The sequence below is a fragment of the Mustela putorius genome, unplaced genomic scaffold, assembly GCF_011764305.1.
Source record: "Mustela putorius furo isolate JIRA1106 unplaced genomic scaffold, ASM1176430v1.1 tig00000127_pilon_pilon_pilon, whole genome shotgun sequence".
Classification (NCBI taxonomy): Eukaryota; Metazoa; Chordata; class Mammalia; order Carnivora; family Mustelidae; genus Mustela; species Mustela putorius.
The window spans coordinates 5,344,388-5,415,129 of record NW_025421288.1 but is presented as its reverse complement, the minus strand read 5'-3'; the positions used below and the strand labels follow the sequence as shown (position 1 = coordinate 5,415,129).

The window sequence follows — 70,742 nt, the reverse complement described above, 5'->3', positions numbered from 1 at the left end:
TAGCACAAATCTGAGTAATTCAATAATCCAACCACAGTGCTTAGAAGCAAGTGAAAAAAGGGGAGGTATTTAGTTCAAGTACTGTTAATAACTTCCTTCAGAAATGTGGTGGCATTGGCAGTGAAGGTGATAATCCAGACAATGCAAAAATGTCAATCCTTTCTGAGCTGTCAGTTTTGCATGAACAGGGTATCAGAATCAGGATGACAATGATCTCCATAAAAGACCCAATAAATGCTGTAGAGAGGAATTCTGCATTGGAAAGAGGTAGGACATTTGCTTTCCTGTGTTTCTTGTGACTTGGGGACTCTATGATTCCATGGCAGAACAAAGTGGTTTCTTCACCTGGATTTTCATTCCCCAGGAATCTCCTTTTGGGGCTCTGCTGGCAGCAGAGGAAAGATCCATGGCTGTGGGAAGAAACATCAGCACGACAACCAATTTCATCCTTTTGGGATTTTCAGAACATCCAGAGATACAGGTTGTCCTTTTTGTGTTGTTTTTGGGGATCTACTCCATGACTGTGGCTTGGAACCTGGGCCTCATTGTCTTGATCCGGTTGGAGTCATGCCTCCATTCTCCCATGTACTTCTTTCTTGGAAACCTGTCCTTTGTTGACATCTCATATACATCCTCCATTGCTCCCAAGATGCTCTGCGACTTCTTCAAGCAGCAGAAGACAATCTCCTTTGTGGGCTGTGCTGCCCAGTTTTTCTTCTTCATTGGTATGGGAGGCACTGAATGCTGTCTCCTGGCAGCCATGGCATATGACCGGTATGCTGCCATCTCCCACCCTCTTCTCTACACAGCCCTCATGTCACCCACCATCTGTTTGGGGATGGCCATTACAGCATACACTGGAGGGTTGCTCACTGGATTGGTCCAAACGAGCTCCATATTCCAGCTGCGTTTCTGTGGGTCACGAGTCATTAACCACTTTTTCTGTGACCTGCCACCCCTGCTTGTCTTATCTTGCTCTAGTACCTTCCTCAGCCAGGTAGTGAACTTTCTTGTTGTGTGTGCAGTGGGTGGGACATCAGCTCTTGTGGTCCTTGTGTCCTATGGCTACATCATTGCTGCTGTCATGAAGATCCGTTCAACCCAAGGGCAGATGAAGGCTTTCAACACCTGTGCCTCTCATCTGACCACAGTAATTCTCTTCTATGGCTCTGGTCTCTTTTCATATCTCCATTCAAGTGCTGGCTACTCACAGGACCAAGACAAGGTGGTGTCCGTGTTCTATGGAGCTGTGATTCCCATGATGAATCCCATTATATATAGTTTGAGAAACAAGGAGATCAAAGATGCATTGAAAAAACTCAAGGACAGGAAGAAGCAGATGTCCTCTTTGTGTCTTGCAGTTCCTTGAGTTAAAAAAAAAAAAAAGTCTTAAGTTCTGCTATATGCAAATAGGCATAATAATAAGTCGGTCACAGAATCTGAGTAATGAAGAAGTTATTTCAAGCAACATCCCTAACCTACATGTCTACTGTCCAATTAGGCTCAACAAAGGTTTTTCTTCCCTTTACCTTTCTTGTCATGGACTGATGCAGTTTTGATTTTGGTCACTTGCAATAGAAAATAAATATTCTTTTTGATGACATTGTTTAGCTCTGTGGCAACAGGCACTGGGCCCAGGATGCCATGTCTTAGAGTCAGCTGGGTCATAGCCCCAGGACCACAAGCATCCACTACAGACCTCTTTACAATATAACACGACTCATACCAATCCACTCACCACTTGACACAAGTTTTCTGCTCCCCTTGCCTTGGATTCCTTCCTACCCAAGCATTGATACGACCAGGAGGGTGACTCTGGTTAACGAACCTGATTGCTCTAACTGGTTGGGTCTAGCAATGGTTGCTCAGAGCCAGGAGAGGAATAGCATACCTCTAAACTATGCCCAAGATGAGCCAATATCATTTGTGTGGCGTCATGAAGTCCACTGAGCCAGAAACAGGAGCCCAGACCAGCAGATCCAAAGTTGTAATGTCACAATGAGCAAAAAGCCGAGATAAGTTTAAGTAAGAAATTAGAGTGCCAAACCTTTCATTTTCGTGACTTAAACCACTTAGTGGTTGGGTGGAACCACCTGGTTTAAGGAATAGGATCAGGGAAAAGAGGCTTCCCCTGGAAACTCTTAATTCCGTATCTGCTCCCTGAACGGTTCTCACTCTTGGTGCTGTGTGGATATTTCCTCTCTGTCCTCACCCCATTCTCAACTTGCTTTCACTCTGGGTTAAAGAGTTTTTATCTTGTCTCCTGTCTCTCTGGAATTTGACCTCAGCCTATCCCATGAATCTGATACCCCTGCTTTCATTTGTATGCTTTATCTCAGAAGGAACCCCACTCCAGGACATGAGATGGGACAACCAAGTCAATGAGCAGACCTGAATGTGGACTTTAAATTATCTTTGATCCTATTTTTACAAGATGGTTCTTGAGCAAAGACAAACATTTCTGAAGTACCGATTCTTTAATGGTTGTGTATATAAGTCGTGGTGAATCATGACAGCCATCCCTAAGTCATTTCAAGTTTGATTCTAAATAGTCTGCTTCAAGCCTTCTTTCAATTCATGCTGTTATTGGTTCTAGTCTCGGACTACATGCATTATTTGCAAAGTGTTCCCCATTCCTTGACTTCTCCAAACCAGGTTAAGAGTTACAGCAGTGTCACAGAAGATTACCTGTTGTATGATTTGATTTACAGGAGATTTATAGAAAAGACGAACTGTAGAAATGGAAACACATTGGTGGTCACCTAGAGCTGGCGGTGGGAATAGGCATCAACCATAAATGGGGATGAGGAAACCCTGGGGGGTGACGGAAGTATTCTAAAACTGGATCATGGAGGTAACTCTGCAATTATATAAATCTGCTAAAAACTCATCATACCTTACATTTAAAATGGGTGAATTTTAATGCATGTAAATTGTGCCTCGATAAAGCTTTTAAAAATAAGTGATAAACTATGAAACAACAACAATAAAACAGGAAGAACAGGAAACCAATGCTGTTAGCTGGCTTTCGAGAGAAGAACAGAAACATGTATTATCCCATTTTTATGCATTAGGACAGTAAGAAACAGTGACATGCCTGATGTCACACAGCTGGTAAGTGACAGAACCCAGATGTGAACCTTAACTCTTTGACCCCAAACCCATGTTGCTGACCCCTCCACTACGTGAACTTTCTTCCCTGTTGTGTGACCTGCCCCCAGTCAGCACCGCTGTGTACAGAGCCATCATGAGGGACTCTGCTCACATTGCAATGTGACCAGAATGCTCATCTGAATGACATGTAAGCAAGAGACCCTCTGAGGTCTGATGTCCTTGGACAGTTCATTTAAGTTGCTGTCATTACTCTCCTGTGAGCGTGGTGTGCTGAGGGCTTTATTTGGTGATTTTGTGTGTTGCTCATCTGGCAGAGACTTACTACTCTACAAGTTCCTACAGATGGCTTTACTTCCTATTGCTATTCAATTAGTCTTGAACAGGGGAAAAAAAAAAAAGAGTTGCCACAATGTGTTCCCATCACATCCTCTCTTTCTACCACCAGCTGTGATGCTTTCTTATTTTGTCTTGGTCCGTGAGTAGTCTTCTCCCTGAGTTGTTAACATCTGTGTAAACTGTTCTCTATTAAAACATAGACGTGACTGGGGCAAACTATGTGCTTAATACATATTTGTCTAATATATGAATAAAATCCAAATTCACTTGGCAGATAATTTTGAGATTTTATGCCAAAGGAAGGGAGTTTACACTTAATAGATGCTTATTATATGCCGGGCATTGTGCCCAGCAGTTTTTAAACATTCTGGTTTTTTTTTTTTTTATTGATTGATTTATTTATTTTAGAGAAAGAGACAGAGAGAGAGAATGAGGAGGGGCAGAGGGAAAAGGAGAAAGAAATCCTTTCACGGAGTACTGAGCCTGACATGGGGCTCATCCCAGGACCCTGACACCATGATCTGAGCCAAAATCAAGAATGGACTGAGCCACACAGGTGACCCAAACTATAACATATGCACAGATTCCTTGCTGAAAAAAAAAGATTTTAACACTAGAGGTAAGAAAATGTCTCCTTTGACCCTAGTTCTCAGTTTCAGTTCCTTCTTGTACTCCCCAAGAGGCAATGACTTGTTATGTTAGCGTGTAAATTTACAGTTTTTCTGCATATTCATATACATTCCAACATATAATATTGCTTTATGTGGCTCAGTGTGTGTTAAATAAATGGTATCATACTGAATAATCCTTCCACACCCTGCTTTTTCCTTTTTTTAATATTTGATTTGATTTTACTTTCTCAGTGTTCCAAGATTCATTGTTTATGTACCACATCAGTGCTCCATGCATACCCTGTTGGGTTCTTTTTTTTTTTTCATTCAACGTTATTTTTTGGAACTCTTTCCATGCAATACATTTAAATCTACCTCAGTCTTTTAAATCATTTCACAGAACTGTCACACCAAAATTCATGTAATTATTCTGCTTTGATGGACATTTGGGTAGTTTCCAGTTTTTGTTAGTTTATTACAAACAGTATTGTAATATACGTGCTTATACATACCTCTTTGTGCTAACGCCCAATTTTTCTGGTAGAAACAGAGAAGTTGAATTGCTATTTATAGGATTTGTCTATTTTTAAACTATAATAGACACTGTCAAATTCTCTCTAAAGTGGCTACCAATGGATATCCCTGCCAATGACATTCTAGGGCACCTGTCTCCTCATACCCTTGATGAAGGATGATATTAACAAAACTTAATTTTTTCCTACTTGATAACCTCTTTATATGTATTCTTTTAATCCTTAAAATGATCTTGCTGGATAAGATTTTTTTATTTACATACAATGTACTACATACCATATAAAGACTATCTACAGTCGTTTTTCAGTTCTTACAACCACATATAAACACAAAATAGGGGTTTTAACCATTTTTATCTAAGAAATGAAATATTTAAGGCTCAGGAAAGAGGTCACATAAACACAAAGGCATACGCTAACAAGTGAGGGAGATCCTAAGTGCATATCTACATGACACTAAGATATTAATTGAAAATACGCATTCTCATATGGAAGTTTGACATTATCCAGAAATGCTCAGAAATGAAGAAGAAAATATTAAAGCACATTCTGTCAAAAAGTATTTTCTCAAGTCATGCATAATTTACGTGCAGAAAAAGAAAGGAGAACTGACTTTTGTTAAATAGCTATGACCAGTTTTGATAAGATCACTTATGTTACATACCAGCAATGACAAGCTTTATTTAAAACAGCATTATCCTGGTGGGTATTATAGAGGGCACGGATTGCATGGAGCATTGGGTGTGGTACAAAAACAATGAATACTGTTATGCTGAAAATAAATTTAAAAAAATTAAAAAACAAAACACAACAACAAAAAAACCCAGCATTATCCAAAAATGGATTTCTCAATGGGACAGTTTTATAAATGGCTTTATTCTCAAGTGACCTTGAAACAACGGAGAAACAAAAACGTTAAAACAAAAACAGAATGGAATTAATAACAAATCCATAACGCTTATCAAAGGTAACAGTAATGATGACATTCTATCCCAACTTAGAGCGCTTGCATCTAGATTTAGATAAAGAAATGTCCAGTTGTGCTGTAGTCTCTGGTGAACGAGAACAGTCTCAAGTAGCGAAAAAGTTCTGAGCAGAATCTGTGACTCATCTGTACCGAGAATTTGGATCATCTGGCACACACTCATTCTTTTGTGTTTTTTTAAAACATTTTATTTATTTATTTGACAGAGATCACAAGTAGGCAGAGAAGCAGGGTCCCCAATGAGCAGAGGAGAGGAGGAAGCAGGCTCCCCACTGAGCAGAAAGCCCGACACGGGGCTCCATCCCAGGACCCTGGGATCATGACCCAAGCCGAAGGCAGAGGCTTTAACCCACTGAGACACCCAGGCGCCCCATACACTCTTATTCTTTTTTTTTTTTTTTAAGATTTTATTTATTTGTCAGAGACAGAGAGAGAGCGAGCGAGCACAGGCAGACAGAGAGGCAGGCAGAGGCAGAGGGAGAGAAGCAGGCTCTCTGCCGAGCAAGGAGCCTGATGTGGGACTCGATCCCAGGACTCCGGGATCATGACCTGAGCCGAAGGCAGCTGCTTAACCAACTGAGCCACCCAGGCGTCCCTACACTCTTATTCTTATCCATGGTTCTCTTCTGCATCCCTGCTTTGTGTCTCTCACAATTCTTTATTCTATGACCACGTATATTTTATATGTTTCTGCAAACTCCTTGCTCAAATATTTGGGAGCAAAGTAGAGTATAAAAATGTCTGAGAGTTTGCTTTACACACTAGGTTGGTGCATTTTTTTAATTGTATTTAAATTAAATTTAGGTTTCATATACTGTAGTATTAGTTTCAGGGGTAGAATTTAGTGGTTCATCAGTTACACAGAACACCCAGTGCTCACTACCTCAAGTGCCCTCCTTAATGCCCGTCACCCAATTACCCCAAACCCAGCAACCCTTCCTCAGTTTGTTTCCTACAGTTAAGTCTCTAATGGTTAAAAAAAATAAAAAAGTCCCTTATGGTTTGCCTCCCTCTCTGTTTTTGTCTTATTTTTCCTTCACTTCCCCTATGTTCACCTGTTTTGTTTCTTTCCACATATGAGTGAAATCATGTGGTATTTGTCTTTCTCTGACTGACTTATTTTGTTCAGCCTAATACCCTCTACTTTCATCCACATCCTTCCAAGTGGCAAGATTTCATTCCTTTGGTGGCTGAGTTATATTCCATTTCCATTTTCTTTATCCAACCATCTGTTGATGGGCATCTGGGCTCTTTCCATAGTTTGGCTATTGTGGATGTTGCTGCTATAAACTTTGGGGTGCAGGTTCCCCTTTGAATTACTATGTTTGTAACCTTTGAATAAATACCAGTAGTGCAATTACTGGGTCATAAGGTAGCTCTATTTTTAAGTTTTTGAGGAACCTCCATGCTGTTTTCCAGAGTGGCTGCGCCAGCTTCCATTCCCACCAACAGTGTAAGAGGGTTCCCGTTTCTCTGTATCCTTGACAACATCTGTCGTTTCCTGACTTGCTATTTTAGCCATTCTGACTGGTGTGGGGGTATCTCATTGTGGTTTTGACTTGTAGTTCCCTGATGCCAAGTGATGTGGAGCATTTTTATCTGTGCTGTTAGACCAACTCAGTCAAGAAATGGGTTGGTCCGTTGGAAAGGGAATTAGTCGTGTAGGTAGCTGATGTCCCTGACCTTTGCTCCAATTCCACCCTCATTCCTACTCGGTAGTCCTTCTAGACTTCCTCCTCATAATTCTCCCAGTCCCCTCTCAGTCTCTGTCTCGGTCTCTCTCTGAGCTTCTGTGTATCTCTCTGTCTGTCTTGGACGACGATCCTGACCCCCTGGTCCATGCTGAGGCCCTCCCGAATGTTCTCTTTGTCCTTCATACTTCCCTTTCATACAGTTCATCATTGTTCAATGTCTGTCTTCCCATTAGACTACAATTTCCACAGCAAAGCAAATGGTATCTGACACATACTATGTGCACAATAAATTTTTGTGAGCACATTAATCATACGACTGTATCTCAGAAAGTTTTTAGAGCTGTAAATGACCTACCAGTGACTAATCTGTTCCACTCCTCTCTTTGCACAAATAAAGACTTGAAGCTTTGTGGGGGGGTGAAGTAATTTGCTAATGGCTCCTAACTGTTTAGTGAAAGCACCCCCTTTCCAGGCAGCTGCCTTCCAAGCGCTCCACAACAGCTGACGGTGGCCTGTCAGCAGCTTCTCTGAGATGAGGTGAAATGGCTCTAACACATTGTGGCCCAAGGATCTTTGCTTCATGGTTTGGCAACTCTCACTTCCTGTTTTCGGGGAAATCATGTCACTCAGCTCTGTTGCATGAATTTCATGGCTAGGAAAACTTTCCTGCTTCTGATCATAATTGTAATGCCTCACTGGAAGAAACTTGAGAAAGTATATGTTGTTTCATGCTGTTTCCACACCATGTTCCAGGGATCTCAAGTGTCTGCACAGGACTTTCCCAAGAGGCGAAGAGAAGAAGCCACTGGGCTTTGGGTCCCTGGCCCTTGTTCAATCAATCAAGGCAGTCCCCCTGCCAACCTTTTTTTACGTCTTTAAATATTAGTTTCTGTGTAAACTTGCATTTGAAAATAAAGTTTCCACTGCTAAAATTATGGTTATAATCCATAAATTTAATACAGTCCTCTAATTTTGTGAATGAAGAAGTGACAGGCTGAGGAAGAGAAGCATTTTGCAAGAGAAGGACAAGTCTGGGATTCAAGCTTACTTCTCCAGACTCCCACTGCCTGGACTGTGCTCTTTACACACACACACACACACTATCTCACACAAACCCACACAAACTCACAGTACTCTCTCACACACACAATACACTCATACACAATCACACAGCATTTAAATACATGCACACACACACACACACACGCACGCACCATGGAGGTGAAGGGGAAGGGTGGAAGAGGTGGTTCTTATTCACATCCCAATACCAATAAAGCTGGTCTCAGGCCTCTCCCCTCCCCCGCAGGAGCTTGGCTTGCTTCACCCTTCCCTCTCTCTACCCTACTTGTGCAGTGACCAGCTGCTCTCCTCCCTCTCCCTGCTCAGGAAAAGTTCTGTTCTTGTCACCTTGTGAGAATAGCTAGTCTCCTTCTTGTCCCGGGGGTGCAGCAAGAGGGAAAAGCAGGTCACATGGGAAGCCTGAGCTCTCCCAGCGGGAACAGAGTTGTTGCCTATAGAAAAAGGACTTCAGACTTCAGTGAAGGAGTCTTTTTCCTGGGAGGAAGGGTGTGATAGCAGGAAAGTTTGCCTCCCGAAGCCCTGACACCACAGTACGTGTGTGACCCCCAAAGTATATCTGTGAGAAATCACCATACAAAGTAACCACAACAAGGCAGAATGTGGCTTATTGAGCTGACTCAACCAGTAGATTCCCCTCCCCCTTAGACACACACGCAGGGACACATTTCTTCCAACACAAAGGTTCGAGCTCAAAAACCAAGAAAGAGAAATATTTAGGTGCCAGAAAGAGAGAACTTGAAATCAGGGCAGCCAGTGGGAGCTGAAGTTCTATGGTTAAGGGACATTCTGAGTCATAGTGGGCTCCTGGGATATTAGGGGCTGTGGGAGGTGATCCAGGTCACTGGACTCATGTACAATATTCACAGGGGACTGGAAGTCAAGAGAGGCTGTCTGTCTCAGCCACCACCTGCAGATGAGAAACATTCCGCCCACTTGCCTGTGGGAAATGGTTGAGCTGTTTGCCATCTTCTAAGAAATGTCAGAACCCCAGGCCTGTGTTCATGCAGATGTGAGGTCTTACTTCACACTGAGGCCAAAGAAATTAACAGGAATAGTGGTCCAGCAGGAGTGTCAGGCCTCAACAAAAACAAATTTAAAACCTCTTTGGAGGGACAACTGCACGAACCAGAGCAAACTGGCCTGCTATAGCAAACCCCCGTGGAAAAAGAGCTCAAGAGTCATAAGTTACAAACCACACAAGGAAACAAGCCAGAAAGAGGAAGTAGCATTGGGAACAACAAGTGGGAAAATGTACATGCCATGACCCATATGGGACAGAGTATCCTCAACATTTATTAGTAAAAGATCACAAAAGATCACCTAGTAAAAGGCGAAGCTTTCAGCTGAAGCAAGTTAATTGGATTGTGGACCCATGGACCATGCACCATGCCGGTGCTGCAAAGGAGCTCAACAAACTATTATTTTATAGATGCAGAAACAGAGATTTAGAGAGGGGAAGTGACTTACCTAAGGTCACCAGCAGGCTAGTTGGCATATGAAGAACAGAATCCAAATCTCCAGAATTCTAACCCTGTGCTACTTTTACTGCCCCATTATGCCCTAATTTCCCAGTTAGACATGAAAAAACCTAGTTTCAAGAGAGGACCAGGAGGAAACAGAGACAGAAAGACATTCTTGAGACTTTCCTAAGACTCTATGTCCAGAGCCAAGGCCCTTGGTCTCGGTAGCCAAGCTCAGATTTGGTTCTGTAACACTAGAAATTTTAAATAAAACCCCTTCCATTTTCTTTTGCATTATGCTGACCTGTTTCTCTTTCCTGTTCTTCCTCTACCTTCCTTAGTTCCTGTCCTGACTGTCAGCATGAAGGAATTGTCATCAGAATTAAAGCAGGTCGGTTCTGGTAGTTTCTCCTTCCTACTCAACTTCTACCCCACCTCTAGACAGACCCTGCTTGCACACTGTGCAAGAGGATCATGGAGAGGGACGAGGGAGTAGGGGAGGGGTGAGATCTGGTACCTTTAAGCCAGCCTCGTTAGCTGCAGGTACTGGGCAGGGATGGGAATGAAGGTGAGTATGGAAGTGGATATGGATTCAGTCCTTCAGGGCCAGAGCTTTCAACACTCGTTCAGACATAAATAAGGCAAAATCTCTTGGCATGTAGGAGTACGCCTTCTGGGCTTTTATAAGTCATTTGTTACATAAGACACTAGGCTCACACAATCCCTGATTCACCCAGGATACAATTATAGATCAGAAAATTAAATTATTTTATAATAAGAAATAACAAAGACACAGTAGTGTCAGAGTAAGTGCTCAGAAATATTGGTATAGATTGAAATAAAAATCCTGTAATGTTGCTTCTTATTGAATATTCATTTCCAACCATTCATGGCCTGACTTGCCAGGGATGTGTTTGAGAATCATTGTCAGCTTTGTCTGCTCTATTAATTTATTTACTCGTTCAATAGTAACAAGTGATGCTAGGTACCAGATACTGCACTAGACCCTGTAATACAAAAATGAAGTGAAAGGACACAGTCTCCTCCCATAAGGAGCTCACAATTTACTGGAAGAGAAGACAATGACAATGAAGAGAAGACAAATGACTACATTTGTCAAACACTTTATTAAAATATACTGTGACAAATGCAAGAGATGTTATAGAGCACGTGAGAGGGACATTATAATATTAACTAATGTTCCACATTAATTAATGTTTCATTGGGAAGTACAATCCCAGGACAGCAAAGGTAAAGTCATAAGGGAGCTAAGGCAGGGACAGAGATAAAGCAAACTAAGTGGGTATATTACTGAGTTGATCACAGCTTAAGGAGAGATACAGTTGTGTAGTATCTTTGGACAAATCACATGAAGCCACCAGTCCTCCAAATGGTCCATTGGAAGAAAGACCAAATTATTTGCCAGATCCCCCCTATCTCTTGTCTCTAATTCAGTAATGCTTACTGGCACATGGAATTAGGTTCTCTGTACTTCAAGACTGCATTATCCAGTTCCTCTGGCCAACTACCCAAGAAGCCATATCCCATATGGCCCATGCTATAGCTGAGTTCAATATGAGGAAGGAGCCAAAGTCTCTTTGGGTCCAGTAGTGTTTATGGTCTCCAGATACAACATTGGATGTCAAAAGACCCCTATTTAGTTTGGGTTTGCCTCCATAACACCCACTAATAAATACGTGGTCAAAATCTACTTACATGTTCACATTCTTCATTTCTCCCTGCTCTAATCCCTGGTAAATGCCATTCTACTTTCAGTCTCTATGAATTTGCTTATTCTAGGAACCTCCTATTAGTGGAATCAGTCCTTTTTTTGGTCTGTCTAGTCCCAATTTTGACAAGTGTCGGAATGCTGACATAAATGTGGATTCTTGTCTTCAACCTCAAACATAAATTGGATTCTCCTCCTAAATGGAATGTCTTGCCCTATTTGTGCCATCACCTCAGGCCCTGGAGGTCTCTGCCGTTGGCTTTTCTGGTATCTCATTAATAGAATTCTAAGATTGCCAGGTTCTTACTTCATTTGTCCTTTTAGTCAGCTGTTTTTTCCAACAAATATTTATTGACTACCTACTATGCATCAGATTTTTTTTTACAGGAGACTAGTATTCATGTGGATAGGTTGTGAAAATATTGAAATATATTCTTCTTGTAGGTTAACAGGTACTTTTCCCAACCTACCAAGTACCCTATCTGCTCTGATCTCTGCCTTAGAAACCCTGAAATTCTTCATGACCCACCAATAAAGGAATAATTGGGTCAACAAGAGGCCTCTAGGACGCTCACACTATGGTCCTCACCCATTCTGATTAGTCATTAAACAAGATAGACTTAATCATACTCCCACAGGACTTCCAGGATGGTGGGCATGTAAGCCAACCACCTTCTCTTGCTTGGATGTGATATAGAACATTGTTGTCAAGGTGGCCATAGCCCAAAAGTCTGATCTCAGCCCCCAGAAAGTTCAAAAGGACAATTTAGGTTCAGTGGAAGAAAATGCTTTCTAAGAATCAGAATTATCTGCAGACAATAGGTAGAGGTCCCGGAGGCATCCAAGCCGAGGTTGGATTATATTGGATTGTTGAGACTGTATTGGAGGTGGCTCAAGCCTTGGCTGGGAGCGCACATCTGCTCCAATTATGGGATTCTATAATTCTATGATTCTAAATTGGTCATCAGTGAATTACAGACCACAGCCAAAACCCAGCCCCACCCCACCCCATTTTGGTAAACAAAGATTTATTGGAACACAGCATACCCATTCATTTATGTATCATCTACTTTTAAATTACAAGGGCAGAACTGAGTAGTTAGCACAGAGATCATCTTGTTGCAAAGCCTGAATTTTTTTACTCACCGGCCATCTACAGCAAAATCTTGCCAGCCCCATTCTAAAAGACTCTTAGGATGAATTCCTTGATAAAGCAACCAATTACTTCTAATTTGCCTCTGTCATTAACCAGATGGCATGGCTACTAGATTGTTTTCCTGCCTGTCTTTGTTTAGGACATTAGTAAAAAAAAAATATTCAGATGATCCCTTAGAGTCAATATGGCTTCCCATGCTGTCAAATGGACAACTGGAGGAAAGTCAAGCTCCTGGGGTGCTATAACATGCCTTTTCTCCCATTTCCATTGTGAGAGGACTGAAGCACACGCCAGCAAGCTCAGCACGCTGAAGGCAGATACACACTGAGTTCCTACCCGGGTCATATGGAGCTTTTTACATGGATGATTTACAACTTCACCTGTTACATACAGGTAGATGCTACTACTTCTGTTTCCCAGTTGAGGTGACAGAGGTTTAGGGAGGCTCCAGAACTTGCCCAAAGTCCCATATGGAGCGCGGATGTTGCCTACATTTCAAATCTGAAAACTCTATTTCACATTCATCTTTATCAGTCCAGACTTGAGATATTTTTGAGTAACTATACTAAGCAGAACAAAATCTAGAGACTGAATAGACCCACAACCCAGCCCATGCTCTTTTTTTTTTTTTTTTTTTTTTTTTTTTTAGATTTTACTTATTTATTAGACAGACAGAGATCACAAGTAGGCAGAGGCAGGCAGAGAGAGAGGAGGAAGCAGGTTTGCCACTGAGCAGAGAGCCCGATGCAAAGCTCAATCCCAGGACCCTGGGATCATGACCTGAGCTGAAGGCAGAGGCTTTAACCCACTGAGCCACCGAGGCTCCCCCACCAGCCCATGCTCTTAATGTCACATTTAGATCACCAAAATAATAGAGACAATGGGAATATCTCTTTTTTAAAAACATGTATTTATTTGAGAGAGAGAAAGAACGAGTGAGCAAGAGAGTGCACAGTTGGGGAGAGGGCAGAAGGAGAGGGAGAGGGAGAATCTCAAGTAGACTTCCCACTGTGCAAGGAGCCCAGTGCTGGTCTCAGTCCAACAAACCTGAGATCATGACCCCAGCCAAAAGCAAGAGCTGAAAGCTCAACCCCCTGAACCACCCAGACACTCCTAAGACAATAGGAATATTTCAGTGGAGGATCCAAAGCTCCCAACTCCACATAATTCTGGAAGAACCACCTGACCTAATTTGCTTGTTGTACCTTAACCTATTCATGATCACTTCCGATAGAAAGAAGTGTCTCTGCTCAAAATCCCATCTGGAGATCCTGTGGTTAAAGAGGAAAACATTGAACGTTAGACTGTTTTTTTTACCCAATAATGAAACAAATAGAGAAATGTGAAATCTGCCAGCAGCTGACCCAGGGAGGTCAAAGGCTACTCAGTTATTTCTTTTGTTCAGCTATTTCTCAAAGAGGAAGTTACATGACAGAAAAGATGTGGGACTGGGAATCAAGGGCATAGAGGAATCCCACTGTATTTCCAGTCCTGTTGTGTATAAGTCTCTTCATGTGAAGCTGCTTTCAGCTCAAGGATGATACAAGAATATTAGACTTCGTATTAGACTGATGCCATTAGGAATCCTGAAGGCAGATGGGGAGGGGGAAAGGGTTGGCCCTAATTGCTCTGTCTCCGAAAAACTTAGATTGGAGAGGAGATGGAAAGGGACGGGAGCTTTGAGGGCCCACTCAGTCACCCAGACTCTTAAAAGAACATTAAATTTGGTATTGGCTACTCCAAATATGGCACCTACAATGGGTGCCCAACAAATAATCGATGCTCAGTAAGTATTTATTGAGGGAGGTAGGTTGAGGGGATGGGGTAACTGGGTGATGGGCATTCAGGAGGCCACGTGACATGATGAGCACTGAGTATTACACACAACTGATGATTTACTAAATTCTACTTCTTCTGAAATTAATGATGTACTGTATGTTGGCTAAGTGAATTTAAATTTAAAAATTAAGTATTTATTTAATAGGTAGATGAAACAGGCTTCCATTAGAATGTCCTAGATGTGCTGAGAAGGGTACAGAGACAGCCTCAGAGCTCGGCGGGAATGAACGGTATGACCGATGGGTGATGTCTGCCGGGACATGGAATAAGGAAGCACACACAGCCTGAAGACCGAGTCGGTGTGTATTTCTTCTTGAGTGCAGTGGAAATGTCATCATCCTACGTCACAGACTTGTGTCCCTCAAACCTACATATGGCAATGGCAAAGAGAAACAAAGAGCAGAAAAGGAATAGTTGATGAAGAGAAAAAGCATTAGCAAAATTGGGAGGAAGAGGGGAGGGAAAAGTATTAACCAAGAAAAGAAGAAAAATGGCACAGCCTGCCAAATCCTGACCTAGCTCCTGACCTAGCTTTCAGCGGGAATTTCAGAGGCATTTCACCTGGGCATTCTGTTTTTCAAGATTAAAGGGACCCAAGGAACCACAGTGTTCTTATTTTGGGGGTCAGAATGCACAGTTGGGGCGCCCGGGTGGCTCACTCGTTTACCATCTGCCTTCAGTTCAGGTCATCTCTGCTCAGTGGGAAGCCTGGTTCTCCCTCTCCCACTCCCCCTGCTTGTGTTCCCTCTCACTGTCTCTCTCTCTCTGTGTCAAATAAACAAACAAACAAACAAACAAATCTTAAAAAAAAAAAAAAGAATGCAAACAGACCTGATGGGAAAAGCAGTCTCAGAAGGAAGGGCTTACCAAAGCAGCTCTCAAAACATCGGGTTAGCAATCGACTCTTCAGAAAAGAAAATGTTGTCACTTTGTTCATGGATACGTCCTGCATTTTCCAGAACCAAGTTTATTCCAGAGTCTTTAAAAGACTTTGTTCCTCGACCCACTTTGTGAGCATTTGACCGGTTTCCTGGATCCCTGCTAAAAATAAGAACGGGATTGGTTCCCCGCAAACACAGCCAGGGTTTCCTACCCATGTCAGATCACAGGCGAAAGGCAGAAGTTGGAAACAGCTGGACCTGCCCCAAGCCCACACAGAATCGAACCTCAGGCATGAATCACGGTTTGGCTCAGAAGGTTGCACGTGCTCAAACTGAGAAAGAAAGCAGACGCGGGACTTCCCTCTTGCCTCTTTCTGGAGGAAGTGAAATCACACTTCTGCAGCACTGAGGCAAACATTTGCAGAAAAGTGGCCTTTTTCTTTTAGAGACCCAAGTTCGATTTTCAGGCCCTGTAGAGTAGCCATCTGGACAGTTTCTGCGATTGCATATGCCTTTCAGCACAAGAAAAATCAGAGGGAGTTATCGGTGAGCAGAGTAAAGCAAGAAAGAAATGAGTGACTCCACTTCCTCACCCCTGACCGCCATGAGCCGTGATTTCTGCCTGTGGCACGCAAATTGAAGTTGTACTGGAATTTCCATCATTTTATACTTCTCTTTTCATTGTTTCTCCATGAATAGAAAATAGAACTTCCTTGGACACAGCAATCACAGGCTTTAGATCACTTCAGGTACATGGAAATTCCAAAGATAATTTTTTTCTTTTGTGTTTAAAATGCATTTTCATGCCTCATTTCCCTGAGTACAAAAGTGATGACTATTCCATACCCATCCCTGTGTTTGCTACTTAGTAGAGTCTCACTAAAAATGTGTCAGATGAGTAAAGATATACTCCTTGTTGAACACTCAAGAAATATAGGAAAAGAAGAGGGAAAAATTTACATCATCTATAAAACCTACCAGCATATATCATCGCCATCAGTGAGTCGGTGTACGTCTCTCCAGTAGCTTATATGCATGTAGTGGAGGTCACACTGGATGCCTATCATGCTTTTATCACTTAACCTTATGGCATAAGAATTTCTTTTGTCACTAACATTTTTTGAAAATATAGTTAAGATGGCTATAAAATATTTCGTCAATAGATGCAATATAATTTCACTCCTGTTGGCTCTGTTAGCTATTTTCCACTTTTTGCTGTGGTAGAAATGAAGAAGCCTGTCCAAAAAACAGGACAACTGTGTGTGTTCAGAGATAGAGCAGCACCGGCATAGAAAATGATTTATATCCGCCTTGCTTGGACTCTCATTGAGGAAGAGCGAGAACACACCAGGATCTATTAACAGGTAAACGAAAAGTAATAAATTGTCAGCATGTCTCCAAAACGGGGTAAGTGTGCCGGTTTTCTCACGATGATGAACTCACCCTGTGGCGGTCTGACAAGGGGTATGGGGGCATTTTAATAGACTTATTGGAAGTTCTTGAGGGCGTTCACCTCTAATGTTTCTAGTGGTGGAATCACTCTACTGAGCTACAAATTTATAAGTAACTCATTTGTTAATTACCCAGGACATCCCCTGCACAGGCTTGCTTCTCTGGCCAAATATGAACAGCAGACACTGGCTCATACATTAATGCCCTCCCAGATACAAGGAAATTCCTCCAAGCATGATAACCTAGGCATGAATAGGCCCAGAACATCACCAAGGTTTGAATAATAACTAGTGAAGTTCAACCTGTGAACCTGGACAACTGCATCAGCGGCAACATGCCACCATTCAAGTCCCTGAGACCTTTTTCCCAGGTTGCACACAGGTGGTAGTGTTGTGGTACCTGTAAACTGAAACACGACGTTCTCAGCCTCAGCTCTGCCTCTGGTTTGTGGTAAGATCTGGGGGGCCATGCGGGTACCACTGGGAGCTTCATTAACTCTTCTGGATTCTTTGTTTACCACCGAATGGACTAAGATGCACCTTAATGGTCTGAAAGAAGTGATGGAGCTGGCCTTGGGTTAATCCTGGCACTAGATCAGTGGATCTGGAAACACGTTTCCAAACTACAGGGTCTAATAGACATGTTACATACATGTATATACATATATACATCATAATACACACAGCATAGGCACATGGAAGGAAATTCATGAAATTATGTTCTCCTAATGATGGAACAAATGAGTTGTTGCTTCAAAACCACTGAGTAATAAAAAGGCACCTTTTTTTATGCACCTAGACTGAGTACATAAACTTAGCAGCAGAACGAAAAATTAAAGCTGTAACAACAGGTACCAACTTAGCAACTGTACACACACACACACACACACCAGAGGATATGTAAGTGTGTACATACATACACAAATACTCCTTGGCTACTGTCTGCTTTTTTTTTTTTTTAAGATTTTATTTATGTATTTGACAGACAGAGATCACAAGTAGGCAGAGAGGCAGGCAGAGAGAGAGAAGGAAGCAGGCTCCCCACTGAGCCGAGAACCCGATGCGGGGTTCGATCCCAGGACCCTGGGATCATGACCTGAGCCACCTGAGCTGAAGACAGAGGCTTTAACACACTGAGCCACCCAGGTGCTCCAGCTTTTGATCAAAATCTAAATCAGAGTGTGGATTTTTCTCTTTGCTTAAACATCTCTGCCTGAAAGGAAACAACACAATGTGGGGCCAATGCTTTCAGTCTGAGCACTGAGGACAGTACACACCGAAGTTTCCAGAGCGCAGCAGAACCGAGTCTACTTCAGCCCCCGCAGCTCTGCCTCATGTAACGGCACCTCCAAAGCCTGCACTATGAGGCTCATAACAGGGAAAGTCCACAGGACGTGTGTCCAAGATTGTCATTCTTTTCTTGTGTGTGAACTGCCTTCACCCTCAGCTGAGTGGGAGCCCCAGGCCTTGGCTTTGACCTGCCGTGAGCCCAGGGAAGGGGGAGGCAGGGAGTCTCAGCAACGGTTCACTATATACAGTAAAAGGAAACCGGTGCTGGAGTCCTAGGAGAGAGCCGTCAAAGAAAATCTGAAACATCAGAGCAAAAATGAAACCAAAACTTTCGTTCAAAGCCAGAAATCTGCCGCGAAGGCAGCCATGAGACGTGTGGTGGCACTTTTTTTGAGATCCCACTGCTGGGGCAGAGTCACCAGCCTGGGGCTGGGGGTAGAGGGGGGCTGTTGGGGCAGTTAACGGTTAAGGATACAGGACTGTCTTTGCATACCTAGCACAACATGATTTTTTCAAAGTCCTGATGGGCCTTTGTATTCCCACCAACTCTCGTTTCCCTATTTTGTAATTAGATGAGCCTGAAGAGGAACTGGTGGCGTTGGGAGAACTGTTGTATGTGTTCATTTCCGCAGCTGCGTTCTTTCCCTTCTGCTCAGTTTGTACCAAGCTTGCTGGCTGCTGTTTAGGGCTGGCGTGTGTGGGACTGTCTAAGCCATGAACGGCCTCACGGGTGCTGTCCTCTTCTGGGCAGTGGTAGCGTGGGCTGAAACGAACGAGCCTTTGGGAGAGATGAATGAGGCTGGATTTCAAAAATGCAAGAACGCCTTGAAACTACCTGTTCTAGAAGCCTTACCCGGAGGGGGCTGGGATAACCTGCGGAATGTGGACATGGGGCGGGTGATGGACCTGACTTACAGGGGTTGCAGGACCACGGAAGATGGACAGTACATCATCCCCGATGAAATCGTCAGCATCGCCCAGAAACAAAGCAACCTAGAGATGAACTCTGAAATCCTGGAGTCCTGGGTGAATTACCAGAGCAGCACCTCCTTCTCCATCAACTCAGAGCTCTCCCTCTATTCCAATGTCAATGGCAAATTCTCCTCTGGTTTCCAGAAGATGAAGACCCTTCAAGTAAAAGACCAAGCTGTGACTACCCGGGTTCAGGTGAGAAACCTGATCTACACAGTCAAGATGAACTCAGCGTCAGAGCTAAGCTGGAGGTTTAAGAAGGAGCTGATGGACATCTCTGAGCGCCTGGAGAACAACCAGACGCGGATGGCGACCTACCTCGCAGAACTGCTGGTCCTCAACTACGGCACCCATGTCATCACCAGCGTGGACGCCGGCGCAGCTCTCATCCAGGAGGACCACATCCGAGCCTCATTCCTACAGGACGGCGAGAGCAGCCGCACCGCCGTGACTGCCTCTGCTGGGATTGCCTTCATGAACATCGTGAACTACAAAGTTGAGGAGAATTACACCTCGCAGAGCGCCCTTACCAAGAGCTACCTCTCGAACCGCACCAACTCCAGGGTGCAAAGCATCGGAGGGGTTCCCTTTTACCCAGGCATCACCCTCCAGGCCTGGCAGCAGGGCATCCTCAACCACCTGGTGGCCATAGACCGCGCTGGCCTGCCTCTGCATTTCTTCATCAACCCCGACATGCTGCCCGAGTTGCCCGGGCCCTTGGTCAAGAAGCTGTCCAGGACGGTGGAGGCCGCTGTGAGGCGCTATTACACGTTCAACACCTACCCTGGATGCACCAATGCCAATTCGCCCAACTTCAACTTCCAGGCCAACACGGATGACGGCTCCTGCGAGGGGAAAATGACCAATTTCTCCTTTGGAGGAGTTTATCAGGAATGCACCCAGCTCTCCGGGAAGGAGGTTGTCCAACTCTGCCAACGCCTGGAGCAGAAGAATCCCCTCACTGGTGATTTCTCCTGCCCCTCTGGCTACTCCCCAGTCCGGCTGCTCTCCCAGATCCACGAGGACGGCTACAACCACCTGGAGTGCCGGCGGAAATGCACCCTCCTCGTCTTCTGCAAGACGGTGTGCGAAGACGTGTTCCGGGTGGCAAAGGCTGAATTTAGGGCTTTTTGGTGCGTGGCGAGCGGCCAAATACCAGAAAACTCAGGACTGCTTTTTGGGGGCCTCTTCAGTGGTAAGAGCATAAACCCTTTGACCAACGCACAGTCCTGCCCGGCTGGCTATCTTCCACTGCGGCTCTTTGAAAGCCTCAAGGTATGTGCCTCCCTGGACTATGAGATGGGATACAGGTTTTCAGTCCCCTTTGGTGGCTTCTTTAGCTGTGCAGTCGGGAACCCTTTGGTGAATTCTGCTGCATCCAAAGATTTGGGGACACCTTCACTAAAAAAGTGTCCGGGGGGCTTCAGCCAACACCTGGCCATCATCAGTGATGGATGCCAAGTGTCCTACTGCGTCAAGTCCGGGCTCTTCACAGGAGGGGCTCTGCCCCCTGCCAGGCTCCCCCCTTACACCCAGCCGCCCCTCATGAGTCAAGCTGCCACTAACACTGTCTTAGTGACTAACAGTGAGACGGCCAGCTCCTGGATTAAAGACTCCCAGACCCACCAGTGGAGGCTGGGGGAGCCGTTAGAGCTGCGCAGGGCCATGAGGGTCATCCGTGGGGATGGCGGTGGTCTGTCAGGAGGGGCAGCAGCTGGGGTCACAGTGGGGGTCACCACCGTCCTGGCAGCCGCCATCGCCCTGGCCGTCTATGGCACCCGGAAGTACAAGAAGAGGGGCTACCAGCTGTTGGAGGATGAGAGGCAGAATCTGGCTGTGGCCACTGCAGACGCTGGAGGTGCCCCTGACCAAGAACAGGAGCGGAGTCCAGCCTGAATCGCTCCCCTGGAAACGCCTCTCCCATCTCTTCACGCTTGCCTTTGATCTGTCTCCACTTCTGCCTTCCTGAGGACTGGCGCGGCAGGTGCAGGAAAATGTAGGTATAACTTTGTGACTTCCTTAGGGCTCCCGGCCACAAAATGAACAGAGCTGCGTGGACAGGGTTGGGGAGGGTAGGACAGCCAACGTGCCTTTTAAGCCAAGGTCATCCTGGGGGCTAAAACGTGAAGGGGGTGTCTTTTCTCTGTGTGCATCACTGTTTATCTTCACCTGACTACAGCCCTGAGAAAAGAGAGCGGGGAGCATGCAGACCTTTGGGTTTGGGGACCCTGCATTTAATCCGAGATCGGTTTCCGATTCACGAGCTGTAAGAATTTGTTTTGTTTTTTAAATATCTCTCTGGATTTCATGGTCCTGGGGGCTGAAATTTCCCCCATAAGATATGGGAAGTCCCGCACGGGCACTGATTTTCAGCCTTGAGGGTTCTGTACCAATGCATGGGGTCCTCCGAAGCTTATCTGAACAGCAAGATGTTGTCTCTACTAAGTCTCTGTATTCTATCTTTCCAACCATGATTCAGACTCACTCAGATCGGGCCACTCTTGGACTTGAGACTAGTGCCATCAGGTCCTCAAAAATATTTTAACTTAACAATCTTCTATTAGGAGGTTAAGAGAGAAGGGACGGTTTCAAGACAAGGCGTGAGGGAAAAAAGGATGAGAACTGGACAAGATCCTGGCGCTCAAGGGAAACTGAAATCCTTACCCCTAACCACCTGGTCTCTGAGACAGTTTCCTGGTCTCTGTTCCAAGAGTACTACCCCTTCTTCATCCATGAGGGACCCCTCCCCTTCCCGTCCTCAGATCACTGTACACAACCCCAAGCACACACGCGTGTACCCCCAAACATACACGCACACCCCAAACACATGTGTGCGCACACACACCCCTTCCCCCCGCCCCAGCACATGCCAGCAAGAAGTCTGCATTTTTCTATGGGCGGGAGACAAGGGAAAATGCAAGAAGTCAAAGTAAGCCCACACCAAAGTATTATTTCCTCCCTAAAACCAAAACAGAATAGAAACTACCAATTATATATCTTTTTCTTCCCGCCCAGCAGAAAAGGGGCAGTCATGATCAAATCCACGTTTTTAAATGAAAAAAGGCATCCAACACCATTCGTGACACATTTATTTCAGTTCCGGCAGACGTCCTTCAGGCATCCAGCAGGATGTAGGACTGTTTCCTGGCATTTGGGGCTTTGTCCAATTTTATTTATTTATTTTTTCTATTTTGGCGAGGGGGGGAGATTTGCCTGATTTTAATACCAGTCTCATCGAATTGTAACAATTAGGGTGAGTTTATTAATATTTCTCCATGACATTAAAAAAATTTTTTTTTTATTGACTAATCTCTACTCCCAATATGGGGCCTGAACTCACAAACCCTGAGATCAAGCGTCACATGCTCTATGGGCTGAGCTAGCCTGGCACACCTTCTCTACAACATTTTCAATTAATTAAATATCCCTTCACTGAATCAGATGCCACAAATGAGTTAATTTTTGTGAAGGATAATCTGCTCTCGCCTTGTTAACATTCACAATCACGAGTTTCGGCTTACATAAATCCTTCTGAGGAGCCTGAAGCATCCCAGCCTGTGGGAAGATGGGAAGGAGGCTACTCCTTTGTCTCCCAGAGCCCTCCTCTCCCGGCTGCCCAGCCACCAACACTGATTTCTGCAACCTCCGCTCTGAATCCTGCCACTTAACCATTAAAATATTCTCCTAAACCTCTGGGTGTTTTGTGGGTGAGTTTCAGCTGAACTAACCACTTTTCTGCAAATTCCCCATGAATTCCTTGAAGACGACTGAGTTAGAGAGACAAAGTGCAGCTAACGGCTCTCAGACTTGTAATGCACTAACTGCCCTTTGAAATAGAAGTTCTTCTCAAACTTGTATTTCTAACAAAATTATGCATAAATATGCATTAAAATGTGTACTGGAGAATCACGCTGTCCAACTGCTCATCTACAGGAAATGAGAACATGGGGGGTTTTCAGCCCTCCCACAGCCATCACATCATTTTTCAGCCATCACCTCATTTTGCAAAGTCAGAACCCAGGGCGGGGAGTTCACAGGCTCTGCTGTCCTGACCCGGGAGCCCAGCCTGGGCTCTGTGGAAAGATGAACCCCACCTTCCGTGAAAACACTCTCTAGATTCTCAGAAATCGACACATTTGGGTGATAAGGGCAGGTTTGTATTTGCATTTCGTGTTCGTGTTAGTATCGGGATGATTAATACTAAACATTTACTTGAGAAACAACAGCTGGCAAACTATTGAAACGTCCGCTACATTGTAGTCAGGTGGAGAGAACTGTAAGAAACAAACATCCACGTGTTTTAAGGCGGTCTTTTCCGCCTAGATTCACTTAAATTTCCCCTGCTATGCGGTCTAGCTCTTGAGAGGAACTAGAAGTCAAACCAGGTCCCCTGGTCAAATGTGTGGTTGCAAAAGATTTGGGGGGAAAAAAAAGAGAAGGACTCCCCCGCCCCCATTCTGGTCTTGTGGTTGCTTACAGATTGGGGAAGGTGCCCCACATGCCCCGTATTTAGGTGCTCTGATCTGCAAAAAGCAGAAGGTTAACAGCCATTTGTGGTTTGTTCACTTGCCATTTATTGTTCTGCACATACACCTCATGAGCACCAGGTGGCGATGTCCTCTCACAGAGCAACACCAAGGACTTCAAAACACCAGTTACGAAGATTTAGGTTAGGACTTTCACCTTCCCTCTCCCAGAAACCCCCCCCACTCAATTGCCAGTGACCACAGACAAGAAAAGGGGACAGGGCCCTTTCTTGTATCACACGGGGCCTGCCCCCTACCCTCTCATGCACACAACAGTGCAATACCAGGACGAGTACTTTTGACCAAGTGTAAAACCACAGAGAAGTCCAAGTTTTACAAAAAAAGGTGGGGGAAAGGGTATGAAACACAAAGGCACACACAACCACATATACACAAGGAACCTTTAAGGGATGGGCATCTGACAGAGTTCGTCTGCAATCCCATTTGTCATCCCTCAGGCAGACTCAGGAGGGGGCAGAGCAGGCTGCTGGTGCATGAAAGGAAAGGCATAAGATTCCCCTCAGGAGCAGCCATGGTGGGAAAACATCCTGTGTCGGAGCGGTGGGTGCTCAGGACCCCTGCTGGCAGGGTTTTCGTTGAGCCGGAGACTGTGCCTTTCCAGGGCCGGCACAGAGAAAGGGCAAAGGGGCACCCCCTCCCTCCACATCTTGCCTGGCACAGTGTTAGAAAGGAGAGTCAAGACCCCTTCTGCCTAGAAAGCCCCCAAGAGGAGCCGCATGAGGGTGAGATCATGCCTACGGAGCACCCCAGGGAAGAAGAGAACCAGGGCGCAGACGTCGTCAGCACCCTGAGGGGGAAGTCTTGAAGGTACGAAGACTTATCCTGAAAGAGGAATTGCCCCTGGCACCCTACCTGCCTGGTCCGTTCTCGAAGTCCTCCCCCGTCTTCATTCAGCTGTCCCCTTGCCCACCTGCCCCTTCTTCTGCCTACTGCAGGGAAACCCGCCTCTCCCGGCTGCCCTCGGCCAGGGCTCAGGGTGCATTTTCTTCCTCTCCCCACCTACTCCACAGCGGTGTGTTTCTACCCACTGACCCTCAACCTGTTTCCTCATCCCCGTGGGTGAGAAGCTCGGCAGACACTTGACCCGGGTCTCCCGCTGAAGGCGGGGATGGGACAAGGTCTCCATGAGGCTCTTCCACAATCTCTGGTACACCACAGCCTGGCAAAGGGCAGAGGGTGGGTGTGATATTAAACACTGCAGCAAGGTCCCTTCCTCCCGACTGTGGTAGGAAACTGTGCCCTGTGGAGCCGTGAACTCAGGCCCTAAGTCCTGGTCCACTAGTAAGATAAGATGGCAGGTGGCCGACAGGAGAAACCCGACCGAAGGTGTCAGGAACAATTCCTCCTGTCAGAGTTCCCTCTGCTGGAGCCAGTTAGCATCCTGATAGCCATTTGGAGAATGAAGAAAGGCTCAGCACCAGCATGTCCCAAAGAACTGGGTGACTCTCAGGTGAATCCACTGGTCCCATCAACGTGAAAATGGCTGCGGGCGAACAGCAAGCAGCTACGGAGCCAGTTCGCAGGAAAGCCTGGCTTCGGGTTCTAACTTAAGTACCATTTCTGAAGGTTCTTTTGTTTCATTTTTCTAGCATCAAAAACCTTCCAAATATTATGAAATATATATGGATATATATACGTCAAACCCCCAAAACATGAGGTATATAAATTCAAATTAGTATCCAGAGGAACTTCCCCCAAACACACAGTTCAAAGAACCCACTTTCTAAGGGAGATTTGGGTTTCCCTTTCTTGATCCCCTTTCTCTCCTCCCTGACCCCCAATTCATTCCTTAAGGGAAGTGGAAAGCAAGAGGAATGCTGGAGAGGGTATAGACCAGAGTCTTGGGACACAACCCAAACGCAGGTTGGACTGGACCACGATGTGGTCCCAGCCCTGTTAGGAATGAGCTGAAAAGTCTCCCTCCATGCTCCAGCTCAATCTGTGATAGATGAGGGGGTCCAGCACCACCTCGGGGCTCTGATTAGCAAATGTGCATGGAGACAGATCAAAGCCCTCATAGAAACAAGACTGGGTGAATTGGTTAGATCCGATCTTGAAAGAGATATAAAAAGGGGTCAGTCCAGTCCTCACCTTACACGTCTCCCCAAGCACATCCCTGGGGCATCTGGGTCCAAGTTTACTACGGGATGGGTTGCAAAGGGTGAGGAAGGTTAAGGAACCACAGCGGGACTGTTTGACCCCATCAGACCTGGAGTCTGACAGTTCGCAAAAACGACGGGAGAACAGGATGGGACTGTCCACCAACCTGCCCAGTGGTGCACACACGCACACACACAGATGCACATACACAGATGGCACAGAGCCCAACATGGGCTCTACTCACAGTGACTTGATGAAACTCATGGAATCTTTGAGCTGGTCTGGGATGAGTTGGGAAGAAGGCTATGGGCTCCTCTCCCTGAGGACAATTCAGATGCTAAGTGGGATGCAGACTCTGGTCTGATCAGAGAGGGGCTGGAAACATCACGGGATGCCGCCCCAGAGAGGAATCCCAGAGCCCATCCATCCACACAAGAGAACCAGATGCCTCTTTGGACAGGTCGAAAACGTGAGGAGGGAGAGCTCAGAGAAGCCAGGGACTATGATGGGAGCTGAATGTGCTCCCAGAAACCTTTGCTTCCCTGACCCTCTTGGCGGGAAGTGCTTCCTTGCTGTACAACGAGGCATTGATTTCTGATGTCACAGCAGTTAAGCGGTTCACCCCTTTCCCCCCAATCTTGCACAGTGAGAGCTCCTCGCCTCCAGAGGAGGCGAGAAAAGCAGAAACTCCGCTCTCAAAGGAGAGTGGAAGCAGCAAGAAGCCAGCTAAGGTACTGAACCTCAGGCTTCACAAGGCCAGGGTATGGAGTGCCCTTGCAATGTCCATACCCTAAGTGTGCTGACCATGCCCCCTACTTAGGGGGGGTGGGGGGTTCTTGCCTACCCAGCACCGAAAACTCCATGGGAACAGACCGAGGACGGCCCTCATCCCATGTTTCCTTTGTGGTGGATGAGGGTTATGAATGACGTCACCTTACTCAATCTCCCTCCCCCACTGTGGCCGGGAGGGATGGGGGATGGGGACAGGACAGAAGGGGAGATGAGGGAGTCGGGAGGGCGTGGCACCAACTTCGACCTTGACCCTCCCACTTCCTGCCCTGTGGTCCCCATGGCCCCTCCTGGCCCATAGACCCCCCAACCCCACCCCAGCTCAGTCCTTCTCCTGGGCAGTGCTGTCCTCAGAAATGCCCTGGGCAGCCAGTTCAGCCAACACGTTATCCAGGTAATTGGCATCCGGGTAGCCATGACCTGTGAGATTAGAGCCGAACTCTGTCTTGTGGTGGACCTCGTTCCAGATCACGGTGTCTGACTCGCCCGTGGTGCTGGAGGTACCAATGGCAAAGATGAGGCGGCGATCCCAGGCCACAAGCAGCAGCTTCAGCACCTAAGCCAGTCAAGGCAAGAGACCAAAGGCAGACATTTAATGTTGGTCAAAGAGTATGCCTTGGACAGTAGAGCCTTCCCAAGGGTCCACTTCTATTTGCATCATGATGCCCCAAGAAGCACAGTGAAAAGAACGAGTTTGGATGTAGAGTTAGGGAGGCGTGAGTTAATTCTTGGTTCTGTCACTGGTGAACTGTGTGAACTTGGACAAATGACCACCTTTCTGAGCCTTAATTTCCTCACTTACAAAATGGCAATGATGATCTGCTAAATGTTACCAGCACTTTCACAGTAGAGACTGACTCACGCTACTCAACAAACATTAGCTGCCAGCAACACGGCTAAAAGATAGGACCTAGGACTTCAAGGAGCTTATGATCCTAGAGCTTCTGAAGCTGTGCCCTCTCCTTCCACCCCCCAAATGTAGTATTAGAGCACACGCAGCTAAAGACGCGCCATAGCGCTCCAGTGATGGGGTTGGAAATGCTGTGACATCAGGCTTTTTTTTTTTTTTAAGATTTTTTTTTTTTTTTTGACAGATAACGTGTGCACAAGCAGGGGGATTGGCAGACAGAAGGAAGGGGAAAAGCAGGCTCCTCGCTGAGCAGGGAGCCCGATGTGGGGTTCGATCCCAGGACCCCAGGATCACGACCTGAGCTGATGGCAGGCGCTTAACGACTGAGCCACCCAGGTGCCCCTCTACCAGGCTATTTCATATTCGTTTGCTGGCCTGGTCCTCACAAGTCCACCTGCAGGCAGATGTGGCAGGGGTTATTATCGTCTCTATTTAATAGGTGAGACCCAACGAGGTATTAGGGCTTGCAGAATGTTCTAATTCAGCTAAGTTTTTAAAAATTGTCATTGAGTGGGCACCTGGTTGGCTCAGTGGGTTAAAGCCTCTGCCTTCGGCTCAGGTCATGATCCCGGGGTCCTGGAATAGAGCCCCGCATCGGGCTCTCTGCTCAGCAGGGAGCCTGCTTCCTCCTCTCTCTCTCTCTGCCTGCCTCTCTGCCTACTTGTGATCTCCGTCTGTCAAATAAATAAATAAAATATTTTAAAAAAAATTGTCGTTGAGTAAGACAACTGCCTACCACCCTGTCCAGCATGAAGAAAGCACCCGATGAAAATGCTCAGGATTCCAAAAAGGACTACCACGGGGCACTTGGGTGACTCCGTCGGTTGATCATGTGACTCTTGATTTCAGCTCAGGTCATGATCTCAGGGTCCCGGGATGGAGCCCTGCATAGGGTTCTGCTCTCATCCGGGGCATCTGCTTGAGGATTCTTTCCCTCCACTCTCTCTCCTCCTCCTACTCTCTCTCTTTCGCTCTCCGCCCCCTGCTCTCTCAAATAAATCTTTTCTTAAAAAAGTTATATTTGGATATCAACTTCAGAAGGATGGGGGCCAGCACCCCTGGCCCCTGAGTTATTAAAGAGTCACCTGTGTATCAGTAGAAAAAGACATGAAGACACATTAAATAAATATGAGCCAAAGCACATGTGATTACAACAACAGCTGTCAACACCCTGGGCGTTTTAGAAATGCTATTTTCACTTAATTTTTACAACATCCTGTCCATGCAGATAGAAATTGTCACCACTGTTTTATAGATCCGGAAACTAAGACTTCAGAATGTTCCTCTTTTATGCCAGTCCCCACATCTGGTAAATGCAGAACTAGAACTCTGTCTGAGGCCAATCCAGCTCCCAAACCCATGATCTTATTACCTTGCTGTGCAAGAGTCCAAGGTTAGGGCCCCCAACCGGCAGACAAATGAAGTAGAGAGGTGAGGAATTAGTGTGAGGAGAAGGCTTAGACCCACACTGTAGTAGGTCTGTATGCCAAGCTGACAGCACATCATAAAGAAGGAAGGGAAGGATATTAGAACAATTTGGGTTTTTTTTTTTTTTCTAGTTTATTTCTTATCAACAAACAGCTTGATGCTAGAAATTGTGCTTTTGGTTACCTAACCTGGGAGGCTATAAGGTGACTCAGTCTTTTAAGCCTCCGACTCTTGATCTCAGCTCAGGTCTTGATCTCAGGGCTGTGAGTTCTAGCCCTGCACTGGGCTCTATGCTGAGCATGGAGCCTACTTTCAAAAGAGGATACTTAACCCGGTGACAGGTGAAAGATGGCAGTATTTACTAGGTTGGCAGTGGCAGGATTAGAAAAGGAATCAAGTGGGGCGCCTGGGTGGCTCCGTGGGTTAAAACCTCTGCCTTCAGCTCAGGTCATGATCTCAGGGTCCTGGGATTGAGCCCTACATTGGGCTCCCAGCTCAGCAGGGAGCCTGCTTCTCCCTCTCCCTCTGACCCTCTCCTACTCCCTCCTCTCCCTCTCCCCCTGCTCGTGCTCTCTCTCTCACAAATAAAATAAAATCTTAAAAAATAAAATCAAATCCACCTCTTGCCCAACACTGCCCCCCAGCACCCCACAAAAAGGGGCACAGCACACCCCTAGAGATCAATGGTTCTTATCCTTTTTGAGATTAGGGAAGTTTTAGAAAATTCAATGACTTTCTGGCCTTTGCCACAGAAAAATGAACATAAAAACTTTATTCTAACTTTATAATTTATAGAACCACTGAAGCCTGACCACAAATCACTGGGAATCCAGAAACCCAGTGATTTTTCCCTCTGCCTTTTTGGAGCCGTCATAGAATACAAAAGTACATTGTAAAAAAAGTAATCTCCCCCAAATTAAGATCCCTGCCCCAGAGCAGTGGCTCTGAAGCTTCAACGTGCTGTCTGATCACCTGGGATCTTGTTAAAATGAAGCAGTTTCCAAGGTTCTGCATTTCTACCAAGCTTCTAGGTGTGGCCCTAGTGCTGGTCCCAGGACCAGCAGCTAATAAGCAGCAAAGCCTGAGAGAAAGGATCCAAAAATAGACGAATTATTGCTGGTATTATCCAGGAGAGGAAAAAACCCTGCCGCCACACCCCTGCAAGAGAAAAAATTCTAATCATACCCACCCTTACCTATGGCTGACTCAAATATGACCTTAGTTACCATGTGCATTTAGAGTAAAAAGAGACCCCGCACTTTTTAGCCTGTGCACGGCAGGAAGCAAAACCTGGGGTCCTGACATAGAAGGAAATCCTCCCCCACCCCACCCAGACGCCCGCTCTTACTTTTCTCCCTTTCTCGCTGTCTGGAAGGTAGCAGTGTCGTGGGAAGCCACGGGCGCTGAAACTCTTCCCAGGATTTGGGTGTTCTGGCCCCTGAAAGCAGAAAGAAATACAGCCAAGGGCAGTTTTCAGACGAGATAGGGGCCCCTTCGAGGGGTCGGAGGGTATTATTGCCGTAGACAAGTTTTCAAAAAACTTTTTTTTTTTTATTTTATTTATTGGACAGAGAGAGAATAGAGAGAGAAGGCACACAAGCAGGGGGGGTGGGAGAGGGAGAAGCAGACTCCCCGCTGAGCAGGGAGCCCAATGAGGGGCTCGATCCCATGACCCTGGGATCATGACCTAAGCCAAAGGCAGACACTTAACGACTGAGCCACCCAGATGCCCAAGGTTTCAAAACACTTTGAATGAAGGGACACAGACTGTGACAAATGCAAATAATGATGACAATAATAAGGGTCATAGTGTCTAGGCGGAAACAGATCGCAAAGCTGTGACAGGAGTGGTGTGACGCATGCACAGTGAAGTCTTCAGACCAGGGTCTGGACCCAGAGCTGCCACCTCCCAGAGGTGCTGGCTGGAGTGTTGGTTCCCTGTCTGCTAAATGGGGAGAATATGAGTGTGAAGTGTGCTTGACCCCCGTGCATAGTAAGAGTCGGTAAATGTTCATCGTCATCACCCATCAGCTATGCTGGCTGTTTGCTTTTACAAAAGAGGAAATCCTGCAGCCTAGAGAGGTTACAGGGCTCCTCCAACGGCTTTGCCCAAACTTAAGTCCAGGTTTCCGAGGGCACACTGAACTATTTACTTCCAGAATCACGAAAGTGCACACTGAACTATTTACTTCCAGACTACTCAGAATCACGAAAGTGCCTCCCAGCCAGGGGCTGTGCTATCCTCTTCTTTATCTGTTCATCCACTGATGGACCCTTATCTTAGGTCTCTTCTCTGCCTTGGCTATTGTGAATAACGCTGCAGTGAACATGGGGGTTCACCCATACCCCACAGCCTCCTGGGGCTGGGTGGGAAAGGAACGGACGCAGCATTCACCCAGAACCCAGGCTTCCTAATGAGGGTCCAGAATGTGTCCACAGGTCCCCTGAGCAACTCACGAAAAAAGCGGGATTTTGTGCCTGGACCACAGCACATACTTCCCCCAACCCGTCCCCGTCCACACACAAATGTCTGCTTATAATATCTGAGCATCTCTGACCCCCTGAGGGTCTGTGGGACCCCTTGAAAAATCCCTTCTAGACGAAGCCAATATAATAATGATAATTCCACGCAGCTCCTGGCACAAGGTATCCTACAAATGATAAATGAGTTCTGGCTGAAAAAAATGAGTGAACGATGGGGCGTCTGGGTGGCTCAGTGGGTTAAAGCCTCTGCCTTCGGCTCAGGTCATGGTCTCAGGGTCCTGGGATCGAGCCCCACATCGGGCTCTCTGCTCAGCGGGGAGCCTGCTTCCTCCTCTCTCCTTGCCTGCCTCTCTGACTACTTGTGATCTCTGTGTGTCAAATAAATAAATAAAATCTTAAAAAAAAAAAAGTAAGTGAACGAGTGAATGAATGCATGAATGACAAAACTGAAAGAAAATACAGACTTTTGGTTTTGTTGGTTTTGGGGGGTTTTTTTTGGTAAATAATGGATGTGGTTGCAAATTGATGTTAAAATCCTGTGATTTAAAAAAGAATTGTAAGGAACCCCTGGGTGGCTCAGTCCATAAGCATCTGCCTTCCGCTCAGGGCTCAGGTTATGATCCCAGACCCTCATCCAACTCCCTGCTCAGCGGGAAGCTGCTTCTCCCTCTCCCACTTCCCCTGCTTGTGTTCCTGCTCTCGCTGTCTCTCTCTCTCTGTGTGTCAAGTAAATAAATAAAATCTTTTATAAAATTAAATAAATAAATAAATAAATAAAATTTTAATGGGGTGGAACAAAATCATCTACCGTTTCACAAACTGAATGACGTAAGTGCACTATCGGAGAAGGGAAAGGTCCCTGTGGGCACCTGAGAGAGGCAACACTATCTTCTTTTATTTTAAAGATTTTTTTTTTTTTTAATTTTACAGAGAGAGAGGGAACACAAGCAGGGGGAGTGGGAGAGGGAGGAACAGGCTCCCCACTGAGCAGGGAGCCCGATGCGGCGCTCCATCCCAGGACCGCAGGATCATGACCTGAGCAGAAGGCAGAGCCCTATGGACTGAGCCACCCAGGCGCCCTGCAACACTGTCTTCTTGGAGATGCAGGACCTGACAGCCCTGAGTTTCGTATTCATGTGACATCATTCCGCATTTACAACACGCTCACGGCCACGGCTCTTCGTCGGCCAGGCTGCCAAACGGAAGGGCCAATTCCCACTACGGCTCTGCCCGAGCCTCACCGGCCTGGGACGTGCCCAGGGCGCGGCCAACGCAGACGCCTGCCTGGCTCGGACCCAGCAAGGCTGCCTGCTCCCAGCCTGTCGCTAAGCGGAACAGTCACGACTCTGCCTCCCGCCCCCCCATCAGAGTCTCTCCCCCAGGGAATCGTTCTCTGAAGGCGGAGTTTCATGGTCTCCACTCTTCTTGGAAGCTCATGCCTGTGGGGTCTCTGGGAGTCTCTGGGGATGGGGGCAGACGTGGCCCTGGGCGTCCTGCTGCAGACTCTCAGGGGTGGGTCTATGGAGCAGCTGCCCTGACCCCAGAGAGATGCATTTCCCTTGACACAGGCTTGGAGCCCTTCTACCCTTTGGTGCCACCTCTCCGTTCTTCAATCCTGGAGGCTGGGAAAAGAGCCTCCTGGGAGATAGTTGCTCCCCACCCCACCCCCACCCCCGACCCCCTTCAGCCCGTCGTTCTACTTCCCACCACCGCTGGCCGGGCCCCAGCGCCTCCCGTGTTCGGGCCCCAGGACCGTAGCAGCCACTAACTTCTCCTGCCGTGCTGGTGTTCCTGAACTGCATTCCCAACTACACAACCTCCCATCCCGCTAGTCGTGCCCAGCAGCCTCCCAGGGCTCCCCACAGCCTGGCAAGTACACAGGCTGGCGTCCTTCCTCGGCCTGGCCACGGTCCCCCTTCAGGGTGTCCTCTTCTCCATCCTTCACGCGCCCTCCCCCTATCCCATCTATGCAAGTCATAAGCCCCAAATTAAGCTCTTCCTCGTGAGCCTGCAACACTTCTCCGCTACAACCCCGCCGTGTCCTCCCACTACCAAGGTTTTCCATTTCTTCATGGCTCTTACGGCCCTACTACCATATGCCCCACACTGGACATTCTCCTCCCAGCCCTCCCAGACAGACAGACAGACAGACAGACATAAGCCCTCTTCCTTACGACAAGCAGCATCTTCCGCTAACACCGGTGACCAGGCACTCAGCACCGGAGCCCTTTGCCCAAAACCACAACGTGCACAGAGGGTTCCCAGCTGTACAGCTGAGCTCAGAAAGGTCAAGTGTCATCCAAAGTCCCAGCCAATAAGGAGCCGGCCATTGGTCAGAACCCGGGTCTGCCAGACTTTGGAGACCCTGTGTGGCGTCCCACAGCATTTATCAGTGCACACCGTGTCTGGCTCTATGGTTTGTTTAGTGGTGTGTATCTATTTTCCCAGACTGGCTGGTAAGGTTTTTATTCAATTCTTTTACAGACTGTCATCACCCCACCCCACCCCCTGTTTTATATCTTCCACGTGACTTATCATCAGTTGGAAGAAACTTGGTTGTGCATCATTGTGGTCTTCCTCATCCCCCCTAGAGTGGGGACATCAGGAGAGCAAGTACCGTCCGTTTTGTTCACCATTGTTTCTCCAGCACCTAGAAAGCTCCTGGTCCATCATCCATCTTCCAGTATTTGTTAAATAAGAGACGGGGCACCTGGGTGGCTCCGTCGGTTAAGCGTCTGCCTTTGGCTCACGTCCTGATCTCGGGGTCCCAGGAACAAGCTCCGCACTGGGACTCCCTGCTCAGTGGGAAGTCTGCTTCTCCCTCTCCCTCTGCCCTTCTCCCTGCTCATGCTCTCTCTCTTTCTCTCACTCAAATAAATAAAATCTTAAAAAAAAGAGAGAGAGAGACAAAATGGAAGAAGGCAAGGCGGAGGGAGGAAGGAAGAGTGAACTAATAAATATTTGCCCAACAGATGAATCCAGTAAGTACCCTAGATCATTTAGGAAAATCTTCAGTGTGTGAAGGAAGGAACACATTTGTATTTACTGGCAATATTGTATTTATTGTTCAATTTGCTCCTTAGGACTATCTTTCAAAGAATCAAAAGAGGAAAGAAGTGTCCCCAAAAATCAAAGGCAGGGAACATCTATCAAGTATTAAATGCAAATACGATTTGACAAAAAAAATTCTGCTTCTGCAAAATTATTCTACAGATATACTCACAAGCATGCAAGGTTATTCCCTATGGCATTATTTGTTGTAGTGAAAGATCGGAAACAATCCACATGCCCATCAAATGGAGACTGTTGAATAGAAATTATGGTATATTTATATGATGGATTATCACCCAGAGCGAAGAAGGAACGAGGAAGATATACTGACAAGGGAAGATCTACAAACTATATTTTAATTGAAAAATGCAGAGTGCAGAACAGGGTGTCTCATATGTCATCTTTTGTGTACGGATGGATAGGTTGGAAACGATCTTTGCTGTGCAGGCAGAGAGAAAGCCGGGAGACACATAAGAAAGTAAGCACAACGGTGGAAGGCCCCATGGGGGGCGTGGGGTGAGACCGTGTTGAAGGGAGAAAGGAAATTTTTCATAGTATAAAACTACCTTAGCCTTCTTGGGCTGCCCTAACCAAATACCACAGACAGGGTGGCTTAAGCAACAGAAATGTATTTCTCACAGTTTTGGAGGCTGGGAAGTCCAAGGACCAACAGACCCAATGTCTACTGAGGGACCCCTTCCTGGTTCACAGGCGTCTGTCTTCTCCCTGTGACCTCCTTGTGGCAAGGAGTCAGGGAGGGGTCCATGGGGGCTTTTTTTCACAAGGACACCAATGCAGGTCCTGGGGGCATCATGACATAACCTGTTCGGTTTCACAGGTTCCCAGCTGGAGAGGAACTTGTATGTGGGGTCTCTCCTACCTCTGGTCTACATGGTCTGTAGGCCAGACCTTAGATTGAGACTTTCAAGCTGATGCTGGAGTGAGTCTTAACTCACTGGACTAGAAGGCCTTTTGCACGCAAGGACAGTGGGGGTGGAGTGCTATAGACTGAAAGACTGTGTCCCTCCGAAATTAATGGGTTGAAATCTAACCCCGAAGGTGATGGTATTTTTTGGAGGAAGGACCTTGGGGTGGGGGGGGAGGCTAAGATGAATCCTCCCGAATGGCATCAGCGCCCTTCTGAAAGACACCTCGTGCCATGAGGACACAGCAAAAAGACATCTATGAACTAGGAAGCAGGCCCTTACCAGACAATGAATCATTATTTTTTTTAAAGATTATATTTATTTGAGAGAACAGGAGAGCGGAGAGGCTCAGAGGGAGAAGCAGACTACCTTGCTGAGCTGGGACCCTGATGCGGGACTCAATCTCGGGACTCTGGGATCATGAGCTAAGCCCAAGGCAGTCAGTCCCCTAACCAACTGAGCCACCCAGGCGCCCCCAGACAGTGAATCTGCGGGCACCTTGACCTTGGACTTGTCAGCCTCCAGAACTGTGAGAAATGACTTCCTGTTGTTTCAAAGCCACCCAGTCTGTGGTGTTTTGGTACAGTGGCCTGAACAGATTAAGACACACATATCACCTGCCAACATGCAAACCTAAAAGAAAACAAAACCAAACCCGCCAGCGGCTGAGAGTGAGCGCACCTGAATGCCGGGAGGAATGCTGTAGATGATCCGGATGGTCTTGCAGTCGGGGTGGCCGGGCAGGGAGTGAGGGATGAGGTGGTACTCCATCTTCCCCGGGGGCTGAGTGCCTGTCTTCACGCCATAGATGGTCTTACAGGTTGGGCACTGCAGACTCCCATCCTGAGGGACAAGGCAGGAACAGCCAGACTGGGAATCAGTTTGGGTAACAACCTCCCCACCTAACACTGGAAGGACACAGAGATAAAGGGCCAGGGGAACAAGATGCCGCCGAATCAGTAAATTCCACAATTCCACAAATCGGCTCAGGGACGTGTAAGAAGAGACCCCACCCTTGCAAGGGAGACCAGCTCCCGAGGGCGGGTTCAGTCATTATTTAACCGCTAAGTACCAAGCAAGTGGGACAGACAACGAAGCACTAGGAGGCAGCCACTGCCAAACAGCCTAGCGTCACCACCCCCTGAAGAGCTTGCTAGAAATAAAGATGTCTGGACCCCACCCCAGGACACCGAGTTGGATTGGTCAGGGGTCGGGGATTGGCTACAGAGCACATTGGTTAAGAGTAAAAAAAATAAATGAAGGGGGGGAGGGGGAGGGGGAGGTGGTCAGCCATCCACGTGCTGTGTGACCTTGGGCAAGTTAATTAACCTCTCTGGGTCTTGATTTTTGCTTTTTTTTTTTTTTTGCTTTTTTGTTTTGTTTTGTGTACAAAACAAGAAGATAATAGTATCTATCTCACCGGGTTGTTGGAAGGATTAAATTAGATAACCCACAGGAAGGGTTATACACCCTGAAGAGGTGTATCTAAATGTTATTTGTGCTTTTATTATCTCTGTGCCGAGCCTAATGCTCCTCCAGCATTAGCAAACCACTGCTCTGAAAAGAGAAAGTGGGCACCATGTGCTGGAGTAGATGAAGCTAACTTTGAAGGAAATGGTCCCTGAAGAAAAGCTATGAATTGGCTTTAACGGAGGGAGGATAAGGTCTGCCCACACGGTAAAGGAGGGAAGGAGTCGTTAATTATAGCATTTTATACCTTACAGCAGAGTTTATATCTTGTTTCATTTAGCCCTCATCTGAAAAGGAATATTAGCCTTATTATTATTATTAGCCTTAAAAAAAAAAAATGAGTCCCTTTAACAGAGAGGAAAACTGAGACACAGCACAGTTGAAGGTGAGGGCCCCAGCCGGTGTGTGTAAACCCCCCAGCCCTCCATAGCACCTCAGTGGCTGTGGTGGGGGGGCAGGACCAGACTCTGGAGGCAGAGATATAAGAGGCCCTGGCTTCACAGGGGGGCCCAGCGAGGCTTGGCCTATGTGGTTGGGAGGAGCCTTGTTCCCAGGCTTTCCAGAAGAGAGTGGGTGAGAAGGAAGACGTGAGCAGGGAGCAATGTGTGTAGAAAGGGCTGTTGTGCAGCTGGGAGAGGAGCTCTCCAGGACATCTGCAGCATCTTAGGAGGACTGAGATCCTCTGCGAAGCTATCTGGGGACTTTTCAAAGCAAGCTCCAAAAATTTAAAAGAAAATCTTATATTGAGGATGATGGAGAAGTTTCCTTCATGCGATGGATAGATGGGAACCCAAGGCTTGGGGTCAAGAGCCCAGGGTCCCGCTCTCTGCTCTGGCAGAATCGCTTCATTTCTCTCTGGGTCCTTTTGTTCCATCTTTTGTGCAAAGAAAATTTTAAATGCATGCTTCAAAGTATTAGTGCTAAAAGAATGAAGGATAGTGTCTTGAGGCATATTTCTGAAGCACTATGGAAATAAATACAAAAAGGTGCTAGGTTTTTCTTGAAAACGGACACCAAAAAGGAAATCAATGAGCTAGAAAACCCCTTTAAATCCAGAATAACCCCTTAAAATGCCAAGTCCCAGTGAGACTTCCTAACCTAGGGTCAGGAAGTTGAGCACCAGACTGGACAGGCATCATGCATCAATGACTTGAGCGTGAGCCCTCTGAGTCAGACAAAGATCCCAAGGTCTGCACTACGGGAACTTAAATCCCAGGCTATATAAAGATGAAGGGGAAAATTACAGCTATCTTATCAAGGAGATATCAATTTGAATAATAATGGTGGTAATACCCTGTAAACTAGGTATTGCTTTATCTCCATTTCCAGGTGGAAAATGAAATCTCAGAGAGATTGAAAATCTTGCCCAAGGTCATCCAGTTGCTAAACCAGGTCATGCTTGGGTCTGCTATCTCTCCTGCCTTTACTTTTTCCCATAGCGAAAGAAGTTCAGAGCAGCATCCCAAAGCCAGAGTTTTTTCGGGGGATGAATAAGAAGTTGGAGATATCAGGGAAATCTCAGACTCTGATGCCATCCGAGCTGGTGTGGAGAAGCAAGTAAGACTTGAATTCATGGAGATGGGGGAGGGATAGTTATTGTGGCACAGCAAAGAACAGGAGAAAAGTCAGTGGCTTCGTGAAAGCTCAGACAGTGTAAGAGAGAGTTATCATCTAAGGAGACCCCCAGATTCCTGGGGACCAGCTTCCAAAAGGAATAGCACTCCATCATCAACAATGGACAGGACGCGCATCACAAACGGCCTTCCCATGGGGTGCTTGGGTGGCTCAGATGGTCGGGCATCTGCCTTCAGCTCAGGTCATGATCCCAGAGTCCCGGGATCAAGCTCCACGTCAGGCTTCCGACTCAGCAGGGAGTCTGCTTCTCCCTCTGCCCCCCTCCTAGTGCTCTCTCTCTCTCTCTCTCTCTCAGAAATAAAATCTTAAAAATAAACAAACAAATGCCCTTCCCCTTCTCCAACAGGGGGTTCGAAGGGCCTAGCAGGAATACTTCGGCAACAGTTCCTAATGCCTCTGAAGGGGCAATTGAGGGTGTTTTGAAATTGTCCATACAAAATGAATTGTAACTGAAAATCACTAGCCCTGGAGAAGGACGGGCAATTTCAGGAAATCTGGTGCTCCAGTGTACAATGGACACCTCCCCTCCTCCACCCGCCCCCCCCACCCCGGTCATCTCCGTCTCCCCAACCCCAAGAACCTTCAGGGACTGGAAGTCTACAGCTCTCAGACCGTCACACCCAGTGTAGAGACTGGGAGCAGTTGCCTAAGACAGGTTATCATTTTGTGGAGGCCTGATGCTGCTGAGAACAGCCAAGACGCGCCCCCCTCCGCCGATCACCTGGGCGCAACCCCAAAGGGGCCCAGCAGGGGAGGTGGCAGGTGCCCCACGGGCCAGGGCTAACCTTGTTGCCGTTGTTGTACATGGCGACCAGGCAGTAGATGTGGTAGATGTGGCCGCATCTGGACAGCTTGCCCACCAGCTCAGGCTTGACCGTTGGCTGCAGGCCCTTGTAGCCTGAGGGGGCCGTGAGGCGCTCCATGCAGATGGTGCAGTCCTGAGGGTGGGAAGGCAGGGCAGAGAGACCATCAGCATTCACTGGCCGGGAAGCCAGAGCACCTCACTGTGAGGTCCAGCAGCTGTCCCCGCTGCTCTTCTAGAAAACCCACAAACCAAGGTATAGACGAACGTGATTTTGGAATCTAAATACAGCCTTATCTTCCAATAATTGCTGGCGTCGGTCCAGGGCTCACCCCCAAAACTATGGGAGGAAACAGACTCTTGCCCACAGACCCCTTTAAGCTGAACGTTTGCAAAGGAATTGCACCCCAAGTGTACCAGAGGGGTATTTAAAGAAGTCCGCAAGAGGATTTCTCAACTTCGGCATTATTGGCATTTGGGGTTGGAGCAGTCTTCCTTGAACGGGCTGTCCTGGGCACCGCTGGGTGTTCAGTATCCTTGGCCTGTGCCCTCAAGCACTGCCCCTCCCCCCAGACACACAAAATCCCCTCTGGCTGAGAACCACCGATCTACATCAAACCCACTGAAAAGTCGGCTCCCGTAGCTTATCATACCGTTCGTCTTGTATTCAGACTATTAATGGAAAGGTAGCTTAGACTCAATCAATCAGCTCTTTGCTGAGCGGGGCGGGGGGCTGGGGGAGGGTCAGGGGACGACTGCAGCCCCGGACCACCAACCTCAGAGCCCTGGGTCAGCTCTAAGCGGCTCTGTGCCCCTCAGGACACAGCCGGTCCCACAGCCCGTCAGCTGCTCCCACGCAATCCTGAGGAAAACTCCGGCAGGGGAAATGCTGGTGGAGGAGCCCGGCCCTGCTCCCCCTGCACTCACCTCATCCGGGGGATGCCGGACTTTCTGCAAGTACTTCTTCAACACTTCTTCTGGGGTTTTACCTGTGGGGGGACAGGACGGTTGGTGGGCCACCGAGACAGAGATAAGGGATCCAACAGCCCTGTCAAGAGGGGTTTGCCAGACAGGGGCTGTCAGCCGGGATCCAAGCAGGAAAGGGCAGGAACTCATTCTGCAGTAATCAGGTGTAAGACCCTGAAAGGGAGTCAGCAGATGGAGGAGAGAGACCGAGAGACCGGGGGTGTCTGAGGCGGTGGGAGGTGTCCCTGCCTGTCCTTACCTCCTGCAGTTTTCTCCTGACATCCCCCAGGGCCTATTTTCAACAAACCCAGGTTTTGCCTGAGATTGGTTATTTGAGTGGGTTTCTCTTCCATATAATCAGAGCCTGGGCAGGCCCCCAGCGATGCGGTGAGAAGACAGCCGAAGGCACTGTGTAAACTGTTACATGTTAAAAAAAAGAAAGAAAAAAAAAAAAAAACCCATGCGGTAGGCTTATCACTTTCTCCTTTTACAATGTGCTAAGTACCGTCTTGATCTCAGAGTCACGTTATTTTCATGGGAAAGCAGGAAGTGATGCCCGCAGCTTCGGGATGCTGTTCCCTGGCCGCTGGCGGTGCTGTGGCTGCCAGCAGAGAGAGCCCGGCAGCGGGCAAGCATCCTGCCAGCTTCCCGTGATTCTGGAGGTTTCTCTGGGGACGGGACTAGGAGGCAGGACGACACGCCTTCAAAAGGGTCCGTGCCTCCCTGGGCACCTCCCTGTCTGAGCCTCTCTGAGCTTCTGTTTTCTCCCCTCTAAAACAGGAAAAAGCAACACCACCAGCTCAGAGGGTTGCTTTGACAATCCGGTGAGCGAATAGACCCAGAGTCCTTTAGCACCTTTCCAGAGAAGGGTCCAACGTGCGCTATTAATAATCACAGGAGGAGGGTCGCCTGCGTGGCTCAGTTGTTAAGTGTCTGGGCTCGGCTCCGGTCATGATCCCCGGGTCCTGGGATCGAGCCTCGCATTGGGCTCCCTACTCGGCGGGGAGTCTGCTTCTCCCCTTCCCACCCCCCTGCTTGTGTTCCCTCTCTAGCTGTGTCTCTCTCTGACCAATAAATTTTAAAAAATAAACTTTAAAAAAAAAAATAATCACAGGAGGACCACGGCAGTGTGAAATCCTGTCATTTCCTATCAGATGATGAACAAGGCAATCGAGTCCATTTAAGTAGAGAACTTTTGATGGAGCAGGGAAGTAGGACAAGGGTTTGAGGAAGCAGATCGTGCAACTCTCAAAAGCCGGGGTGCAGGCCCTTCCTTCCCACTGTCCTGCTTCTATAGAATTAAGTTTCTATTAACTGAGAGCCCATTACTTGCTGGGCCCTGGGCCGAGTCACAATATAAGTGAGATCCCACTGAAACTTCGAAACAAGGTTGCCAGCTGGGGGCTAGGGGTGATGGTCAAAACATGTCACAGCCAGTACCGCAGCCGGAAAGACCAGCCGCGGAGCTAGAACGGGGTTCTTTGGGGGTGAGTGTAGGTACAGGTCCCGCTAGTGGCGGGATTGCACACCGGCAGGAGAGAGGCCCTGAAGGACGGTTTGCACAAATCTAGGGGCTCTAGAGGGACACAGGACGGTGGTTCGTCCCTGGCTGGCATGGATGCAGTCTGGCCCACACCTGCCCCATACTGGTTCCAAGCGCTGTCACCCCATCGTAAAGGTTATGAAAACAGGCTCTCTGCGGCCACACGACATGCAGTGGCAAAGTCGGGGTGTGAACCCAGTCTGTTTGGGTGCCAGGGCCAGGGCGATTTTCCTGTGTCACACCTCGTGGTTTTATGTTTCTCTCTTTGTGCTGCGTTTTTATCCTTAAAGCGTCTCCATCTGATTCGTACACAGTCCACATTGGGGACAGTCGTTGGGACGGGTACCAGTTGGGCCCACTTAGCAGATGCAGAAACGAAGGCACAGAAGGTGAAGCCATGGGTGTGACCTTCAGTGATGGCGGCCGAGCCAAGGCTGGGGCCCGAACTTTTGACTCCCATACCCCATAAGATAAGGAGGCCCATACCCTTCTTGGCTTGTTTTTTGGTCGTCTTGCGGCTCGTGTTGGAAACCCCTGGGATGGATTTGATTTCACTCTTGCTCACCGGGGGTGGGTGGAGGACCAGCTTTGGGGGCCTAGTGAGACACACAGGCAGCCCCGCAGCGCTCATGAGAATTCCAGTGATTCCTGGAAGGGCAGGGCATGAGGAAGGACGGCAGAGTTAGCGCCCAGCATCCCATAAACCACCCTCCCCACAAACCTACACTCTGCTTCCCAGCCAAGTTCTCAGAACTCACTTATTCTCCACCTCCCCTTCCTCGAAGTTTTCCCCAGAAATAGATGTATTCACTCACCTTCAACAGCATGCTTTGCTTTTAACAATCGGTTCTCCCCACACTCTTCCTGCCCTGCCAGCCTCACTCCTAAAACCCTATTCACTTTAATTCTTTCTCTTTTATAAATGCCCTCTACCGACATTCCTGCTTCCTCTTTCTGCCCTGAGCAAGGGCAGCCCAGGGTCTCTCTTACCTGCCAAGGCAGGGTTCACAGGACTGGTCCCATTTAGGTTTTTCACCGGGACGGTAGGGACCCTGTGGGAGACAAGAGTGGGTACGTTATGGTCTTGACAAGCGGGACAAAATGGGTTGGTGTTCGAACCCCCAAAATTCGCCCACTGAGGGGGGTTCCCCTTTTATACTGAAACTACGGATCCCTATTCAAGGCAGAGTCCATTCTTAGTACCACAAACAGAAGGGTTACCTTTATTTATTTATTTTTTAAAGATTCTATTGATTTATTTGTGGGGGAGAGGGGCAGAGGGAGAGGGAGACAGAGAATCTCAAGCAGACTCCCTGTGAAGTGTGGAGTCCGACGTGGGACTCGATCCCAGGACCCTGAGATCATGACCTGAGCCGAAATCAAGAATCAGATGCTCATCCGACTGAGCCAGGCATCACCAGAAGTGTTACCTCTAAAATCTGAGACCATCTCAGGGCGCCTGGGTGGCTCAGTGGGTTAAAGCCTCTGCCTTCGGCTCCAGTCATGAGCCCAGGGTCCTGGGATAGAGCCCTGCCTTGGGCTTTCTGCTCAGCAAGGAGCCTGCTTCCTCCTCTCTCTCTGCCTGCTTCTCTGCCTACCTGTGATCTCTATCTGTCAAATAAATAAATCAAATCTTTAAAAAATTAAAAAAAAAATAAAATCTAAGGCCGTCTCATTTAATACTGTGGCTCACTCCTCCCTTCCCACCTCAATCCCTCTTACCTTGCTCTATTTTTTTTTTCGCGGAACTTCTACGATTCTTTTAAAAATAAGTTGTTGCCTTACTACCTCCCCTTCCAGAATCAAAGCTCTGTGAGGGCAAATATCTTTGTTCCATTCAGAGCCTGACACTAGCAGGCATTCAGCGAGTATTGGTTGACCGAATGATAAATAAAGCAGCAAGTTCAAACCTGGGCGCACATTAGAGTCACCTAAGAAGCTGTTAAAAAGACAGAGCCCTGGGCCTGCATCAGAACTCCCACTGGTGGGGCCCAGGAACCTGCATTCCCACTAGCTTTGGCTAACAGGATGCAGCCCAACACTGGGAAACCACTGCTCCAACAGCTGTCACCCCTCCTTTTCCCTGAGAAATCTAAATATCAAGCAAAGCCTCCTCCTCTTTCTGTCCTTCTTCTCAGAAACCAGAGCCAGGCTGAGAGGAGTCCGCACAGCTGCCTGGGAAAGGCGAGGCCTCCCACGATGCCGAAGAGAGAAATACGGGACACGGGGGGCCGGGTATTGCACCATCCCACCCCCTCTCCTCCCCTGCCCCCCCACCGCCACCCAGGCTTCTACAGCTGGGCTCGGAGAGGAAAGTGGGCTGGGAGACGCCTGGCCTGGGTCACAGAGGACTCCAGGAGCCAGCGGTTCTGCTGTGGGGGCAGGGTTGTGCTGGGAAAACAGGAGGGGGGAGCCATGCTCCCTTGTGTCTTTATATTGTTTATTATTTGTTTGTTTGCCCATTCATAGTGAGCCCTACTTCATGTGGGACGTTCGGCTGGAGCCTCGGGATGCAGCCGCGAGCAAGGCAGCCCGTGGCCCTTCACCCTTGGGTGGTCATGGCGGGCAGGCACACAGCCCACCTGGTACCTGTCACAGTCATAACGGCTCACTGTGTATAAATCCATCCAAGACTTCCGACAACCTACGCAAGAGGTGCTATGATCATCGGCCTCATTTTATTACGCAAGGAGGCTGAGGCACAGAGAGGTTAAGCGAGCTTGGTGGACGCCACACAGCTGTGTATCACATCCAGGAAGTCTGGCTCCAGAGCCCCCTGTTGGAGCCACTCACCCTGCTGTGTCTTGGGTCTGTGCGAACCCCACAGTGCAGACAGAGAACATGGGAGCGCAGAGAGCATAGGGAATAAACCCACGACGAAGACAGAGGAGTGGGCACGGGGCTGAGCAGAGGGTCTGTCTGTCCCCCACATGCCTGCAGAGATGGGTGCTTCCCTGGCTGAGTCTTCCAGGGGCCCCTTCCTGGGCCCGTGACATGTGTGCTGGGGCTGTGAGAACGAAGTGAAAGAACAGATGTGGGATTGTTTGTGTCTCAACAGGCTACTCTTCCCCCAGGATAAAACAAACCCACATGGGGGGAGGGGAAGGCTGAATTCAACACAAAGGAAAGTCAGCCAGGAAAAGAGGCCCAGCCTTGCTTTTGGACTCCGTGACCTGCCCCACAGGGCCAGGCATGGTAAGGTGGACAGGAGTCAGGAGAACCAGGTTCGAGGCCAACCCTGCCAGTAACTCCTCATGAACCCCCTCAGTTTTTTCTGAGCCTTGATCACCTTACCCGTGACCCTGTGAGGGTCTGGAGTTAGCAGATGCTGGGGGGGGGGGGTTGCAGTGGCAGGGGAGACTTGAGGATTCCCTGCCTCAGTGCTTAAGAGCAAGGCAGCTGCCTAAGCCCTGGGTCCCCCACCTGGGCAGACTGGCATTCCCTGGGCAGGCCTAGCTCCCCACCAGGGGGCAGCGCTCCCCGTCCAGCCCCGCACCTGCCTTCCCCCCCTACCAGCTCCAAGGCCCCCCTCTTCAGCTGATAAGTAGCTGTGATCTGGGTGACAAAAGCCACCTTTGTTCCCACAAACTGGACTGGCAGGTTTCCACACCCACTCTGGTTAACCAGGAAGGAGTCCAATCCCCAGAGTACACACCCTGGGCAGCCCAAGGACCCAGGGAGGGGGCCAGGCCTGACGAGAGGGAGGGTCCACCTGAGGACCCCGGACTCCGGGCAGTACGGTGTCCCTGCCATTCCGGGAAAGGAACAATGTGTCCGCTGGCTCTGGATGGTGGAAGCCAACGGGAGGAGGCGGGTATCTGCTTACGGAATGCAGAAGGGAACCGTGGAAGGGCCCTGAGCAGAGGTTAGGAAACCTGCGTTCTCGTCCAGCTCGGCACAGTGGCTTTGGGCCTTTGGGAGAGTCACACAACCCCTTTGCACTTCTCCAACCACATCCGAGTCACCACACCCAAAAACGGGGCACCCTACTTCTCCGTCCACGGGGTCCCTGTGAGGATCCAGGTCAAATACTCTGTAAACAGGCAAGCCCTGTACAAATTGGGTGGTTATTTACATCTTGGTTTCCCAACCGTAAGAAGAAGCTGGGCTCCATAAAGCCTTTTCCTGCCGAAATCCTCCAGTCTTCTGAGATTCTGGAGGACATGGAGGGTACAGTGTAAAGTTGAGAGGTAGGCAATGCTTCGGATCCTTGAGTTGACCACAGCTGATAAGACCCTCCCCCACGGTGGTGACTGGTTAAAATGGAAACCATGGAGGTGGACCATGTCCTCCCCACCAGTCACACCCTGCTGGGGCCCCAGCTGTCTATGCCTGAGCCCTCCTTCCAGAAATCAGCGACCCAGCAACAGGCGTGCATCTCACACCCTTCAGGCAACTCCGCTCATCCAGTGCTGTCTGGCTTAACCATCCGAAGACACCCTCCCCCATTTTGCTGGGCTGTTCTCAGTTTCCATTTCTGTTTCTCAAGCACAAAACTAAGAAAAGGGAAGAGCTGGCAAGATGGCCGAAGGAGGGGGCTGATGGCAGGAGAAAAACTCTGCAGATATCATGGTGAGAAGTGCTGTTTTGGGGGCGGGGAGGGGGGGAGGTTGTGAGTTGTGAGCCAACCCAGGAATCCTCAGGCCGGACAATGGTCTTGTCTCTCCAGCAACCAAAGTCTCGCCGGAGATAGAGAAGCCTCAATTCTGGAGGAGAGGGCCAGAGGGGCGACTCCTGCCCCCCCCCCATGCTGCAGGCCTCCCCCTCTTCTCTTTAGAAACCCCCTGCTTGTGTCTCTGAATAATTCACAGGGTCTTTTGTTCCCCGCAAACCCTTCTCTTCAGCCCACCTCTCCCGCCCTCCCTGGTCTTCCTCTTTTCCGTGGGAAAGTTGCTTGAAGAGCTCACGGACAGGGAGAGGAGGGGAAGGGGCCATTCCACGACAGAAGGTCGACGGCAGGGCCGCACAAAGAGAGTAAGCACGCTAATTAAATGGCCCAGAAAGACTGGAGGACAAGATGGTGGTGGGGGGCGGTGAGGTGGTGGTAAGAGATAGAAAAAGGAAAGGGCTGGAAGATAGAGGGGCAGGGCGGGGCCTCCCCTCTCGGAACACAGAGCGGAAAGAAAAGCTTGTTTCTATAGCCCTTTTGAAAAGGCTCTGCCCGGACCTCCGCCCCATTCTCTCGCTCCAATTCCACTGGCAGGCAGGGGGAATAAAGCAGAGAGATAAAGAGCCGCCAGTTCCCTGGGTGAGATTTAAAGGGATCTGGGGGTCCTTTGGCTCGGTTAGGGCGTGGGGTTACTTGGTATTTGCCACGGGCTCCAGAAATGAGGTGGGACATTTGGCTCCGCTCAGCTCTGACTTCAACAATGACCTTCGATAGATACGTGTGAACAAGAGCAGCAAACCCGGACCAGACGCTTCCTATGGGCCATGCACTGTGCGCCACCTAGACACTGAGTATTTCATTGAAGTCTTGTGACAGCTCTGAGAAGGGAGGTACTAGTACTCTCCCATTTCGCAGATGAATAAACTGAAGACTGAGGGAGGATAACCTGCGCCAAGTTACAGACCAAAGAACTTGGGCTCCCACCCCGGGCGGTCAGGCTCGGGAGGCTGTGTTTCTCGTCCACTTCAAGACCCTCCCTCTGCCACTCAAATAGTTACCCCGGAGTTCTGTCAGGGGCCCTAAGGATGCTGCTGGCTGACCTGGGGAAGAAAGTGAGCCGTGGTGTGATTTCGGGGCCCATTCCCCTCTCCCAAATACTGTCAGCTCAGAAGTAGTCGTAGGAAAATCCTGTGCGCCTGACCAGCACCTGACCATTCCCGAAAGGCCCTCACATACAACAAGGAGCTGAGCTTTAGCCAAAAGGACAGAGGACAAGGGGACTAAAACCCGGGGCTCCAACCCCCACTCTAAGACACCTGAGCCACGTGACCGTCGTTGGAAAGTGAATTCTGAGCTGGGGGCCCAGGTCTGACTTGGGGCACGGGGCCAGGGGACGAGATAACACCGGCAAGCACCCCTGATAAACTCTCACGGATGATCTCCCTTCGTGGAGGCTTCCACAGCGTCTCCATGAGGCGGGCAAGGGGAGCCCGACCATCCCCATCCCATGCACAGGAAACGAGTTTGCAGAGACGGTGGCTTCGTTCAGGGGCCGGAGTGAGGGCTGGGCCTCTCCTTCTGCAGCTCCTCTCCTCCTCTTTCCTCCCGCTGCTGAACCTCTGTGTGCAGACAGCCTCTTCTACGCAGTCTGAGGTTTTACACTCTGGTGTTCAACCTCACTGTAAACCCCCATGCCCATCTGGGGCTCAGGGGACACATGCAGGGCGAGGCCCTTCTGGAAAAAGGGAGAGCAGGCCGATGGGAGAGGCCCATCTCACCAGAAACCAGGAGCTGGCAGGCAAAGGCCGTGAGCACCACATGGACCTGGGTGTCTCCCATGTGAAAATCAGGAAGCCCAAGAGGATCACAGAACCCACGACAACACCAGCCTGTCCCAGGAAGTACTAAGGCAATGCACAGAAAGTGCCTGGCACACACAAAAGTACTCGCCAAACATGTACTATTATTTCCAATCTGGAGTGAGCCCTCCAGTTTCTGAGGAAAGGGGCTAACCACATTTGGCGCCTACTATAGGCTGGGCACTGTGGGGTGTGCTTGACAGAGAAGCAGCAGGCAGAGTCAGAACAGGAGGGCTGGGGCACCTGGGTGGCTCAGTGGGTTAAAGCCTCTGCCTTCGGCTCAGGGCATGATCCCAGGGTTCTGGGATCGAGCCCCCCATTGGGCTCTCTGCTCAGCAGGGAGCCTGCTTCCTTCTCTCTCTCTCTGTTTGCCTCTCTGCCTACTTGTGATCTGTCTTTCAAATAAATAAATAAGATCTTTGGGGAAAAAAAAGAAAAGAAAAGAACAGGAGGGCTCTGTCAGACTTCCCAAAGCTTGAATCCTGGTCTCAGCTAATGAACGCTCTGTGCCTTTGAGCAAGGGAACCTCTGGTTTCTTCATGGGTGAAATGGATCAAAATGCCTACTTCAAAGATTCGATGTAAGGATTAAATGAGGTGATAGAGCCCCCAGACGAGATTCTGGTGGGAGCTCATTTAGTATTGCCTGTTAGGGTGTGGTGCGCCTACCCTTGCGCTCTCAGCAGCCGGCCTAACACCGGGATTATCACCAGCCTTTGCAGAGGAGGAAGTCAGGACTCTGGGATGTTAGGGATCTGTCCTGAATCCCAGAGCTATGCCAAGTCTCAATCAGAAGCCAGATATGATGGCCCCAGAGGACTGCAGAGAGACCCCAGACGGATCCCACCTTCAGCCACCACACGGCTCCGCCCTCCTCCCGCAAAGGCAACCCAGAGGGTCAGGACAAGATCACAGAGAGCTTAAGTCTTGGCAGCCCCTCTCTCACCTCTGGCCTGGGTCAGCCGGGTGGATGCCCCTTATGAGTAAATGGCGGGAGACAGTCCTGGGAGTACCTACCCAGAGGCGATCAGCACCCGGGACTGGGCAATGGCCAATCGCTGCAGGTTGGTCCGATTTAAGGTCGCCAGGGCCACCCTTCCGGTCTTGCCGTTGGCTCCGGGGGGACTGGCGGGAGAACCCACGGTCACCCCTGCGGGCGTGTTGGAGGCCTGTCGCCGGATCACCTGCGATGGGACAGTCTTCGTCGGGCCTCGGACGGTGCCCGTGCTGTCCAGTGGCTTGGCCCCAGGGCCTGGTGGGGGGGGCAGCTTGACGGCTCCAGATGGGGGCATGTTCTTGCGGGCGGCTGGGGGCTGCAGCGGACCGGCGCCCCCGTTGGCCACGGCGGCCTTGACGCTCATCACGAGGACGCACTGCGGGCAGGAGCAGGGCGGGGCCGCAGGCGAGGCAGCCGACGCGGGGCTGGCCGGCCAGGACTGGGCCTTCGGCAAGGTGCCGGTGACCATCGGGTAGATGAGATCCAGGCGCCGGCGGACGCGGCGTTGGCGCTGGGTCTGCCGGTTGATCTGGCCCATGGTGCTGAAGTCAATGACGTAGCTAAAGCCGATGGAAGTGAGGTCGATCCAGGGGTGCTGCTTCTCATAGGCGTGCTGGATGGTGATGCCCACTTCCATGTCGTAGGGCGTCCAAGAACCGTTGTCATTCTCCCATTCCCACACCACGCCCTTGCCGGGGGCCGAGGACGGGTCGTAGTAGTTGCGGCGAACCGGGCGGAGCGTCCCTGCCAGAGTGAGATGGAGGACAGGGTCAGGGTCAGCCAGGACTGAAACCGGATTGTGTTACGTTCAGAGGCAAAGAGGAATCGAATCGGTCCTGTTGCGGGGCCAGGCCCTAGGCTGCCCGCTGGGGTAGCAGCTTTGAGTGAGATACCTTCCTGCACAAGGAGTGTGTCCTTGCAGGGGTGGGAGCATCTTGGTGACAAGGTGAAGGGTGTGGGGCCCAGCGGGATACCTGAAAGAGCCCCTGCCCATTTGCAGTTCTGAGACCTTGGGTCTGCAGCCAGACTGATTCACTTCCGAGCGTATGAGTGTACGTAGAACTCCCCAACCTCCTCCCCTGAGAAACAATGAGTCCTTCGCAGAATTTTTGTGAAAATTAAATGTGACCCACTTAATTCGTTCAAGGAATATATATTTGCCAGGTTCTAGATCTCTCCTGCACCTGCACTGAGGCACTGAAAGCCCTTGACACATAGTAGGGGCTCATAAATATGGAACCCCTTCTCCCCTAGCCTCTAAATGTCCCTGCCTGATGATGAAGTTTTAGAACCCAGTTGAGGTTCGGTGCTTTGTGTTCAGCCAGCCTCCTGCTCCCTCATCATCGAGGGCTACTACGAAGGGAAAGAACAAAGGGTCACAGAAGCCTGCAGGCCGGAGGAAGAAGACTCTGCCTCCAGGAAGGCTGCCAAGCAGCCCGTGGAGCTAGAGCATGCTCCCTGTCCCTTTAAGGGTGTAGTAAAAACAAAAATAGAAAATCAGGTTACGAGAACTCTCTTACACTTAGGAGCTTTAAATCATATACTTAAATCGTATATTTAATTCAGTAGTGATGAGCGTAATAATTTTCTATTTCTCTAGCATCTTTCTTTCAAAAAGCCCAAACCCTCCTAAAGATAGGATTATTTTCATTTTCAGTCTCACTAAGGGAGGGGGCAAGGAAAGGGGGCCAGCATCCGTGCAGAGCAGGAGTACAGCAGAAATGAACCTGCGGGACTGGAGGGAAACTAAGCCTGTAAGTCTTGCCTCCTCCCCCACCCACCCCACACCTGGATTCAGACTCATGCCCAGTCAGGGCTCATTTCATGGATATCAACATCAAGGCTGAAGATGCCCGGGTCAAGGCAGGGTGAGGCGGCCTGGGAGGACCCCAAGGGTGCTTGAATCTCGCATCTGTGGCTTAGGCTCTAGCCATCAAAGTGGTGGGAAAAGGCTCCCCTAGCCGGCCTCTGACCCACCCCCTCCTCCATCCCAGAGGGAGACACCAAGACTGGGGACAGAATTCCATTCAAGGGGGGAAGAAAAGGAACAATGGCTATTCAGGCCTTTGCCAGGGTCATAACCCGCCCCCAACCCCAACTCCGAGCCCCTTAATGACCCAAAACATCAACATTCAGAGGCCGGAGGGAGAAGCGAAACAATTCCCTATTCAGCACCAGGACTTCTGCTGGGGGAACTGTGGTGGGGGTGGGGGGGTACGGGATGGGAGGAAGAGAGGAGGAAGAAGGGGGTGGGCAGGAGCTCCCTGGTCTGCCTCCATTTCCTTCCTAAGTAGCCAGCTCACTGGGGAACAAAGAGCACAGGCTTTGGGTCCAACAGCGGAGGCTCTGTCCCTTCCAGCTGTGTGATTAAGCCTCAGTTTCCTCCTTCGCTTGGGCCAGGGTAGCTACTTCAAAAGGTGGATTTGCGGGTTAAAGGAAGGACTGAATATAAGGCACTAAAATAACACCTGCCACAGGGCAAGAGCTCAATAACAGTTGGTTGATTATCATTGTAAGTTATTTTCTATTATATGTCTATGCCGATGGAGACAGCATAGGGAAAGTTGAGTTCAGAGGATGTGGGGTGTGTGTTTGTGTGAGTGAAAGAGAGAGATTATAGGTAACTCCTTATACAATCTTTATTATTTAGGAAACTCCTAACTCATCCCATATGATCTTCATGGCAATCCTAAGAAACACCTTTTAGAAATGAGGAGATTACGTTTAGAGAGCTTAAATGACCCTGTTTTATATTCTTTCCAGGGTGGCAGGGGCAATGCACTTGTCCAGTGCTCCCCAGTGTACCCAAGAGGCAATTTTTAACAGTGGGACCAACCTCAGAGATGCTGGAGAGCTGCCACAGAACTTCTGGAAGCTAGCTGTGGCTCCCCCAGGTTTAGCTCCCCCATGCTTGCCTTTTCCTCTACTCCTCTCATCCTCCTGCGTTCCCTTACCTACTATTTCCCAGCTCCCCCCCCCCCCACTTGAGACACCCTCCTTTGCCATTTTTACCTAATGAAGTTACCCTCATTCGGGTCCTATGCCATTTGCCAACAGTTTCCTGAAATGTTCTCCCAGTGCAGGCCCCCTGCCTCCCGGGAGGTCTGGGGTACTTATCTGTGGATTCCTGCCCCTGCGCTGTGTGTGCCTGTGCCGGCCTCGGCATTCTTCGTAAGGGGGTCCTTAAGCAAAGGCAGAGACACCACCATCCAGCCCTAAGCTCTAGCACCTAGGGCGCTGCCTGGCTCTCAGAAGGACTCAGTTAACGTGCTATGATTGACGGAAGACTTCTGGCTACTTGGGCATTTAATCATTTATCCCATGCTGCTACTCAACCCACCGGCTGCTCTGCGGATTCTGGCCCTACTCAAATAGCTTACAATCTAAAACTAGACAAGTGTGCGCATCACTATTTATGAAGCAGAATGTGCAAAGAAGAAGGGTGCCCACAAAAGGCCCGGGGGCTGAGAGAATTCACCCACATCCCTTTCGTGCTAAAACCCCTTTCCACGACCTCCCCTTAGGTCACAGGATCTGACCCTCCCAGCCCCCAATGTCTGCGGGCCACCTCATGCCCCGGGACCTGTGCCCACGTTGGAGCAACAGTGACCTCTTCTCCACTCCCCCAACCCCCCTGCTTCTCCTCTGGGGCCTTTCCACAAGGCTGGTTCCTTTCCCAAACCCTCTGTCATCTTTTTTGCGCTCATCCTTCAGAGTTTGCTCATTTCCTCAAGGAAACTTCTCCGGGCTGCCCTCACCAGGTCAGATTCCCACTCTTATTTATTTATTTATTTTATTTACAGCATTTATCCTGATGTGCAGTCACACGTTTCTTGGTGGAATTAATTTGGTGAATGTCAGTCTTTCTTCACTGAACCCCCAGTCCTGCAGGGTGGGTATCAGGTGTCTGCTCATGGCTGTCTCCCTGGTGCCTGACATGTCCCAGGAGCTCCATAAATACTGACTGAATAAATGAAAGAATGACGGGTCGGAGAACATTTCAAAGAAATGGATGACAAGGACCGCAAGGCTTGCACGAGAAGGAGAATTTCAACAGGCGAAAATGGCATCTCACTAGAAGGGGCTTTGTGACTACTTGGGGGAGGGGGTGTCAGAGAACCCTAAGGGAATACATAAAGATAAAAAGACATCTGTTTGTCAGGAGTCAGGGGGGAATAGAAGGCAGAGAAACCTGGAAAGATGTGTTACAGCCAAAGCAGAGACAGTCTGGAGGGCCAGGCAGGGATGCTGGGTTTTATCTGTAGGCACTGAGGGGCCAGTGATGTCTGTGACACAGAAGTGACGGGACCAGAGCTGCTCTGGTCATGAATTCCACGTGAGAGGTAATGAGGGTCCTGGCAGTGAACATGAAAAGGAAGTGACAGACTGGAGGGACCCTAGGGAGAAGAAGTGGGTAGGACTTGACCTTGAGTAGCTGAATGCTTTCGGTGACAGATTCCAGGATCACCTGCTTCCGAATCTCCTGGGGTGCCGATTAGCAACACCTTCTAGAGTTCCCACCGGCCACTACGAGGAATCACTGGCCTCTCTGGGGCCTGGGAATCTGCATGGGAACAGCCACCCCGGATTTTCATCACGCACAAGAATTTCAGCAGCTGGGCCACAAGGTCCATGCGCCTCGCTCGGCACACTGGGCACCTAAACAAGGCTCTGAACAAGAGTCAAAGAATCCTGAGGTCTTGACAATGGGCAGGTGATAAAACGGTGGCACCATCTGCAGGCAGAAGGGTGTCAAGGGTCAAGGGGAAGAGCTGGATTTTGGAAGGAAAGGTGCTGAGTTCATTCAGCCCCAGCGGGTTAGAGACAGAGGCAGACCTCAGAACCAAAGCTGTGGGACAGAAGAATGTCACTGTGGGGTTTCCGTTCTCTATTGTCAGAGACCTCTGTAATCTGGAATGGGTGAGTCCTGGCCTCTTCTAAACGCAGGACCATGAACCGGATGATCTGAGGAATCCACTTAGTCCTTGGGTGCAGTGACCCAAAGAAAAAGCCTCTAATGGGATAGAAATCATGAATGGTCATAAACTAGGCAAGGAGAAAGAGAAAGAAACTCCGTTTTTCCTGGCAACTCAGACACCTGCATTCCAAAGCACCTGAGTTGTTTTGGCTCCTGGGAATTGCGGGAGACACCTTCCAGGCATGACCCTGTCTCAAGGGCACTTTACATCTGTGCATCCCTGTGCCAGAGAATTCTGGGCCCCTCCAACCCCACTGGAATGTCCCACTCAGCCCCACTGGAATGTCCCACGAGGGCAAAGCCCCAGATGTCCCGCTCCTGGGCTATCCCACGTGTCTGCACGAAGTGGGCGTCCCAGAACTGTTCACCGATGACGGAGGAGAGCGTGGGACACTTGATTTGGCATCTCAGCTCTGCCTTTGACTAGCTGTGCAACGGGGAATGACATACTCTCTTCCAAGTTGTTTCCCTGCCTGTAAAATGGGGATGGTAGGTCCGTCCTAAGATCGCTGTGAGGACTAAACGACAATGCGTGCGATGGGCCTGCGGCCTCCCCCACAGTGTCACAGCCACGTGGCCCTCATGACACTCGCGTCCTCTCCGGTGCTCACACAGGGCAGAGGGTCTTGTGGGGACCTAAACATCAGCTTCTGTCAAAACCACTCATCTCTCTCCATCTGACCTTTCTCACCATATTAAAGACCCAGAAGAGGCAAAATTTGCAGAGAAAACCTGGAGCTAGAAAGGACCCTGCCTCGCACCAGGTCACTTCTGAGCAGCGTCCTAACTGGTGCAGAGGCCAAACGCAGTCCCCTGGCATGATGACAGGACAGGGCCCAGAGGATTCTTAAGGCTGCGCTTCATTCCACAGAGAAACACGAGGCCTGAGCAGCTATATGACTTGTCCAAGGTCACACAGGAAGCCAATGAGTCTGCCCACTCCCAGCCTGGGGCTCCCCACGTCCTGGGGCTGGAGCCCTGCAGGTGGTGACCGTCAGAGGTACTGACGATACAGGGGGCACGGATGCTGAAGGACACTGTCCTGTGACAGAAAAGGCGAGTCTGGTCAAGATAAATGACCACAGATGGACAGGACCCAACCAAGGCTCTGGGAGCAGCCAAGACCATGCCCTCCACCGTCCACCTTCTCCCTTCCTCCAGATTCCTTAGCCCAAAACACTCGCGGAGACCAGCACCGAGTGCAAATAACCTCAAACCCAGACACGGTGAGGGGAGGAAGGGCCCAGAGCAAACAAAGGCAGCAGAGGGTATCTGTGACCTCCCAGCCATCTCCCTGGAGACAGGGTGGGCATGGCTGGAGCCCGGGGAGCCCAGAGTCTGAGGCCTCCCTCCCAGCAGGGCAGGCAACTTCTGAAGAAACAGGGCTCCCGTGTCAGGAAATGTCCCCACATAGAGGAGGCAACAAAAAGAGAGAAGACTCGCCTCTAGGCAGGGGACTTCCAGCTCTCCTTTGTTTATGGGGATGTTTCTGGTTCCCAGCTTCAAACTGTGGCTTGGGGATGGCGGGTAATTTAATTAAACATTGCTAGGGCTTGGCTGAGGTTGCCTGGGCGCCGGCAGGATAAAGTTCCTACCCTGTCGTGGCCTCATCAATGAGCTATATTGAGAGGAGCTCTGCGTCTGCTGGCAGAGAAGGGAGAGGAGGGGGCTCCGAGCCCAGAAACCCAGAGATTCTATTCTGCTTTGACAAGCTCCTTGACAGCCCGGCATTCCTGGGAATTCAGCCCAGCGCCTCCGGCACCCAGCACAGGGCCTGGCACTCGGAGCGAGGCGCTCAGTACCCGCTCACCCACCGACCACTAGAATGAGCGCATGGAATCCAAAGCAGTCTGAGTCCTGCGCCTCTAAGACGGACTCGAATATAAAACAGGCCCCGCGGCCGTCTTTAAAATGATGCAGGGCTAGCTCTCTGCCTCCGGCCTCCAGTCTGAGGGGACTCATGGCTGTGGTCAGCCTGTCCCCAGGGAAGGGTAGTCAGACCTGGGGGAAAGGGGGGAGATAATGCTTCAGTCCCTCAACCCCATGTTCTCTGTGCCTTCACTTCTGTCAAAAGGTCGTCTTTCTTCCCCATCTTAGACACCCCAAAACAATGATTAAACTTCACTCCCTCCCAAATGTGGGACAGGGGCTGGGACCTTTAGGTCACCAGGGTGTTTCTCCATATGCTAAAGAGATTCAGGCTGAAACAGAAAAGCGAACGCCTTCCGGCCTGCTTATTCCGGAGCAGGACCGGAATGCCCTGTCAGCAGGTGTCTTAACTGCGAGTCCTCCTTGGTCCCTCCTCCGGGGCTCGGCAAACCATCACCACCCCTCACCCCCAATCCGCCGCCTCCAACCTCACCTCCACAACCTTTACCCCAATTGCCCAATTACATCCTCCCCCTCCCCCTGCACCACACTTAATCCTCTTTCTCAATCTCCCTACATTCCTCCGCATCCCCCCTCCCCCCAGGCGCTCTCAGCCTCACCTCCCTCCGTTTCTCAGCAGGGCTTAAGCCCCTCCAGATGCTAAGACTTCTGGCATCCTTTCCCCCCAGAAAGCTTTACTCAGCTGCCCGGTATCTGCAAAGTCCCTGGCAAAAAGGCTATTGGTAGTTACGATTAAAGATGGGGACATGAGGGTGGAAAGACGCCTCTTTCCCATGACAATTCTAATTAGCACACAGGATGTGGGGGCTTTCCAAGGCGGCTGGGATGCCCGGCTCAGGCAGCTGTTCTCTGATCCTCTGGGACTCCCCGGGTCATCCTGCTTAGCCCCTCCCCAGCACACCTGCTTCTGCAGGCTCCGGGGTCACACTCTTGGGAAAGCCCAGCCAGAATTCCAGAAACAGTCTCCCACCCTCGTAAAGAGAATCCTAGAAAGGCAGACTTGTCCCAGGTCCTCTGAAGCCTGGCCACCCTGAGCTGAGCGAAGACCAGCTGCTCGGTCCTGCCAGGGACCCATCCCCCTGACCTCCTCCCTGCAAGGCTTTCCGCTTTGCTCTGACCTGGAAAGGCTGGTCAGGAAGCAAGTGGGATTGTGGCGGCCACAGTGGCAACTGGATTCACATGAAAAGATAGGGGTTTGGTGCTCTGGGAGACCAGAGTGTCCCTCAGAGGGGGCAGTTTCAGGAGGAAGCTTGGGTACCCTTCCTCCTTAGGAATCCACCACCTCCTCCTCCTACACGGACAAAGGGAGCGGCTTCCCTGCCAGGCATTCCGGAGCCGCGTCCCTCCCCCTCCTCTCCCCATCTGCTCAGGCCTGTTGCTTCAGCACTTGCAGTGCAGAGGCGGCACCGGCCAATGCCACCGCATCCAGGGCCTTCCATGTCCCGGAATCCCCCAGCTCCCGGTGCCCCTCCCAGGGCGACCACCCTTCCCATGCTAGGGCACCGCCAACGCCTCCGGGGAACCCCTTCTTCCCTTCCGCGGGTCCCACCCCCGGGAGCCAGCTGTGGGAAGGCATCCCACACAGAAGGGGCAGAGGCAGTCAGGTGGGTGACGAGGGGGACGTGTGTCAGTCCCAAGGGTGCCTGAGGCAAAGCAGGGTCAGCCAAGGTGTGAGGATGAGAGCAGGAAGCCTTTCCCAGCGGCTGGGATGGCTTGCGGGCTGGGCCGGCCCTCGAATTTCTACACGGGAGAAGTTGGGGCCAGCGAGCGCTTAAAAGGGGGCGCGGAAAGGGGTCACTTAGGGGCTCGCTTGAGGCTCCCTCTGCATAACGAGAACCCTGATAGTACTTGCAGGGACATTTATTGCAGGGGGATTGTAAGAGGATGGTGGGGAGTAAAGCGCCCCCTCCACAACCACCTCCCGGTGACACACTGCGCGGAGTTGAGGACTGGGTGGGTCCCGGGGGGCTCTCGAGGCAGGAGATCCCAGGGCAGGGAGGGGAGGTGGGCGCGGGTGGGGCAGGGGCGCCGGCTCACCCGTGTCCTGGCGGAACTGGTTCATGGACTGCAGGTCGATGATGTAGGGCGCGAGACGGCTGTCCACCTGGCCCAGCACCACGCTGCCCCCCGCGCGGGGCCCGGCGCGGACCACCGCCTCGATGTGGTGGCTCACGGCCGGGCTGTAGGGACGCCAGCGGCCGTGCTCGTTCAGCCATTCCCAGACCACCACGGCCGAGGCCAGGAGCATGGCGAGCCCCGGGCTGCGGCGGCGGCGGCGCTGCTCTGCCTGCCTCCCGGGCCCCGCGCGCGGGTCCTCCTCCGCTTCCTCCTGCGCCGCCGCCCGCGGGCCTCGGCCGCGCCCCCAGCGCCGCGCCCCGCCGCCCCGGGCAGCCTCAGCTCCGGCCCATGGGCCGCTCCCCAGCCGCGCATCCACCGGGGCCCGGACACCCGGGCCGCCCGGCTCCGACCGCGCGCCGCCGCCGCCGCCGGGGTCCGCCGCTGCCGCCGCTGCTCCGTGGGGTCCAGCGGCTTCATGCAAATGCCCGGCTTTCCGCAGACGGACCCCCGCCTTGCAAAGCCCGGGCGGGCGCGCGGCCGGAGCTGGGCTGCCGGGGAGGCGAGCCCCGAGCCCTCGCACCAGTTGCGCCTCCGGCTCTGCAGACGCCGGGGTGGGATCTCGCCGCGCGCTCGCGCTCGGAAAGGCACGCCGGGCTCCCCTCCCCGCCCGCCCCCCCTGCCCACCCTCTGGCCGCGCGGACGCTGTCGCCGTCTCGCCGAGAGCTCCCCCTCCCTGCGGCTCTGCTCAGTCGCCTCCAGAATGAAGGGCCCCTCCCGAGCGGGGCGCTAAGGCAAACCCGCACCTGCGGGGGTTTCCCCCGTCCCCAGGAGCCCCAAAGCGACAGGCCATGACGCGGCCCCGGGACCGCAGCTGTCGCCCGCCACCGCTTTGCAGCCTCCCTCCCAGAAATGGAATTTTCTTTCTTTCTTTTTTTAATTCATCGTGATCGGTGTCCGCAGCGCCAGCTCCGAGACACGATGTCTCCGGCTCGCGCACGCACTCTCACTCACACACTCGCACACACGCGCCCGCACCCCCACGCCCTCCTTGCAGGGCTCCTATTACCTCATCCTCGCCCGCATCCTTAGCTGTCCGTCAAGGATGCGGAGCCACGCCCCTGACTGCCAGGCCGCTGCCCCGGAGCGCACACGCCCCCTGCTGGCCCAAGGCGACGCGTGCGGCCCAAGGGCCTCAAGCTACGGCTTGAGACTCTAACCTCTGCTCCCCGGACCCAGGGCAAAGGGATGCAGCAATTTGATGGACGGTGGGTTTATGTCGTCCATGTGGAGCGCAAATGTATTTTTTTCTGGTCTGCCTCGATGATGCTATAGTCCAGAAAGTACAGGCTACATCGATTTATTCCGCAGAGTTTCTTTGAAGGAAATAATGAGACACTAGGACAGGCACAAGCCAGGCTTGGCTATTTTCTCTGTCACTAGTTAACATGGAAAATAATCTAGAAGGGCAGATGAACTTCAGGATTTCGTGTTAATTTTGCCAGAGAACGCAGACTTCACATGAATTTACATGATGAAGAAGATCCAGGATAAGATAGAGAAATATAAAAACAGTGTATGTGTTCAGGACTGGGATTACGAATCTCTTTGAGACACTCCTTTTCTCTCATAGTTTCATAAACTTTTTTTGTTGTGGAAGATTTGCTGTCCCACAGCCATCCTTTCTTCTATCATTAGTATTACCCCTAACTTCTTCATCCCTCCGCCCTCGCCTCGCCCCTCACAGGGTTCGAAATACAAAGCAAAAGAAAAATATCAGAAATGTTCTTCTTGCAGCTCCTGGGTGGCTCAGTCGTTGGGTCTCCGGCCGAGCCCTTGGCTCGGGCCATGATCTCGGGGACCTGGGATGGAGCCCCACATCCCGGTCCCTGCTCAGCGGGAAGCCTGCTTCTCCCTCTCCCACTCTCCCTGCTTGAGTTCTCTCTCTCGCTGTCTGTCAAATAAATAAAGTCTTTAGAAAAGAAAGAAAGAAAGAAGCAGAAGGAAAAAAAGAAAGAAATCTCCTTCCAGCCTCCAAAAAGCGCTAGGATTGAGGCTACCTGGGAGCCGTGTTCCTAATGGTGCCTTTACCCAAAAGGCTCCCTAGCATGACTTCTAGAGATTCCAGTTAGTCTCTCCCAAAGGCCACCCTCCCAATCCGATTCAATCAACGCCTTCATTAAAACATCACATTTCAGAGTTTGAAGGTCAAAGGGAAAGGAGTAAAGGAGATCTCATTTATCCTACCATTATTATTTCTACTATTATTATTTCTATTTTACTAATTATGAGACTTAGGGAATTTAAGCAATTTGCTCTAGGTTACATATTTAGCCAGAGGGGAAATTGGTATTCAAAACTTAGCTGGACTCCCCCACACACACACACAAAAAAATGCCTATTCCATCTATGACTGATTTATGAGAATGCTGGAAGTCCCAGGAAGAAAGGAGCGCCTGACCAGCTCAACCAGAAATTCTCAAGCAGGAAACACCTAAACCAGGTGAGAGGGCTGTGAACATGTTAGACCGGCCATTTGAAAGATGACTAGGAGGTAGGAGGAAGCTGGCTTTTACTTATGTCCAGCGTGATTCTGTGTCTGGTCTTGTATCTGCCGGTGTATTGCAACAGAACAAAACTGCCTGATGAGACAAGAGAGGGTTTGTATATAGCCTGATTCGTTTGTAAGAGAAAGTGAATATAAAGTTGACATTAGCCTTCAATTACAGTTGTAAAATGTGTATTTTTGATAAGATGTAACGATTTATGATTTATAATTTATAACGACCCACTTGGCAATCATAATTTATAATTATATGTCAACAATAAAAGTAATGTATTCATTTATACATTTCTCAGATCCCTCAACACAATCTAATTTCAAATAATCTGTACCATAAACCCTCGAAAACCTCAGACATTCTATTTTAGTATCCGAACTATGTCTCCCCAATTGCCTCCTGTTCCCAAGTGGCATACTAATCTGTAACCAAGTGAGGTGCCGAGTTTATAGTTTGGAATATGGCAGCTATAACAAAACCTCACTCACTGAGACGGAACTGGAAAGAAGCCGGTCTGAATCGTTCAAAGGTATTATCTGATGATTTTTCCAAAAAGCACCATTAACCCTTAACACTAAGTTTCAATGAACAAGGCATTCTTTTTTTCTGTGAAATGTTCATTTTTTTCCAGTTACCTATTGCTCTTATCAGACCTCCTAAAATGACGGACTGAAAGCAGCAACAAGCATTTATTTTGCACATGAATCTGTAATTTGGTGAGAGCTTCATGAGGACAGCTAGTCTCTGCTCCTCATGGAGCTCAGGACAGCTGGATGGAGGCTGAGGGCTGGAATCCCGTGCAGGCTTGTTCATTCACATCCAGCGCTTGATTCTGGCTGTCATCTGGGACTTCGGCTATGCCTATTCACGCAACCACCTACACATGGTCTATGTTGTCAGTTGGCTTCTTCACAGCATAGAGGTTAGGTTCCAAATGAGTAGGACCCAACAGAAAGAACCAGGCAGAAGTTGCAATGACTTTTCTTTCAGTCTTTTGTTTTTAAATAATTGTAGATTCACATGTCATTGTAAGAATTCAGACAATCCCATGTTTTCCCCCTATATTATCCAACGGTAACAACTTGCAAACCTATACTTAGAAAAGTATCCTACACGGGGTGCCTGGCTGACTCCGTCAGTAGAATATTTGACTTGGTCTCGGGGTTTTAAGTTCAAGCCCCATGTTGGGTATAGAGATTACTAAAAAATAATAACAACTCTTTAAATAAAAAGTATTATACCATATCACTACTGATATAGACACCGTCATGATACAAAATAGTCATAATTCTGCTCCTTTATTGATACAATATCACTGTATCACATATTATACAATACACAGAAAATATATACTTTGTATATAAGTGTATACACAATACACATTTCTATTACCACAGTGATCCACTATGTGGCCCTTTTATTGCTACAACCAGTCCTCCCCCTACCATGCTGTCCTTAACCTCTAACAATCACTAATGTATTCCCAAATCTGTAATTTCAGGAATGTTAAGTAAATGAAATCACAGACTATGTAACCTTTGGGGACTAGTTTTTCCTATTCAGCATTATTCTCCAAAGATTCATCCAGATCGTTATGTATATCAAGGGTTTGTTCTTTTTTATTGCCAAATAGTATTCCATAGAAAAAATGCACTATATTGCTCACCCACTGCAAGACATAATAGTTTGGGCTATTATGAATAAAGCTGCTATGGATGTTCATTTACCAGTTTTTGCATGAACATAAAGTTTCCATTTCTTTGTGATAAATGCTCAAGAGTACAATTGCAAAGCCATAAGTTTAGGGTTTTTTTTTTTTTTGGCATCTATATATCCTTTCTTTTTTTTTTTTTTTAAGATTTTATTTATTTATTAGACAGACAGAGATCACAAGCAGGCAGAGAGGCAGGCAGAGAGAGAGAGGAAGGGAAGCAGGCTCCCTGCTGAGCAGAGAGCCAGACGCAGGGCTCTATCCCAGGACCCAGGGATCATGATCCAGGACCCAGGGATCATGACCTGAGCTGAAAGCAGAGGCTTTAACCCACTGAGCCACCCAGGCGCCCCTCTATATATCCTTTTTAATGAAATGTTTGTTCATGCCTTTTGCCATTAATTTTTTTGTTGTTGTTGAAACCTGAAAGTTCTTTGTATATCTAGTTAATAACCCTCTGGTGGATATGTGGTTTGTAAATATTTTCTCCCCATCTGTAGCTTTTCTTTTCTCTCTTTTTGCAGGGTCTTTCACAAAGCAAACATTCTTAATTTTGATGAAGTCCAATTTCTCAAATTTTCTTTCTATGGTTTCTGTTTTCTATGTCAATCCTAGGAATTCTTTGGCTGGTCCTAGGATTTGAGTATTTTCTCCTGGAAGTTTTTTGTGGTTTTAGAATTTATGCTTAAAATCTATGATCCATTTTGAGTTGATATTTGTATGAGAATGAAGGTTGGTTTGGATTTATATTTCCTTCCTTCCTTTCTTCTTCCTTTCCTCTTTCCTCCCTCTTCTCCCTCCTTCCTTGCTCCCTGCCTCCCTTTCTTTCTTTTTTTCTGCCTATGGATGTTGAACTCTTTCAGCACCATTGGTTGAAAAAGCTATTCTCCCTTTTTTCGATTGCTTTTCTATCTTTCTCAAATATCTGTTTGGACATATTTATGTGGCTCTGTTTCTGGTTTCTCTGTTCTGTTCCACAGATCTGTGTGTCTCTCTTTACACCAGTGCCACAGAGTGCTGGTGAATAAGCTGTGTGATGTCTTGTTATAAATCGGGTATATTTTATATACTCAATATATAAAGACTGGTTCCTCCCACTACATTCTTCTCTTCCAAAAATGTTTTACTTATTCTAGTTCTTTTAATTTCTGTATAAAAGAATAATCTTGTCTATCTGCAAATACATGTGCTGGGATTTTTCGAGGAATTGCACTGAAGCTGTAGATCAATCTGGGGAGAACTGACATCATTTTGCTATGCTGAGTTGTCAAACCCAGGAACGCAATATGCTTCTCTAGTTAGATCTTTGATTTGTTTTATTAGTATGTTGTAGCTTTCATCACACATGTGCCGTACATGTTCTGTTAAACTTATGCCCAAGTATTTTGTTTTTGGGGGTGTGCATGTAAGTGGCATTGTAGTTTTCATTTTTTTGTCCACGTGTATGTTGCTATGTAGAAATACAATGGAATTTTGTACATTTACCTGGTTTCTTCTAACCCTATTGGTCCAGGTGTAGGTCTAGGAGTTCTTTTGCAGATTCCTTGGAATTTTCCACATTTCTGGAAATGGGACTATTTAATTCCTCCTTTCTTTTTTTAAAAATTTAATTCTTTTAATAATATATAATATATTATTTGCCCAAGGGGTACAGGTCTGTGAATTGTGAGGCTTACACACTTGACAGCACTCACCATAGCACATACCTTCCCCAATGTCAACCCAACCACCTTCTCCACACTCCCTCCCTTTCTTACCATATTATAATTCTAATTTCCAGTGCTATGTTGAATACAGTGGTGAGAATGGGCACTCTTGTGCCTTGTTTCTGATCATATGGAGATAGCATTTAGTCTTTCATTGTTAGATATGATATCAGCTGTAGTTCTTTTCTTTTTTAAATGAAGGGGGCAGAGGGAGAGAGAGAGAGTCTTGAACAGACTCCACGCCCAGTGTCAAGCCTGATGTGGGTCTCGATCTTACAACCATAAGATCACAAACTGAGCCAGACACCCCACTAGATGTTTATTTCAAATATTCTCTATCAAAATGAAGAAATTCTCCTCTATTCCTATTTTTCTAAGCATTTTTCTTTTTTGGTCACGAACATTTATTGAGTTTTATCAGATCTTTTTTTCTGCATCGATTGATATGTTCATGTGATTTTTCTTCATGTGATTTTTCTTCCTTGGTCTGTTAATATGGTAGATTGCATTGATTGGTTTTCAAATGTTGACCCAGATTTATATCCTTGAAATGAACTCCATTTAATCTTGGTGAGTAATGCTTTTAATATATTGCTGGATTCTGACTGTTAGTATTTTGAGGCTTTGGAGGCATTATGAAAGATACCAGTTTGTAGTTCTCTCTTTCTCTCTACTGTCTTTGTATGGCTTTGATATCAATGTAATATCAGCTTTATAAAATGAAGCATTCCACCCTCTTCTACTTGCTGGAAATTTTTATGTATATTGGTGTTAATTCTTCTTTAAAAGTTTGGTAGAATTCTCTGTTTTATTAGTACACTAATATGCATTGTTTTAATTTCAAATTTAAGCTATTCATTGCTGATGGATAAGAAAGCAACTGATTCCTGTATAGTAATCCTGTGTCTTGCAACCTTGTTATCATTGCTTATTAGCTCCAGAAATGTTGTTTTTGTTGATTCTTTGGGATTTTATACGTAGTACATAGATAATCATGTCATCTGTGAGTAAAGATAATTTTATTTCTTTCTTCCCAATTAGTATCACTTTTGCATATTTTTCTTGTCAAAATGCATTTGGTAGGACTTCTGGTATGATGCTGAAGAGGTGAGAGCAGATATCCTTGTCTTGTTTCCGATCTTAGCAAAGCATCCAGTCTCTTACCACGAAGTATGTTAGCTGTAGGTTTTTGAAGATGTTCTTTATCAACCCAAGGAGGTTGCCCACTATTACTATTGTAATTTGTCAAATGCTTTTTCTGAATGTATTGATATAATTATATTTTTCTTCTTTACCCTGATGATGTCATTACACCAATAAGCTACATTAGTTAATTTTTTAAGGTTAAGTCAACCTTGCATGCCTGGAGTAAATCTCACTCCTCTGCTTTTTTTTTTAATTAATTTTTTATTTTTTATTAACATATCATTTATTATTAGCCCCAGGGGTACAGGTCTGTGAATCGCCAGGTTTACACAATTCACAGCACTCCCCCATGTCCATAACCCCACCACCCTCTTGCTCCCGACCTCCACCCTCAGTTTGTTTTATGACATTAAGAGTCTCTTATGGTTTGGGTCTGTCCTGATCCCATCTTGTTTCATTTATTCTTTTCCTACCCTCCAAACCCCCCACATTACCTTCAGCTTCCTCATATCAGGGAGATCATATGATAATTGTCTTTCTCTGATTGACTTATTTTGCTCAGCATAATACCCTCTAGTTCCATCCATGTCGTTGCAAATGGCAAGATTTCATTTCTTTTGATGGCTGCATAGTATTCCATTGTATATACATACCACATCTTCTTTTTCCATCCATCTGCTGATGGACATCTAGGTTCTTTCCATAGTTTGGCTATCATAGACATTGTCTAAACATTCAGGTGCAAGTGCCCCTTCAGATCACTAAATTTGTATCTTTAGGGTAAATACCCAGTAGTGTGATTGCTGGGTTGTAGGGTAGCTCTATTTTCACCTTTTTGAGGAACCTCCATGCTGTTTTCTAGAGTGGTTGCACCAGCTTGCATTCCCACCAACAGTGTAGGAGGGTTCCCCTTGCTCTGCAATCTCATCAGCATCTGTCATTTCCTGACTTGTTAATTTTAGTCATTCTGACTGGTGTGAGGTGATATCTCATTGTAGTTTTGATTTGTATTTCCCTGACGCCTAGTGATGTGGAGCACTTTTTCATGTGTCTGTTGGCCATCTGGATGTCTTCTTTGCAGAAATGTCTGTTCATGTCCTCTGCCCATTTCTGACTGGATTATTTATTCTTTTGGTGTTGAGTTTGATAAGTTCTTTATAGATTTTGGATACTAGCCTGTTTGCGAGTATCTTCTCCCATTCTGTCAGTTGTCTTTTGGTTTTGTTAACTGTTTCCTTTGCTGTGCAAAAGCTTTTGATCTTGATGAAGTCCCAATAGTTCATTTTTGCCCTTGCTTCCCTTGCCTTTGGCAATCTTCCTAGGAAGAGGTTGCTGCCTGTGTTCTCCTCAAGGATTTTGATGGATTCCTTCCTCACATTGAGGTCCTTCATCCATTTTGAGTCTATTTTTGCATGTGGTGTGAGGAAATGCTCCAGTTTCATTTTTCTGCATGTGGCTATCCAACTTTCCCAACACCATTTGTTGAAGAAGCTGTCTTTTTTCCATTGGACATTCTTTCCTGCTTTGTTGAAGATTAGTTAACCATAGAGTTGAGGGTGTATTTCTGGACTCTCTATTCTGTTCCATTGATCTACGTGTCTGTTTTTGTGCCAGTACCATACTGTCTTGATGATGACTGCTTTGTAATAGAGCTTGAAGTCTGGAATTGTGATGCCACCAACTTTGGCTTTCTTTTTTTTTTTTTTTGGCTATTCAAGGTCTTTTCTGGTTCCATATACATTTTAGGATTATTTGTTCCACTTCTTTGAAAAAACAGATAGGATTTTGATAAGGATTGCATTAAATGTGTAGATTGCTTTATGTAGAATAGACATTTTTACAATATTTGTTCTTCCAGTCCATGAGCATGGAACACTTTTCCATTTCTTTGTGTCTTCCTCAATTTCTTTCATGAGTACTTTATAGTTTTCTGAGTATAGATTCTTTGCCTCTTTGGTTAGGTTTATTCACAGGTATCCTATGGTATTGGGTGCAACTGTAAATGGGATTGACTCCTTAATTTCTCTTTCCTCTGTCTTGTTGGTGGTGTATAGAAATGCAACTGATTTCTGTGCATTGATTTTATATCCTGACACTTTACTGAATTCCTGTACAAGTTCTAGCAGATTGGGAGTGGAGTCTTTTGGGTTTTCCACATATAGTATCATATCATCTGCAAAGAGTGATAGTTTGACTTCTTCTTTGCTGATTTTGATGCCTTTAATTTCTTTTTGTTGTCTGATTGCTGAGGCCAGGACTTCTAGTACTATGTTGCATAGCAGTGGTGATAATGGACATCCCTCCCGTGTTCCTGACCTTAGCGGAAAAGCTCTCAGTTTTTATCCATTGAGAATGATATTCGCAGTGGGCTTTCCGTCAATGGCTTTGATGATATTGAGGTATGTACCCTCTTTCCCTACACTTTGAAGAGTTTTGATCAGGAAGGGTTGCTGTACTATGTCAAATGTTTTTTCAGCATCTATTGAGAGTATCATATGGTTCTTTTTCTTTCTTTTACTAAAGTATTGTATCACATTGATTGATTTGCATATGTTGAACCAACCTTGCAGCCCGGGAATAAATCCCACTTCATCGTGGTGAGTAATCCTTTTAATGTACTGTTGGATCCTATTGGCTAGTATTTTGGTGAGAATTTTTTTATCTGTGTTCATCAAGGATATTGGTCTGTAATTCTTTCTTTTGATGGGATCCTTGTCTGGTTTTGGGATCAAGGTAATGCTGGCCTCATAAGATGAGTTTGGAAGTTTTCCTTCCATTTATATTTTTTGGAACAGTTTTAGGAGAATAGGAATTAATTCTTCTTTCAATGTTTGGTAGAATTCCCCTGGGAAGCCGTCTGGCCCTGGGCTCTTGTTTGTTTGGAGATTTTTGTTAACTGCTTCAATCTCCTTACTGGGTATGGGTCTGTTCAGGTTTTCTATTTCTTCTTGGTTCAGTTGTGGTAGTTTATATGTCTCTAGGAATGCATCTATTTCTTCCAGATTGTCAAATTTGCTAAAATATAGTTGCTCCTAATATGTTCTTATATCCTCTGCTGGTTTTAATTGGTATTTTTTATTGTAATAAACCATAACCATGAACATAACCGTTTTCTGACTTCTATGGATCTTTTACAAAATTACTGAACCTAAAGATGGTCTTGGTGACCTCCCAAACTTGTGCCCTGTCACAGGTTTGGCCAACGGGGAGCTCAGAAGCTAACATGGCCAATTAGAGATGCCCCACATTTGCCCCTTACCATGTATTTTACATATTTACAGGGTCCAGGTATTGGGATGTAGATCTCTTTGTAGGGATGCTCTCCACATTGCCCATGCAACTGACTTGTGATCTTTTGTCCTGCTTACACATCCTGGGTGTACCCCTTTCATCTTACAAGAGAACGTTTTTGGCCACACCTGACATTATGACTTGGGAAATCTGAAGGAGCTCACAACATAATGAACAGTTCTGGATGCGTGGTCACTTGATGTTTTGAGACGTGTTCCACTTTTAACAGGGCACAGTAGCACACCAGGAGTTGCTAAGCAAAAGGCATGCAATTCTCCACTGCAAATGATGTGATCTTGCTGCAAAACCCCAGGAGTCTGTATTCTGGTTCTTCCACTTAGTTTTGTCATCAACTCCACATGGTATCTTTGTCCTCATCTGACACTTGTGATAGCATATGTTAGGTGAGTCTGCACCATCCAAGAAACAGCACTGTTTTGTTTTTTCATCATAGCCAAGGTCCACAGAAACTTTCTCTAACCTGAGCTTCACGTTAAGGCCAGCAGCCTATCTGTCATCCTTGTAAACAGGCTAAAGAGGTATACGCAGGTATGGAATTTGCTACCTTCAGAAACCAAAGAGACAGTGTACCTCCTTCTTCATAGAAAGGTACACAAGATTCAAGAACTTATCTCTTGGGTGCCTGGGTGGCTCAGTGGGTTAAAGCCTCTGCCTTCAGCTCAGGTCATGATCCCAGGGCCCTGGGATCGAGCCCTGCATCGAGCTCTCTGCTCAGCAGGGAGCTTGCTTCCCTTCCTCTCTCTCTGCCTGCCTCTCTGCCTACTTGTGATCTCTGTCTGTCAAATAAATAAGTAAAATCTTAAAAAAAAAAGAATTTATCTCTTTCTTTGGATGAGATGTTCCAGCACATCCCTGATTTCATGGGCTGCTGATTCTTCATAGAGTTGATCTTCTATCGTTTGAAATGTGTGTCTACCATGACCTCTAATGTGTTGGCTACTTCTTACTCATGTGGCCCAATTACCATGATGTCACTGACAGAGTGGATTGATGTGATGGTCTGCAGGAAGTACAAATAGTCCAGGCCTTTTCTATCTATATTATATTGAAAGAAGAAACTGTTACTATAGTCTTGGGCAAGATTAAATATATATATATATATATATATATATATATATATATATATATATACTGTCATCTGCTCCATGTGAGTTGAACTGCTTAGGAGCCCCTTTTCTGATAATGACAGAAAAGAACACATTAATCCAGTCAGTGGCCACACACCGTGTACCTCGGGCAGTGCTAATTTGCTCTAGCAAAGATATCACACTATGATATCACACAGGTGGCACACTGCCCTACCACTTGGTTTGACTCTGTGGAAGTCAATGGCTGTTCTCCAGACTTACGAGTTTTTCAAGGAATCAACTAATAAATGCATATGTGACAGGGACCACTTTTCCTGTACTTTTTAGATCCTCGAGGACTGCACTAATTTATATTCATGTCCTCCCCCACTTAAGTCAATGAAAAGTAGGGGCAGAGCTCTCTAAGGACTTTTAGTGCTGATGAGATTTTTTTTAAAGGGGGGGACTTCAGGATTTTAAAGGGGACATGCACTAGTGTACCTCGGTCACTCTCAGCTGGGACTGAATTCTGGAAGTGGAGCAAACCAGAGATGGACGGAGCCTTCTGTGACTCAGTCTCATGTCAGTTTTGTACCCAACTGAATTAAGATGATCTGACTGCATTCTATCAGAAAATAGGGAGACTCCCACCCTGGAGGAAAATAACAAAATGCAGGCACTGATGCAGGTGATAAAGCCATTGCCATTTTTTGTGTGTGTAAAATGCAAGAATGATGCCACAGCCAGGCCAGCTGAGCTCCTGAATGTACATACCGTTTGTATTTGACTGCCAACCCCTTTGGATCCTTCCTTTGTCAGTGAATGAGAGTCCGAGTCCGGTGGAAGGGACCTCCGGATGTCCAGAGGTCAGTTTCAAGAGGGCTTAGCAACAGGTCAAGGGCTTTGTTTAGAAGGTGCGGTACTGGATACATCCAGCAGGTGGCGACGTTGTACCAGGAAATGGCCTCTCTGGGCGCTCCACTGGCCTTCCCGCAGTTAGCCCAAACTGGGATTTCCTCTTTCTTCTTTGGAAATTCTGTATTATTCTAACTGGAATCGTCGGGTTGGAG

The 70,742-nt window shown here is 48.2% G+C and overlaps 3 protein-coding genes and 1 long non-coding RNA gene across 5 annotated transcripts; 3 read left to right on the top strand and 1 right to left on the bottom strand.

Moving 5' to 3' along the window:
* Window positions 1-406: 406 nt before the first annotated feature.
* Window positions 407-1,369, top strand: LOC101689310 (olfactory receptor 5A1-like). Its single transcript, XM_004777673.3, has one exon. It carries the CDS (start codon window positions 407-409, stop codon window positions 1,367-1,369), a length of 963 nt encoding a protein of 320 aa, XP_004777730.2.
* Window positions 1,370-18,623: 17,254 nt separating this feature from the next.
* MPEG1 (macrophage expressed 1) lies at window positions 18,624-23,037 on the top strand. The gene has a single exon (XM_004777633.3). It carries the CDS (start codon window positions 18,874-18,876, stop codon window positions 21,025-21,027), a length of 2,154 nt encoding a protein of 717 aa, XP_004777690.1. The 5' UTR covers window positions 18,624-18,873; the 3' UTR covers window positions 21,028-23,037.
* A 644-nt stretch (window positions 23,038-23,681) lies between these two features.
* Window positions 23,682-58,369, bottom strand: DTX4 (deltex E3 ubiquitin ligase 4). Of its 2 annotated transcripts, XM_004777632.3 has the most exons (9): window positions 58,152-58,369; window positions 49,267-49,990; window positions 42,773-42,834; window positions 42,269-42,430; window positions 40,201-40,262; window positions 39,257-39,409; window positions 36,048-36,209; window positions 30,254-30,343; window positions 23,682-27,123 (listed from the first exon to the last, which is right to left on the bottom strand). In XM_004777632.3, the coding sequence occupies exons 1-9, from the start codon at window positions 58,360-58,362 to the stop codon at window positions 26,890-26,892; spliced, it is 1,860 nt and encodes a 619-aa protein (XP_004777689.1). In that variant the 5' UTR covers window positions 58,363-58,369; the 3' UTR covers window positions 23,682-26,889. The 2 variants fall into 2 exon arrangements, with proteins under 2 accessions (XP_004777689.1, XP_044918876.1); XM_045062941.1 differs by lacking the exons at window positions 23,682-27,123; window positions 30,254-30,343 and adding an exon at window positions 34,267-34,692.
* LOC123387037 lies at window positions 45,439-56,348 on the top strand. Its single transcript, XR_006601390.1, has 2 exons — window positions 45,439-46,354; window positions 53,050-56,348. It is a non-coding gene; the product is annotated as an uncharacterized LOC123387037 (long non-coding RNA).
* Window positions 58,370-70,742: the final 12,373 nt, after the last annotated feature.

Coding starts and splice junctions, on each gene's coding strand:
- LOC101689310 (XM_004777673.3), top strand. CDS start 407: ATGGCTGTGGGAAGAAACATCAGCACGACAACCAATTTCATCCTTTTG.
- MPEG1 (XM_004777633.3), top strand. CDS start 18,874: ATGAACGGCCTCACGGGTGCTGTCCTCTTCTGGGCAGTGGTAGCGTGG.
- DTX4 (XM_004777632.3), bottom strand. CDS start 58,362: ATGCTCCTGGCCTCGGCCGTGGTGGTCTGGGAATGGCTGAACGAGCAC. Junction 42,431..42,772: donor TGTGAACCCTGCCTTGGCAG/GTAAGAGAGACC, acceptor CTGCCCTTCCAG/GAATCACTGGAATTCTCATG. Junction 27,124..30,253: donor ACAGCGAGAAAGGGAGAAAA/GTAAGAGCGGGC, acceptor TGACTGGCTTAG/GTGCTGAAGCTGCTGCTTGT.